Source organism: Euphorbia lathyris, chromosome 2 (assembly GCF_963576675.1).
Source record: "Euphorbia lathyris chromosome 2, ddEupLath1.1, whole genome shotgun sequence".
NCBI classification, from domain to species: Eukaryota; Viridiplantae; Streptophyta; class Magnoliopsida; order Malpighiales; family Euphorbiaceae; genus Euphorbia; species Euphorbia lathyris.
The window spans coordinates 7,230,666-7,302,754 of record NC_088911.1 but is presented as its reverse complement, the minus strand read 5'-3'; the positions used below and the strand labels follow the sequence as shown (position 1 = coordinate 7,302,754).

At 38.2% G+C, this 72,089-nt stretch overlaps 1 non-coding gene and 1 pseudogene across 1 annotated transcript; both read left to right on the top strand.

Annotated features, from left to right (window-relative positions):
• The first annotated feature begins 27,691 nt into the window (after positions 1-27,691).
• On the top strand, positions 27,692-27,798 carry LOC136221020 (small nucleolar RNA R71). The gene has a single exon (XR_010684813.1). It is a non-coding gene; the product is annotated as a small nucleolar RNA R71 (small nucleolar RNA).
• Positions 27,799-34,886: 7,088 nt separating this feature from the next.
• On the top strand, positions 34,887-50,275 carry LOC136220365 (very-long-chain aldehyde decarbonylase CER1-like; annotated as a pseudogene).
• The last annotated feature ends 21,814 nt before the right edge of the window (positions 50,276-72,089 follow it).

Here is a 72,089-nt window from a genome sequence, read left to right as displayed (position 1 = left end):
CTGGTGGAAGTGACAGTAGCCCCTGTGTTTGACTAATTCAGTGGTTTGACCTCCCATGGCTGGTAGAGGGTGAAGTATGTCATGCATTCGTAGACCCTCCAACACTTCAAACAAGGGTTGAGTGAAAGTGGAGAATTCCCTTCCCTCCCTTCTATACTGAGTGGGCGATGGAGGGCGAACAACCCTGGTAATCTCACGTCCCCGATGGTGTGGATCTTGTTGTGTTCGTGAAATATGGTGTGAGACTACCCTTGGTGGAGTGAATGTTTGTGGATTAACTTGTGACGCGAGCTGGAACATAGGTTTCTCCACAGCAGCTTTCGGGATTTCCGCAACTAGTGACTCGCTCAGGACCTCCCTGACCAACCTTTTCAGCTCTATCTTGAATTCATCTGAAGCAAGGATATCGGGAAGAACTCGCTCGATTTCTGCTCTGAGATTGAAATCTCCTATCATCTCTTGGGAATTTTCAACCCCCCCCATGCTTAGTATTCTCCGGATCATTAAGAGCACGTTTGAACTCATCAGAAAAGATGTATTTGGCTAAAGCCCTTTGCACACGGCTCTCAAGATTGTGGTTTGCATTGCTGGATTGGGCCATGAGTTGGGTTTCTAACAAGGAAAGAGAAAGGATCGGTGAGTGGGGCTTTTTAGGCATTATGAATTTTGATGATGCAATGCACGTGCGATGCGAATGCTAAAGCTATCTACTTGTGCCTCCTATAGATGGATGTATGATTTATGCATGATTCGTGGTCTGCGCTTTATTTCTTACAACATAAACACGATTTGACTGGAGCTAAACCCCTTCTTTTTTCTTTTTCTTTTTTTTTTACCCGAGTCGTCTGTAGCACTTCGGTCGTCTGTGCTAACTTACCTGTTTGGAAGTGCGAATGCCTGAAACCATTTCAACTGTTATGCACACATTAGTATGAACCCTACGAGGTTACCTCGTAATGCTTCACAAGCTGTATAATGTTAAATGACTCTTGACACGACTGAGACTTGTGAGATTGAGACGACCCTCCTGATGAGTAAAATTCCCTAGGACGCTAGGTAGATGAGAGTGTACCCCGATGATATCCGTGACGTGTAGATACATTCGAGGGGTAGCGACATGAGTGGGGGAATGACATACTTGGTACATCGACATGACTCACGATCCAAAATCAACAACATAAGTGACTATGCATGAGGTGTATGTGAGGGATTGCCATCCTTGGTAGTAATGACGTACTTCGAAGATACGCGGTGTTACATGGACTGATGTGATGCTCATGGTACGTCCGAGACTCAAACAGACCGTGACGGAGACATGCGGGGCACTTGCCCATCGTTTACTTGGTATCGATACTGATAGCAGGGAACCGTCTTTCTGGGAAACACAAGTTTCCTGAAACAGGCCGACATAGAGGGTGTGTCCTAAACTAGAAGCAAGCGGGACGAGACCACCACATATGGGGTGTGGGTCAATGGTTAGTTTAAACCCAAGACACGAATACGTAGACATACCAACGGAACCTTGGCGTGTTATGAAGAAAATGGTGACGCACGGGACACGCCCTAAACAGGTTAAGGCATAGGGGAGGCTCGAGTGACATACGTGATGTGCGCCAATTGTCAGCTTCTCCTGGAAAGCAACTATTACGATGATGGGTATTATTTGACGGGATAATGCACACGGAATACCTGACACTCGAGGTTCGAATAGGATGCATATGTCAACATACGAGGTATGTGCCAATTATTAACTCCTACTTAGCTCACTAGTGCCTGGGCAGAGTGGTTTGAAACATGGTGCATTTAGGAAATACGGTGACGTACGTGGTATGCCTTAGAGGTAGCCAAATGACAGGATGGGAGTCCCACTTGATGTGCCCCCATGATTGACTTATACGCAACTCACGAACGATGTGATGGCTTGATTTTGGGATTTCGACCATCGTGGGGGAAATCCAACATGCTAGGCTCAAGACCCGAATAGGGTACGTATACGACACACGTATTATCTGACCAACTTTGGGTATAGATGAAGAACAGAGATGACTCAAGAGGTACCTTCTAACAACATTGGAAGTGTCCGCTAGACACGATACCGACACGCAGGGTGCGGTTCAAGGATTAACTTAAGCTAGAGACCCCAAATACCTCGATGAATTTGCGGACATCAGTGCATCTGGTAGAATGAGAGGTGTCCTAATCCGATCGAGGTATCAACGAGACGGAAACGATGACTTACCTAGTACGTGTCGAAGGTCAATTTGTTTCATAGCGCAAACCTGACGACGATATGTTTTATGAGAATCTCTAAAGGTCTTATGTGGATATTTACGACGTATTGGGTCCATCACTGATATTTGAGATGACTGGAACCTATTACTATGAACAACTCGAGGAGCAACGAGGACGCAAACCAAGACCTTCGAGGTAAGTGCCAAATGTTGGACTTAGCCGCGGTATAAACAACTTGATACTACTGATACGAGCGAGACCCAAATAACGACACATAGGGCATATGTCTCAGACTCGTAAATAAGGCAATTCGGAGTTTGGGGCGCATAGACAATAATACCAATGGTGTAAGGGGAGCGTGTCGAGGATTTGACAATATACACAAGCCGCTGTTTGAGGCGTACTCAAGATATGAGTGACAATTTACAGGGCATACGTCAAGAGTTTGATAGGAGCCTCACGACATGAACAACTCAGTGTGTCAAGGTATGAGCGGGACGCTCGAGATGTCCCATAGGGTACGTGCCTAAGGGTATGACTTGGACTCGACGACATGAATCACTCTATATGACAGGTACGTGCCAAAAGTTCGACTCAAACTTGACGAAACAAATGACTCGACATTGGAGATGTAAGCAAGATGCACGTGATGACATATATGAACTTGCCCCAGATTCGACTTGAACTCAATGACATGAGTGACTCGACATTTGACATGCGAACAGGACGTACCGAACCGCGTATGTGGGTGTGTGTCGTAAGCTTAACCCTGACTAGATGGTATAAAGGACTCAGTCTTTGATATGTGAGTAAGGTGCGAGGGATGACACACGGAACGTGCGTCAAAGGTCGATCCAGAATTGGATAGCCTAATGATATATTCGTGGACTACAAATATTGCCGATGACAAGGCGATATGTGGGGCACATTTTGACAAGGCCCAACGTATGACTAAAGCGCAAGCGGTGACATACGTGATTTGCATCGAAAGCTGATACGTGTTCGAAGCACCATTGTCACATGTTTTGGAATACTGACGTGTTACAATATACGGTGACACACCTGGTACACCTCCTATAGATTTGGCTGTTTTGAAGATGCGACGGGGTGTCTCAAGAAGATCAAGGATGCGCGGGTTACCCTAGTACACTGACATGTCGACATACAAGGTACGACCGCGGGTACCAATGGGGTGTGACAATGACCTACTAGCCAAGAGGTTAGTACAATGGCGCATAGATTCATTAGATGTGACGAGGGGCCCTATAAGGCGTCAGTTAAAGAGCGGATGTGACGCCATGACTTCGTGTGAAGCGTGCATCAGAGGGTCAATGTGAACCTGGGGTCCGGACAGTGGGATGACGTAAATACGAAGGGACGCTATGACGACCCACATGGCGCACCTAAAGGTATAAATAGGAAGCGTGGACAACACACCAGTCAAGGGTTTGTTTCGAAGTTCAGGGTATTGCCCATAATTCTGAAATATGGAGGTGCTACGTATGGACTACCTCCCCCAGATGCGAATGACGACAGGTAAACGAGATTCGTGTGAAATAGTTCACTCGACCCTAAGGTTTCGATCTTACAACCACGTAACTTTGGAGTATAGGTGCACGGCGCGCCGACACACGTGGCATGTCTTAGCGTACGAAGGTCATGATGGCAACCTATGAGGTGAGGGGCATGGATAATACAACAACGTAATTTGGAATCACCTGGGCAATTGTGTATAGCGTGGCGACATCCGTGGGTATGTCTTGAGATACGAAAGGGAGGTGACGACGACCCGTGAGATTATGGTTCTATTTGAGATCAAGGTGCCAGTCATAATCTTGAGATGTGTTGGTTAAGGCGTAGTGACATACATGGTATGTCTTGAGGCATAAGTAGGACGTGTATGAGGCATATGATGAATGGTTAATTCGAGTCTCGAGGGAACCGACGTCGTGATATTATTTTTTTTTTGTTTTTTTTTTTTGAACAACCGACATACATGGCGACACACCTAGTATGTCTTGAGTTGATCGTGCGGACAGTATACAAGACCGGCCCCACGATGCGAATGTCAGGATAAGCGGGGTATGACCACCAAACAAGTCCTAACCCTGATAGAGGGATACGGGATACATTACGACATATGGGATATGTCTCCGGATGACGTAAACACTACGGTGAAGGCGCATGTGACATGTCACGATGCACTAGGTACACTCTCTAATGGTATAAACAAGACGATAAAGATGTGCACGGCGTATCCCACACAAAGTATAACACGACGAAGATGTAGGGAATACCTCAAGGTCTAAAGGTGCTCCACTTGACGGGTATGTGAGGCATGGTAAAGATGCGCGAGATTCATCACGACATACGGGGTATGTCTTCTGTTACACGGGATATGGCTCTAGACTAGTGTATCTGATATGGAAGATGCATATGCGACCTATCACGATGTACAACCTTGACAATACCCGAACGTACGTGATGCATGGTGGTGCATCGAGTACACGTCTTGACTGGTCCATAGCTGACGTGATGGGGACGCATGGGACACTTCACGATATGGAAGATGGGACGAGGTAAGGACGTATGGGATACGTCACGGCCCAAATGGTATGCCTTTCATCTCACGTATATAACATGGTGAACAAGCACCTGATATGCCCTGACATATGGGGCATGCAACTCATGCCCCTTGCTTGGCGCAAGGAATGAGGCTAAGATGTACATGATGCGTTATGACACACATGGTACCGCTTCTGACCGATGTGTAATGACGTGGTAGAGGCACAAGGAATGGATCATAATATACGAGGCACAACAGGGAAAATACATGTGGTATACGTCACAGCATAACAGGTACGCCCCTTGATCGGTGTCTGAATGATTAATGGAAAATGCATGGGGGTGCGTTACGTCCTCAGGGGTACGACAAAGTAAAGATGTAAGGAATACGTCACCACATGACAGGTGGGACTTCTGACGGGTGGACACGTGATGACACGACACTGCAAGCACATAGAGGATACGTCACGAGAGAACAGTACGCCTCTTGATAGGGTAAGGACATATTGGAGGTGCCGTGACATACGGGGTATGCCAAAACCAAAGCGTATGGGACATGCCATGACATAAGGGTTGTACCTTCCGACTAGTGCCTACGACACTGAAGAAACATACGAGGTACACTACCATGCATAAGGTATGCTAAGGCAAAGACGCATAGGATACGTCACGACATAATGGACATGCCTCCTAGCTAGCATACAAACGACACGGTGAAGACGCGCGAGACGTGCCAAGGACGCATAGGATGCATCCCAACACATAGGTACGACAAGGCAAAGACGTATGGGATACGTCACGACATAACTAGTATGCCTCCTGAATGGCACGCGACGCTGGGGTCGACTCTTTCTCACTTTCCTAATAAACACGTCCTAAATTTATGAAACCTAGAATGGCTGCACGCAATGCGGTTAGCATGCAACGCTATATATGGTATGATTGCAATGATTCGTTAAGCATAGAACGCATTATAACTTAAATCTGACTCGACTGATGTACAACAAGATATAAATCTATACACACAAACTAGTTAGCGAAAATCGAACATAATGCATAAGTAGATCGCAATAAGAGAAAGAAAACGTTAGATAACAATCACAATCACAATCATCACATCATCTCTCTTCCATCCTTATTCCTCCACACACTCGTCGGTCCAGGTCTCTTTCCTAGGATTTTGGTTTTTGGCTCACATTGCGGTCCAGGGGACGCGTGATGCCGTCGATTATTGCGGAAAAGTAAATCACCCATCAGACAATACAGTTCGTTTTTGACGCATCAGCGTTTAGTGACTAAGAAATCGACCAAGTTGGATTGTCCTTTCGGAATAACTCGTCTTTCGTCCTTTCGTGAGATGCATTAGTTCGGGTTTTGACTCCCTTTGAGCGCATCTCAGTATTTAGACGTGGTACGAGTTATTCTTCTAGTCCAATCGTTCGTTATTGTCAATGACTCGTTCCCTTTTGTTCGCGCGGGTTCATGTCTCGATTTTTGGATTACAACGGGATCTTTTGGACCTATCGAGAGACGTAACCACGTGTTTATTTAGTGATGGAATCACTTTTGGATTTTATTTTAGGGAACGGACTCATCGCGTAACGTGTTTATTCTTAGCATCGAGGATCCGTTTGCTTATTTTAGCTACGTGAAAAGACGGCGAGTCTTATTTGAGCGCACGGTAATCTTTCGGCTAACAACAATCTCTTATTCTTTCCGATCTACAGGATATATCACCTTAGTGTGGTTATAGAAAATCAACGTTTCGTTGAATCGCATATTTATTCGAGGCGAGGATATCACCGTTCTCTTTCCTTTAGGCGTGAATTAAGCAAACACGTATATCGGGCCATATTTCTTGCAGTTTTGGTAACGGTTGAAATGATCGAGTCGTTAGTCAAAACCCGCAGTCTCGTCCATATGGCGCAATTATATGGTTTGGCTTAATTCGGCTTCAAAGTTTTAAACGGGGTATATACTTGTTCGAGACACGTATTCAATGGCATTGGTTTATTTTCTTTAACTACTCTCGGGATCGAAATATATCGTAGACTCGGAATGATTTTGGTCGTTTAGTTTTTTTCTTTTCTTTTATTTTCTTAATCACCTTTGCGGACACATCCATTTCTCTTAAGAACGACACGAGGCATAACGTAAAAAAGCTCGTCTTTTATTCGGAAGGGACGGGCTACTTGTGCGAAACTTTTCACGTTACGACAGGGTCATTCAAGACAGAAATGTTCTACATTTTCGTTTCATCATGATCTCGTTTTATCCCAACTTATTTAAAGAATGTGAATAACGGCTACCATTAATATAGTCTTTTGTATCGAGATGTAACTATCCTTAACACCGAACCGATTCATACTAATACGTGCTTATGTCATAACACATTTCCTGAACATGTGCCTTCGTCGGGACACCGAAAGGGACAAGGCGGGTCGCACATGTTCATTCATATGAGATGACTAAGTCATCTTTAGTTCAAATTGTTTCGATGTTTTAGGGTAATTAGTATGTCGATTCACGAGTATATATTAACACATCGTCTCATTTTCTTTACCTACTTTAGGATTAGACACGTATCGTGGCGGTTTGAAAACACGAATTGATTCATTTATCACATCAAAAATAGTAACGGGTAATCCTATGGAAACTTCTAAGGCTACTATATGCTGACACGGTTGACCGCGGGACCTCACAGGACCGCACAAATTCGTCCCTAACGAATGGATGGGGACCCTTTGGCGCCTTACTGTAAGGGGGAACTTACACTAGCCTCTTTCGAGCGACGAATGGAATCTCGCTAGAGGTTTCGCGGAAATTACCCAAAGGGTTTGCAATAATGCACATGAATGCATACGAAAAGAAGTAAAACGATCCGTCCCCGTTAAGGGCTTAATACACGCCTTCCGGAATCAAATTTCTCGCTTCCCCAGCAGAGTCGCCACTTGTTAGACGAGGTGCCGCGGCCTAATCTCCCGGGCGGACCGGGGGGTGGACACCTCATGGCGACGTAAGCGGTGATTAGCGCCGAAAGCAACCAATCGTGGAATCAAGCTGCTCGGCAGGACCGGAGCTCGGAGATATGGAAGAGTCGCCACCCACGAATGGGAAATGAACACCGATCCGTTGCGGGAGACCGGTGTGGGTTCGGAAAACTTAGGTACAAGCCGAGAAGGCTAGCTCCTTTTCGGAGAAAGGCTACTAGGCACCCCGACATCGCCCGGTTATGAACCACCGGCCTCCTACTCAGCATGTTAGGCGATAACGGACTAATCGTATACTTCTTTAAGTTTAAAATTCATTTGAAACCTTTTCTTTCTTTTTTTCAGAAACCGTTTTGAGCATATATTAATGGAAAGCCATATTAGTAAAGAATCACCCATTTATATTATACATACACAGAGAAGAGGGAAGAAAGAAGTGATTTATTTACAACTTTATTTAAATATCATGCCGTGTGTTTATTCTACACTAACTTATTTCCCCAAAACGAGTTTATTTACATGGTTCGCACCTTAATCGCCATTGGAATGATTTAGGTGCGTTTTAAAACCCCGTTTGATGAAGTTCACTCGAATCGCCGTTGGAACGACTCGAGTGTTTGAAAACATTGAGATAAAAAAACCTTTAATAAGAAAACGTGGTTAAACATACAAGTCAATTTTATTTTGTACAAATCATTTAAGAAAACGATTCAAAATTTTATTATTTACAATGAAAACGATTTTAATTACAAGGCTCGCTTAATCCGTCGTTGGAACGGACTAAGGTTTTAAAGCGTGATGTTTTGAGAAACGATTTGAAATGTCAAGAAAACACTATTTATTTACATTAGGAACCTCTAAAAATTCATTAGTTTAAATGATTAAATTAAAAACTCTTTTTGTGATTTAATTTTCCCTTTTTTCTTTAGTGGAACCTTACTTGAATATAATTACAACAATAAACACATTAAATCAAAATTCACTCCCAAGTAAAGCCCATTTGAAATATGGACCCATAAATGGTCCAAAAGAATAAAGAAAATAATATAGATATATATATACATTTTAAATAAAAAGGGAACATGAAATAAAAGTTAATGAAAAGAGACTATATAATACATATATGAAACTACTAAATATAATACATTTATACTTTAAATATGTGAAAATAGTAAATAAAACTCATAAATAAGAAAATGACATTTATCACCCAAAATAATTTTATTTAATGATAACTAATATAGCCCAAATGTCCCCAAAAACTATATGTATACATATACATAATGTAGATTAACTATCAAAATAATACCCATTATCCACAAAATATCTACTAATTATCTCTAAAATGCTCAAGTAAATAACATTTAAAATAAAATCCAATATAACCCAAAAAGAATGAAAAAGAAAATATATACATACATATACTTATATTTAAAAATGGAATAAAAAATGATATACAAACATCCTAAATAATTATATATACTAAATGTCTAAAATAATTTGAAAATATATATTACATAACTATACATATACATACGAAGGATTAAAAGCTTAAAAGTTAAGAAAGAGGGACCAAAACAGCATTTTTTACATTCCAGCAGATTTACCGACGGAAAATCCGTCGGTAAGCAGCAATTAGTGACAGAAATGGTAAATTACAGCAGCACTCCAATTATTTCCAGATTTATTCAAAAGCTTTAAATTAAATCTAATTCAATCGTTTTGGATTTCCGAACTACCAAAAATGGATCATAGTCAATAACGGAAGTTCCTAAAACGACATTTTTATTTTAAAACGTTATTCGGAAATTCCTTTAAATTAAAACTTATAGTTACAACGCTTTCAATACCCGAACTACCTTTTTATCGGATCATGGTTCGTATTGGGATATCAAAACGAGGTTTTTTATTTTAAAGCAAAACCGAATTTATTCAACACGAGACGAAAATTAAATAAATATGCCACATTAAATAAAACGTGATAAAATAAAAGAATAACTAAATAAATAAAAACTATAACATAAAAATAAATAAAGGAAAAGAAATAAATTAAATAAAATAAAACGAGTCTAGTCCTCGGATAATACCTCAAGTTCGGTATCTGACAGTCGAAGCCGATTGATTCCACGAGTCGTGATTTTCCGGTTTTTTGTGTTTTTTAGTAAAAATTTAACTTTGGGAAAATTTGGATTTTTTGGGAAAAAAAATATTTTCTCCAAAAAATTGACTTTCTCTCTCTAAAAATGTTTAGAGTGAGAAAGCTCGAAAAATTCTTCTCCTCCCCTAAAATGCATGGGGATTTGTGCCTTTTATAGGCAAACGGATCCCCGGAAAAATGGGCGACGCCCGAGTAAAATCGGACGTCGCCCAAGGGGGTTGGGCGGCCGCCCATGGCATGTTGGGCGGCCGCCCAACCCTCCGTTGGGGTACCGCCCAACTTTGTTGGGCGGCCGCCCAACATTGTTAGGCGGCCGCCCAACATTTGTTGGGCGATCGCCCAACAATTGTTGGGCGGCCGCCCAACAGCGTTGGGCGAGCGCCCAATGCAAGGTTGGGCGTCCGCCCGACGTGGTTGGGCGCTTGCCCAACGGCCGCCGGGGCGCATCTCGCGCCGTCGGGCGCGCACGTCCCGCGGCCGTCGAGCTCGCGTTCTGTGCCGTCGGGCGTCCACACGTCGTGGCCGCCAAACGTGCGTTCCGCGCTGCCGGGCGCACACGCCTCGTGGCCGACGAGCGTGCGTTCCGCGCCGTCGGGCCCGTGCATCGCTCGGATGCCGAGCACGTGCCATTCGTGGTTGGATGCGTGCGTCCGACGGATGTCGAGCGCGCGCTTTGCGTCATCGAGCGGGCGTCCGACTGTCGTCGAACGTGCGCCGGCCGCCGCTAAGCACTCGCACCATGCCGCTAAGTATTCGCGAGCCATCCGATCAATAACAGCGACCCGCCGTAACTCTTTCTTCTTTATTATGTACTTATTATTCTTTATATATTTTTTGTTTTTCAAAACTTCCGGAATCAATTGTTTCAACCGTCTTGTTTTTAGGTTTTCGTCACAGGTCCTCCGACTCGGTGTCTACAACCGGCTTTTGCCAGAAAGAAGATTGAGCGACAATCAATAAAGTCCAAAAGAACAAGTGCATGAGTGCACCATTCAGAACAAGACGGGGGCAACTAACCTATCAACGATAAAGGACCCTGCTCCAGGATCAATGAAAAGGTTCAGATCTATGATGACAAAAAAAAAAGGCCAATGCTGAAAAGGCTCAGTGGCAAAGTCAAGCCAATCAGAAGTAAGAGAAAATTATCAAGTAGACGTAACTAGCCGAGGGGCGTCAAGGGGACAAGAGTGGTTGACATTGCCCAGCAAATGGGTGATCAAATGTATGAGAAAAGCTCACTTTAACGAAGAAAGATCAAATGCGTATGCAAATGAAGCTAAAGGCGGCGACAAAGTTTAGAACTTTAATCAATCTCGAGGGAACCGGGGAATCCTTCTCATAAAAAAAAGAAAGAAATTCCCGATAGGTTGAAAACCCGCAAAGGGCGGCCTATGCAACAATAAGGGACATTCCAGTGGGTGAAAACTCGAAAGGGCACTCATTTGAAAATTCCGGGATAGCAAAAGGAGAGGATTAAAATAACTGAGATATGAAAACCCGAAAGGGCATACTTTAGTGACAGTGGTTAATGAACTGAGCAATGAACAATTCAATTCATGCTTGCCAAGTGCTTTATTTAAGCTAGACGGTTGCATTTGCAATGAAAACACCCGCATCAATAGACACCCCATCTCAACTAAAGTTGCATTGACACCCATGAACCGATCCAAAATCCAAAAAAAAAAAAAAACTAAAAAAAAAAAGACTATTCCTCTCTCCCATGCTCCATGAAGTCTGGTTCCTCCGCTCCTATGTTGTCCTCTCAAGGGTCAAATTTCGACCAAAGCGTCTCTCTTCCATAGCTACTCCCAACGGCAGCATCCCTAGTCTGGCGTACATGAAATCTCGCCTCGAGTTGGCAGGGGCATACACCTGCATCAACTTCTAACCTACACCAAGACGGTAACTTTAATCGAGGGCACGGCTCTACAATCAGATCAACGTCCATCTCACTCCGAAAGCTTCTCCATTAACGAAGGCATCGGACATGAACTCATCGTCAAATGATTAGCATAGAAATGGCCCGTGGATATAAAACCCCCTGTCCTATCCGGTATCATTCACATTCACAATCAAAAAAAAAAAAAAAGAAGAAAAATTGAACAAAAAAGAGTTGGATTGAAAACCTCAAAAGAGGCGATCCAAGCAAAAGGAGAGATAGAGAAAATCAGTGAGATATAGAAAAGATGAATTGAAAACCCCTAGGGGCAGTTCATGCAAAAGGGGAGATAGAGAACATCGGAGAGATCCCGTTGAGTTGAAAACCTGAAAAGGGCAGCTCAGGTAAAAATTAGGGGAAAATGAATACGTCAAACTCTGGTTAAGGGCGAGAGCCCCTTTGACACAAGCTCATAAAGACCAAATCCTCATCCTTACAACCCTTGGTTTCAAACTTAACCTCACCCTCATCCTCACACTCCTTGGGGACAGCTCGAAACATCATTTCTCGATCTGAAGCTACGAAAATCCTCCAAGCCTATGAAAAGGGAATCCATCCGAGCATCTCATCCACATGTACATAGTTTGCATTCCCACATGTCCATGCATCCATATAAAGTAAAACACATAGGCCACACGTATGCACATTCAAACACACGCACGGTCACCTGCATACGCACATATAAGGGTTTACATGCATCTATAGATTAGGCTACATCCGACCATCTATATGCATCACTACATACCTCCCCTTGACACAAGATCATCAAAACCAAATCCTCATCCTTGCAACCCTTGGTTTCAAACTTATCCTCACCCTCATCCTTGCACACTTTAGGGATGGCTTGAAGCATCATTTCTCGATCTGAAGCTACCGAAATCCTCCAGCCTATGAAAAAGGAATCCATTCGACCATCTCATCCACACATACATAGTTTGCATACACACATGTCCATACATCCGCATAAAGCAAAACGCATAAGCCACACTTATGCACATTCAAACACACGCACAGTCACCTGCACACACACACATAGTTGCTTACACGCATCCATAGACTAGGCTACATTCACCCCATCTATATGCATCACTACACACCTGCGGTCGATTTAGAGACCAGGGTTGCTTTTGAGCCATTTTACCCGCGGTCATGGACCAGGGTTGCTTTTGAGCCATTTTACCCACGGTCGTGGACCAGGGTTGCTTTTGAGCCATTTTACCCGCGGTCATGGACCAGGGTTGCTTTTGAGCCATTTTACCCACGGTCGTGGACCAGGGTTGCTTTTGAGCCATTTTACCCACGGTCGTGGACCAGGGTTGCTTTTGAGCCATTTTACCCGCGGTCATGGACCAGGGTTACTTTTGAGCCACTTACCCGCGGTCGTGGACTAGGGTTGCTATTGAGCCTTTTTGCATGCGGTCGATTTAGAGATCAGGGTTGCTTTTGAGCCATTTTACCCGCGGTCGTGGACCAGGGTTGCTGTTAAGCCTTTTTGCCTGCGGTCGATTTAGAGACCAGGGTTGCTTTTGAGCCATTTTACCCGAGGTCATGGACCAGGGTTGCTTTTGAGCCACTTACCCGCGGTCGTGGACTAGGGTTGCTATTGAGCCATTTTGCCTGTGGTCGATTTAGAGACCAGGGTTGCTTTTGAGCCATTCTGCCTACGGTCGATTTAGAGACCAGGGTTGCTATTGAGCCATTTTACCAGCAGTCGATTTAGAGACTAGGTTCCCCAAAAAGAGCGTCTGTTCGCGACCGATTTAAAGGCAAAGACAGGACAAACCAGACAAAGATCGAAGACAAGGTCGGAGCATGCGGCATGGGGATCAGGTATTCTTCCTCCTACTCTTCACGTGTCTTTTACTTTCAAATGTTTTACATTGCATGTGTTATGTTAGCAAAAAATGTTTTCAAAACACACACATCACTGTCAAAATAGAAAAGTAGGGGCAACTGTAGACACCGAGTCGGAGGACCTGTGACGAAAACCTGAAAACAAGACGGTTGAAGCGATTGATTCCGAAAGTTTCAAAAATAATAAAATAAATAAGTTACAGTCGGTCGCTGTTGTCGATCGGATAGCTCGCGAATGCTTAACGGCACGGTGCGAGTGCTTAGCGGCGGCCGTCGCGCATTCGACGACAGTCGGACGCACGCTCGACGTCTGTCGGACGCACGCAGCCAACCATGAATAGTACGCGCTCGGTGTCTGAGCAAGGCACGAGCTTGGCGGCACGGGACGCGCGCTCGTCGGCCACGGGACGTGTCCAACCGGCAGCGCGGAACACGCGTTCGCGGTCACGACGCGTGAACGCCCGACGACGCGGAACGCGAGTTCAACGGCCGCGGGGGGCGCCCAATCGCGTTGGGCGGCCGTTGAGCGAGTGCCCAATCGCGTTGGGCGGAAGCCCAAAGGTAGGGGGGCGCGAGCGCCCAACCGCGCGTTGGGCGACCGCCCAACAATTGTTGTGCGATCGCCCAACAATCGTTGGGCGGCCGCCCAACAATCGTTGGGCGGCCGCCCAACGATTGTTGGGCGGTAGCCCAACGTGATGTTGGGCGGCCGCCCAACGACTTTGGGCGACGCCCAATTTTGCTCGGGCGTCGCCCAAAGTTTCCGGGACCCGTTTCCCTATATAAGGGGCACGGATCCCAATGTAAGGGGGGAGGGAAATTTTTGGAGCTTTCTCACTCTAAACATTTTTAGAGAGAAAGTCAATTTTTTGGAGAAAATATTTTTTTTTCCCAAAAAAATCCAAATTTTCCAAAGTTAAATTTTTACTAAAAAAAACACAAAAAAAACAGAAAATCACGACTCGTGGAATCAATCGGCTTCAACTGTCAGATACCGAATTTAAGGTATTATCCGAGGACTAGACTCTTCTATTTTATTTAATTTATTTTCTTCTTCTATTTATTTTTTATGTTATAGTTTTTATTTATTTAGTTATTCATTTATTTTATCACGTTTTAATTAATTAGCGTATTTATTTAATTCTCGTCTCGTGTTGAATAAAATTCGGTTTTGTTTTAAAATAAAAAACCTCGTTTTGATATCCCAATACGAACCGTGATCCGATAAAAAGGTAGTTCGGGTATTGAAAACGTTGTAATTATAAGTTTTAATTCAAAGAACTTCCAAATAACGTTTTAAAATAAAAACGTCGTTTTAGAAATTTCCGTTATTGACTATGATCCATTTTTGGTAGTTCGGAAATCCAAAACGATTGAATTAGATTTAATTTAAAGCTTTTGAATAAATCTGGAAATAATTGGAGTGCTGCTGTAATTTGCCGTTTCTGTCACTAATTGCTGTTTACCGATGGATTTTCCGTCGGTAAATCTGCCAGATGTAAAAAATGCCATTTTAGTCCATTTTTCTTAACTTTCAAGCTTTTAATCCTTTATACATATATGTATAGTTATGTAATATATGTTTTCAAATTATTTTAGGCATTTAGTATGTATAATTATTTAGGATATTTTTATATCACTTTTCACTCTATTTTTAATTATAAGTATATGTATATATATATATTCTCTTTTTCATTCATTTGAGTTATATTAGATTTTATTTTAAATGTTATTTACTTGGGCATTTTGGGGGATAATTAGTAGATATTGGGGTGAATATATATTATTTTTGACATTTAAAACTATATTAGTTATGTATATATATAGTTTTGGGATATTTTGGGCTATCTCAATTATTATTAAGAAAAACTATTTTGGGGATAAATGTTATTTTCTTATTTAAGAGTTTTAGTTACTATTTTCAAATGTTTAAAGTATAAATGTGTTATGTTTAGTATTTTCATATATGTATAATATAATCTTTTTCCATTAACTTTTATTTCATATTCTCTTTTTGATTGAAATGTATATATATATATGTTTATATTATTTCTTTTATTCTTTTGGACCATTTATGGGTCCCTATTTCAAATGGGCTTTATTTGGGAGTGACTTGTGATTCAATGGTTTATTGTTTTAATTATGACAAGTAAAGATTCATTAAAGAAAAGGGGAAAATAAGTCACCAAGGAGTTTTCAATTTAATTATTTAAACTAATGAATTTTTAGAGGTTCTTAATCTCAATAAATAGAGTTTTCTTGACATTTCAAAATCGTTTCTCAAAACACCACGTTTTAAAACCTTAGTCCGTTCCAACGGCGGATTAAGCGGACTGTTAAGCGATTTCCGCAAGTGCACGGTTTCGCTTGTAGTAATAAAAATATCGATCCCACAGAGATACGTTTTTTAACGAAAAACTTATTTTTGAATCTTTAATTTCGAACTTGTTAGATTTATAAAATGTAAATAAAAAGTGAAAATTGGATTAATTGAATTTAGGAAATTTTTTTGATTGAATTTGAAAACTTTGAGTATTTGAAAATGCTGGAATAAGATTATATATTTAGAATAAATCGATTGTTAGAAAGATCTTCTGATTTTAAGGATGAATTTTACAAAACAGGAACATTTAGAACTTATTAGAAAAAGGAATGAATTTGTTCATTTGCATTAAGCAAAGAAAACAACTTAAACTTTGTATTATTATGATGATGAAATAAATGACGGGACCTCTAATTAATTGGCTTTGAACGCGACAAAACCCTTTCGGGATAGTTGCCCTTACTCAAATTAACACTCTTTCGAGATGATAATTTGCCTAAGTGTTCAACAAAGTTTCCTTGTAATGATTTTGAATTCAAGTGCATATTAATGAAAACACCAGCCTCACTTATATTGGATTGATTACCATAAGTGCTGCATAACGATTTGTCGAATAGAACGGACTTTATTAGATGAAATGTAAATTGATACAAGTTTACAGAGAATAAGGAGCATCGAGTTCTTCGAGGGCGTGCAAGTGAAGGGCTTGATCGGTTCCGCTTCCTTGGGTTTCCTAGGAGGTTGTCAGGCTCGGGGGCGAACATTTTACTCAATCTTCTCGCTGTAACTTCGTAATAGGGATTCGGTCGGCCACTACCATGATGCAAACTAAAACTGGAACAATGTCTAAACGCTACTGAGTTGTAATTAAACTATAAACAATATGTGTACCTCATCTTGTTTTGTACAGAATCTAATTTCTAACTCTCGAAATGTTTTTACTTAGAACTTCGACATAAGTTCTACGCTCTGATTTCTATATCTATATTATAACATTTCATTACCCTTTTTCTCAACATCAACTCTTTATTTATAGATGTTGAAGGGTTGTGTTTGAAGTGATGTATCCGTTGGTTAAGAGTCGTGTCCGTTGTGAAAGGACGTCTTTATCCACTTGAACGAACGCGTTTCTTGGATTTTCAGCATGTGTTAAATGCTCTTGGTGAATTTCTGCACTTACCGAGGATAGTAATCCGCGGCCGTGAATGACGTAGCACTGAGCTGAGCGACGGACGAAGGGGAGAATTGGTTGTACCGCGCGTGTCGCGGCCGCGGGTCTAGAATCCACTGTCGCGGCCCGGCAGGTTTTCTTACTTCTTGCTTTCGTTCGTGTCCTCGACTTGGTGCTTTCGATTTACGTCGTCTTTGACTCCTTTTGTAGGGCTTTTCTTCTGTTTTAGATCCTTTTTCGTTCCTATTTGGATTTTACCAAATATTCAAGTACCTTGCAAGAAAGAAAGATATTCGAAAGTAAAAGTAATCTAAACATATATAAATAACACAAATTCGTAATAAAAATGATGTAAATGTTAATGATATTTTAGGTATATTTTGGGCTTAACAAATCTCCACACTTAATCTTTTGCTAGTCCCGAGCAAAATTCCACTGAACTTATTCCTTAACTAATCTCTTTTTGAAAATAAAACATATATCTTTGTGTTTACTTTTTAAATTAGTTAAGCCGAAAAGACTAACTTCACATGGCAAATTTATACGCAAAATATCAAACTAACTTAGTATAAATACGATATATCATTCGTCTTGTATTTCAATTTTTAAATTGAAGTATTCGGGACGATGTAAGCACGCACGTTATTGAGTTTTCCATCTCAAGGCATTTCAAAGCACCAAATTTCCTTTCCCAAACTTGAATTATTATATATGAGTATTTAGTTTAATTTATCTGCTTAGTTACGCCCGTGATAAGGGTGGTCTCGATCGTAACTTTATATGCATTTGTTTTGTGTTCGCTTAAGAGGTACCGACCATGCCATGGGTGGACGCAATCGTTACTTTAAACTTTAAACACGCTTAATTTTTCTAATTTAAACGTTCCTTTCATACCTTGATTGTGATAAGGGTGGTCGCAACCGTGGCCAAAAGTAAACGGTACTTAATTTTTCTTCCCTTTCATACCTCGATTGTGATAAGGTTGGTCTCAATCGTGGCCAAAAGTTAAGAATACGATTTATTGATTAATTAATATGAATTGGGAAAAAGAAAGTTAGCACATTCATCCTATATTGACTTAAAATTCAACATGTATTATGGCTATAGTTTCCTTAAAAACTTCAATTGGTGTTAATGTAAGACAAAATCAAAACCGAGCTAAAAATTGTTAGTTCAATTTAATGCCTATAAACCTAATTGAAAATTTAAAATAAGATTTATTGTATCATGAATTTCATGATATGAAATAGAGATTAAAAATAAAGAATTTTTACTTAAATACATTCACTCGAGACAATTTTTATTTAAAATCGTGTCGAAGATTTGTGAAAAATATATTTTGAAAAATATTACCCGTATAGAAATATATTATTTCTATCGATAATGATAACCTAAAAATAATCATAAAAAATTTTAACTTATGATTAATTTATAAATGTATAAAAATGTTAAGTTTATAAAAGTGTTGCAATATACGTTGCATTTGTATTTTGAAAAACAAGCGATGCATACATTCATTCATTCATTTGCATACATTCATTCGTTTGCATAAAATGATATATGTATATATCTCCGCCCACACTTAAATTGGACCATGTCCTCATTGGTGCAAAATGGAGATAAAACATTAAAGATAAAACAAACGGAAATAAACGAAAGATATAGCAAAAACATTCATCATAAAATTAAAGTGAAATTAGAAAGTGTACGAAACATAATAAATATAAAAATGTACGAAACTGAAATTGAAATAAGATAAGATAAAAATAAAAGATAAAACCTAAGCATGTGGCGGGGAATCCGGAGGTGTGGGTGAAGTTTCCACATTTCGGCGTCGGAAAAATGAAAGCATCCGATGCCGAGTTGAACGATGCGCACGCCTCAAAGTAGTGAGGTTGTCATTCATCACCATATTGTTCTCCACCAAATCATCAATTCTTAAATTCATTTGTCTATTATTTGCGTTGATTTGGTTCAAAATCCGCCTTAAATCCACCGGATCAGTGTCTTGTGTTGCTTGGGCTTGTGGGGCAGCGTCTCCACCTTCCTCCGCTCCTTCTTCATCGGTACCTACATTATGAGAACTAGAAGCACCTCCACCCATAGTGCCACGAAGATGTGCAATACGGGTAGCATACGAAATAAAAAACCGGGGGAGCCGCAGAAACCAACAAATGAGCCCGCTCAAGAGCCGCAATGTCCAAAACTGGAACATATCCATGGTAGGTGGACATATCAAAATCAGTCAAGTCATCCCGTGCTCCCAAAACAATAGCGGTGATCAAATTACCGAGAGGGACTTGAGTGGTATGAGCCCTCGAAGCACGATACAAATTATCAAAAAGCATGCCAATGCTATCCACCCGCAAACCCTTGAACAAACAATCCCAGACAAACAAATCCCGGACTTGAATCTTGGAACTCTCAACACGACCAAAAAGTGAAAAGCTCAAATACTTGTGAAAGAAGAACACACAATTATCCTTAATTAACTTGCTCGAAGTGTTCTTAGAATCAAAAGAAGTTTGGTCAGATAGAGTTTGCCAAAAAGAGTTATTATCAAAATCCCGAGGCTTATCATAAAAGTCACTAGTAGGGAAACCAAACATATTACCCATAGCCGCATAATCAACTGTATAGGTAATACCCTTATTCCGAAAAGAAATTTCTGTCCTCTTTTTATTCATCGTCAAAGTAACCAAAAACTCAACCACATACTCTTGAATTTGTGGAAAACGCATAGAAGCAAAAGTTTCCCATCCCAAAGTTTCAATAAAAGCAGTAATTTGTGTAGTGAAGTTCAACTTCCTTACCGAATCAAAGTCAAGAAACTGCATATCCACGAACTTGCGATTGGCGTGTGAAAAGTGCTTGAAACGTCCAACTTCTTCTTCAGAATGAATGTCGAAATAAGCCCCGCAACTAACCCTAAGGCGATTACCCTCAGTGACAGCCGGCTTGTGTCCAACACGCTTTGCTCTAGGCATGGTTATGGTGTTGATGTGTTATGAATGTTAGGGTTTTAGAAAAAAAAAAATGAAAAGAGAGAAAAGTTTAATGTTGAAGATGAAGTAGAATGGTTGTGAATTCTTGGAATTGAAAGGTGTAGGTGATTGAAAAGGGAAATGATGAAATTGGGAAAAGGAAAAGTAAGGTATTGGGAAGGGGTAAGAGTAGGGGATTGGTTAAATTTGGAGGTGATGTAAGGTTTGTGTAAGTAATAGGTATATATAGGGTTTGAGTAGGAAGTTAAATAGTTAGAGTAGGAATAGGAATTGGAATAGGTAGAGTTGACATAGGAAAAGTAATTAATATAGTTAGAGGTTGAATAGGAAAAGGTGTAAATAGAGGATGAATAGGAAGAAGAATAGGTATAGGTTAAATAGAAAAGGAAAAGGTATAGGAAGAATGGAAAAATAGGTCGAAAACCGGACCTGGAGTGCCTGAATTACGCGTGTCGCGGTCGTGGATATATATCCGCGGTCGCAGATCGCGTTTTTCAACCAACATATCCTCTGAAATTTGAGAAGAAAAATCTGAAGTTACCGAGAATCCAACATTCACGGTCGCGAATCGCGCTGGGCAGCGAATCTTGTGTCTGAAATTTTCTGGAATTTTTCTGATGTTACCGTGGAAGCGCATCCGCGGTCGCGGATCACCTCGTGGCTACCCAAATTCAGCTTATTTACTTCATTTCGTGCATTTTCTTGATAAATTATATCCTGAACTTCTTGAAAAATGAAATCTGTACTTAAAACATAAATGAAAATCATTAAATGATAAGGAAAACCAAAGGTTTATCCTTATTAATGAAAGAAAAAAAAATAAAATAAATGAAAATGCTTTAATTAATGAATGTTAAAATTAGAAATATGAAAGGGTTGGAACTAAAATTAATTGAAACATTTATGTGCATTCATTAAGTTAAGTTAAATGAATCTTATGTTAGGAACTTGAAATTTAATTATTAATCAATTAATTAGTTAATGAAATGATTAAGTTTGCATTGAATTGATTCATTGGTCTAAATTTATGAAATTAAAATGTAACCATATAATAAAAAACAAAGTATAATGCAAAAAAGAAATTTTTATTTATTAACATTTATTTACAAACAAACAAAACACAAGCTATGCTAAAAATTCGTCCCCTTCAATCGGGATTTTCTTAGCCCTATATCGTTCTATTTTCAACTGCACGAAGGCTTGTCGTTCTTGTGCAGAAAGAAAATTTGGTCCTGATCGAAAAACTCGCTTCACTAGACCTTCAAATTCTAAAAATTCATAATCTAGCATCGGGAAAGATTCAGCATCACTCCAAGGAACAAAAATACTTCCCTTGGTCCCTAGAATTATTCCACATATAATATTCCCGAACCCAACCTTCTTAGCCTTGGATCTAGATGCGGCAACAAGACCCTCCATCAGAATTTTTGAAGAATCAACCACGTTGCCTTGAAATATATCGCCAAGGACATAAAGATCAGATTCTTGGACGACACTACTGAACGTGCGACCGAACAGGCTGTGACTCAGAAACTTATGCAAATATAGCATAGAGTTGGAATAGAAAGACTTATTATAGGCAAGTTTTGGGTGGAAAGGCCAGATACCGGTGAACATTCGCCAAATATCAGTGGACGTCATATCTCTTCCATGATGGCGTTTGGTAGCATCCTTCAAAGGAAAACCAAACCAAGCATGCAATTCAGGATATCCAAAAGTGAAAGTTTTGCCATCCCGACGAAAACTGAGACGCACACGACACTTGTTAACAAAACGCATAGTGCAGAAAAACTCTAACACCCAGTCTCCAATTATAGGAAACTTCATATCGACAAATCTGGTCTATCCTAGTCGCTCCATGTAGCGACTCATATCTTCCTTAATTCCTAATTGATCATTAAGAAAGTCATCCATGTATAGCATTCCGACAAAGAAAGTGTATCGAAGTTTCAGGAAGCGCCTTCCCTCATCGTGATTGAAGATGGGAAAGTTACATCCATAACGCTCTGATATATCCACATGTTTATTGCGTGAAGCAATAACTTTCTTAGATGAAGTGTTTGAGGAAGCCATGATTTTTGGAAAGAGTAAGGAAGAAAAGTTCTGAACTTAGTGTTTGGATTTTATGAATGGTAAGAAAATCAGAGATAGTTCCGATAGAGATGAAAAAGAAAGTGACAGAAAACTGGACCTCTAGTACCTATATATAAGATCCTAGGACGAAAAGAGGTGTTGTTTCGAAGTGAAAAGGCATGAAACAAACCGTTTAGAAATGAGAAAAACTTAGTGTTTCATTCTGAATAGTTACAACTGCTGAGAAAAGGTTCAATCTGGGCAAAATTTCCCCCGTGTCGCGACCGAGGATGCTGACCCGCGGTCGCGACACGCTGATTTTCCTGCGAAAATCAGCTGTCAAAACTCTAAACTCCTGATCCTCTACCGAGAATCCTCATCCTCGGTAAGTTCAGAAATTTTTCCCTTCAATTTTCAATCAGAATTCTCAACTGAGAATCTGAAATCCTCTACAAGTCCAGAAATTTTCCTGACTTCTAGCCATGCCTAAATTCTCAACTGAGAATTTGAAATTCTCTATAAGTCCAGAAATATTTCTACCTCATTAAGAATTTCATATATGTGAATTCTCAACTGAGAATCACTGAATTTTCTAATTTTTATGAAATTCCTAAAAATTAATCATGACTCGAATATATATTTCTATATCTAAAATTTCTAAAATGATATAATCTAAAACAAAACAAAAATAAAAAGAAAAATAAAAATAAAAATAATAAAAGAAAAATGAAATGATTTAAATGTCAGGAAATCTTGTTACGAAACCAGGTCCTATTTCGGAAATATTTTCGTAATAGATTTTACATCGATTACCGTTAACTTTGAAACGCTTACCATTAGTTTCCTCAAGTTTCAAAGAACCATAGTCGAACGTTTTGACGACTAAATACGGTCCGTCCCATCTAGACTTAAGTTTTCCCGGAAATATACGAAGCCGTGAATTGAATAACAGCACCTTATCTCCAACATTAAAGTGTTTGACTTTAATCTTGGCATCGTGCCATTTTTTCACTTTTTCTTTATAAATCCTCGCATTTTCATACGTTAGATGACGTAACTCATCTAACTCATTTAAATCGAGCAAACGTTTCTTTCCTGCTTGTTGTAAATCAAAATTAAGTTTTCTAATAGCCCAATAGGCTTTATGTTCTAATTCAACTGGTAAATGACATGCTTTTCCATACACCAAACGGTACGGAGTCATTCCTATTGGTGATTTAAATGCAGTACGGTATGCCCATAGCGCATTATTGAGTTTTTGTGACCAATCTTTTCTTGATGACGAAACAGTTTTCTCTAGAATCCATTTGAGCTCTCTATTTGAGATCTCCGCCTGACCATTCGACTGAGGATGGTATGGCGTTGACACGCGGTGGCGTACTCCATATTTTTTCATAAGCATATCGAAATTCCGATTTATGAAATGGGTACCGCCATCACTAACAACGTACCTAGGACAACCGAATCTACAAAATATATCGTCAAGAAAAGTAATAACTACTTTAGAATCATTCGTAGGGGTTGCAATCGCTTCAACCCACTTTGAAACATAATCAACGGCTACTAATATGTAAGTTTTGCCATTGGAAGGCGGAAAAGGTCCCATGAAATCAATTCCCCACATGTCGAAGATTTCGACTTCCAACACGTTTGTGAGGGGCATCTCATCTTTCCTTCCTAAGTTACCCGTTCTTTGGCATTTATCACAACGAGTAATAAAGGAACCAACGTCTTTAAACATTGTCGGCCAATAGAAACCACATTCCAATATTTTAGCTACCGTTTTATTAACTCCATTATGTCCTCCATACGAGCTGGAATGACATTCTGTTATTATAGATTCATATTCATTTTCTCCAACACATCTCCTAATTATCCCATCACCACATGATTTGAATAGAAAGGGATCTTCCCAAAAATATTGTTTAATATCGAAGAAAAATTTCTTCCTCTGTTGGGGAGATAATCCTTCCGGAACGATATCGGTTGCAAGATAATTAGCAAAATCTGCATACCATGGTGACATGATACTTTCTACATGATAGAGATGTTCATCGGGGAAATCATCTCGTATACCGACAGTTTCACCTATAGGACCGTTTTCATCTTCTAGTCTCGATAGATGATCGGCGACAAGGTTTTCTACCCCCTTTTTGTCTTTAATTTCTATATCAAATTCTTGTAACAACAAAACCCATCTAATCAGACGCGGTTTTGCATCTTTCTTAGCAAACAGATAACGTAAAGCTGCGTGATCTGTATAAATAATAACTTTAGATCCTAACAAGTATGACCTAAACTTATCACATTTAAATACTACGGCTAACATTTCTTTTTCTGTTGTTGTGTAATTTAACTGTGCACCGGACAATGTATGACTTGCATAATAAATAACATGTAATTTTTTATCCTTTCTTTGACCTAAAACACATCCTACTGCTAGGTCACTTGCATCACACATGATTTCAAAAGGCAAATCCCAATCGGGTTTAGCAATTATGGGCGCACTGACTAAGGCTGTTTTCAATGTTTCAAAAGCTTTAATACAATCTTCATTAAAGTCGAAGGTTGAATCCTTCATAAGTAAATTAGTAAGTGGTTTGGAAATCACAGAAAAGTTTTTTATAAATCTTCTGTAAAAACCTGCATGTCCTAGAAAAGATCTTACTCCCTTGACAGTTGTTGGTGGGGGTAATTTTTCTATTACTGAAGTTTTTGCTCTATCCACTTCTAATCCCTTTTCAGATATTTTATGACCTAAAACAATTCCTTCGTCGACCATGAAATGACATTTTTCCCAATTTAATACCAAATTCGTTTCTTCGCATCTAGAAAGAACTCTATCTAAGTTTTTTAAACATGCATCAAAAGAATCTCCATAAACTGAAAAATCATCCATAAATACTTCCATGATATCTTCGATGAAATCATTAAAAATTGCAGTCATGCAACGTTGAAAAGTTGCTGGTGCATTACATAAACCAAAAGGCATTCTTCTATATGCAAATGTTCCATAAGGACATGTGAAGGTTGTTTTATCTTGGTCATCCGGGTAAATATATATTTGAAAGAATCCGGAATAACCATCGAGAAAACAATAAAATGCATGACCGGCTATCCTTTCGATCATTTGATCGATGAAAGGTAAAGGAAAATGATCTTTCCTAGTTGCCTTATTTAGGTTCCTATAATCTATACAAACCCTCCAACCGGTGGTGGTTCGCGTAGGTATTAATTCACCTTCATCATTCCTTACTACAGTTATACCTCCCTTTTTGGGTACACAATGGATTGGACTAACCCATTCACTATCCGAAATAGGATAAATGATTCCATTGTCTAAAAGTTTAGTAATCTCATTTTTGACTACTTCTTTCATGTTCGGATTTAAACGTCTTTGTCTATCCGCTTTAGGTGGCTTATCTTCTTCTAAGTGAATCCTATGCATTACAATACTAGGATTAATCCCTTTTAAATCTGAAATCTGCCATCCCATACTTCCTATTCTATTTCTAACAACTTCTTTCAATTTTTCTTCTTGATTTTCTGTTAATTTGTTAGAGATGATTAAAGGTAGAGTGTCACTTCCGCCTAGGAAAGTGTATCTCAGATGGTTTGGTAGTTCTTTAAGTTCTAATTTAGGTGGAACTATTACTGAAGGCGGAACTGGTCCATCTTCTCGAATCAAAGGCTCTGGGTCCTTATCTTCTAATTCTTCACCCATTATAGGTTCTATTATTTCTTCTCTTTGAACAATGTCATTAACACATTCTTCAATTAAATCAAGCTTCATACAAGCGAAATCCTCCATAGGATATTTCATCGCTTGATTCATATCGAACTCGATCTTATCGTCACCTATTCGTAAAACTACTTTTCCTTCCGACACATCAACTAGAGCACGTCCCGTGTTCATGAATGGTCTACCAAAGATTAGCGGACAATTAGCATCATAAGCAAAATCTAAGATAACAAAATCAGTAGGAAAAATAAATTTGTCAACTTTTACCAAAACGTCTTCAATTATACCATATGGTCTTTTAGTGGATTGATCCGCTAATTGCAAAACCATATTGGTACGCTTGATGTCTTCTTCTAAACCTAATTTTTCAAAAATAGACAATGGCATCAAGTTTATACTAGCTCCTAAATCACAAAGACAACTTGGGAATTCCATATTTCCCAATGTACACGGAATGGTAAAGCATCCGGGATCTTTGAGTTTAGTAGGTAATTTGCTTGATACTATCGAACTACATTCTTCAGAAAGTGAAATGGATGAAATTCCTTCCCAACTAATCTTTTTTGAAATTAAATCTTTCAAGAATTTTCCATAATTAGGAATTTGCGTAATTGCATCCATGAATGTTAAATTTATATGCAAATTTTTAAGTTTGTCCAAAAATGATAACAGTTGTTTATCATGGTCCTTATTTCGGACCCTGTGTGGAAAAGGTGGCTTTGGTACAAAGGGTTTTGGATTAGAGTCAATTGGTGTATCTTTTTGTTTTAATGTATCTTCTTTGGAATTTGGTAAATCATTTCCAGGTAAAGTTGAAATTCCGGGCATTTCCAGACCTAAATAGTTTTTCCCCGAACGAAGAGTGATAGCCTTAACATGCTCTTTCGGATTTTCTTCCGTTTGGCTGGGAAGACTTCCCTCTTTGCGGGATGGAATTGATTTAGCAAGTTGTCCAATTTGAACCTCCAAATTATGGATGCTAGATGATTGGTTTTTGATAAGCTGATCGAATTTATTTTCGATCCGTTTAAAACCATCGTCTTGATTACTTACCTTTCCATTCATAGCATCTATAAATTTGTCGATTTTTGAAGATAAAGTGCTAATCGTATCTTTTGTTTGATTTTGATAATTGTTTATACGATATTGATTAGCATTTGCATTATTATTATTATTACCATCTTTCCAGTTAAAGTTAGGATGATTTCTCCATCCAGGATTATAAGTATTAGAATAAGGATTAGTAGTTTGGTTTTGTCCTTGGACAAAATTTACCTGTTCTATCTCATTCATACCTTCGTAGTCAATGTCTCTCTGGATCGGATCATTAGGATCGCATGGTGCCATAAATTTATCAATTTTGTGCAATAAGGCAGAAAATTGGGCTTGTAACATTGCTACAGGATCAAGATTCATTATACCTTTAACCGATGATGTACATGAGGATGATGGTTTCGCCGTTGGTATATGTCCACGCTCTGCGGGCCACATACTGCTGTTGATTGCCATTTCCTCCAAAAGTTCTCTTGCTTGGGCGGACGTCTTCTTCATAAATAACCCTCCAGACATAGCATCTAATGAACCTCTAGTCGTAGGATTTAATCCATTATAGAATGTCTGCATTAAAAGTGCATCTGGCAATTGGTGGTGTGGGCATAAACGTTGAAGTTCTTTAAAACGTTCCCAAGCTTCATAAAGAGTTTCATTATCATTTTGTGTAAAAGATGTCAACTCTTTGATGACTCTTGCAGTTTTTGCTAAAGGAAAATATTTTTGTAAAAATGCTTGGGCTAATTGGTCCCAAGTTTCAAATGTTGCAGCAGGCATAGAAGTTAACCAAATTTTTGCCTTATCCTTCAAAGTGAAAGGAAAGAGGCGAAGTTTGATTGTTTCGGCTGTTACATCAGTAATTTTAAAAGTGTCACAAATTTTTAAGAAATTTGTCAAATGTGCATTAGGGTTTTCGTTAGGCAATCCGTAAAACGTTACGTTGTTTTGCAACATATTAAGCAAAGCAGGCTTAATTTCAAATTGATTTGCATTTATACGGGGTCTAACTACATTATTAGTTACACCGGCCATTCCTGGCCTAGCGTAATCCATAAGTGTCGGTGGATCGGCCATAATTTCTGGCTGGTCTACTTTTGTTTTTAAGGGTGTTTTGTCTTTTTTTGTTGTTTTTCTTGTTTTTCTTAAGTGTTCTTTCAATTTCTGGATCAAAAGGATCTAGTGGCGTGCCCGAATTTCGTGAACTGCGCATCAACTTGAAATTGTAACACGAGCCAAACTACCTTCAAAACAAAATTGAAAGCAAATATGTTATAAAACTGAAAATAAATAAAATATAAAAGTTGTATAAAAATAATGTATAAACCTAGATTCGAAAATAAAATGCGAAAAATAAAAATTTTGTCAAAAATTTTGGCGTATCCCCGGCAACGGCGCCAAAAACTTGTTAAGCGATTTCCGCAAGTGCACGGTTTCGCTTGTAGTAATAAAAATATCGATCCCACAGAGATACGTTTTTTAACGAAAAACTTATTTTTGAATCTTTAATTTCGAACTTGTTAGATTTATAAAATGTAAATAAAAAGTGAAAATTGGATTAATTGAATTTAGGAAATTTATTTGATTGAATTTGAAAACTTTGAGTATTTGAAAATGCTGGAATAAGATTATATATTTAGAATAAATCGATTGTTAGAAAGATCTTCTGATTTTAAGGATGAATTTTACAAAACAGGAACATTTAGAACTTATTAGAAAAAGGAATGAATTTGTTCATTTGCATTAAGCAAAGAAAACAACTTAAACTTTGTATTATTATGATGATGAAATAAATGACGGAACCTCTAATTAATTGGCTTTGAACGCGACAAAACCCTTTCGGGATAGTTGCCCTTACTCAAATTAACACTCTTTCGAGATGATAATTTGCCTAAGTGTTCAACAAAGTTTCCTTGTAATGATTTTGAATTCAAGTGCATATTAATGAAAACACCAGCCTCACTTATATTGGATTGATTACCATAAGTGCTGCATAACGATTTGTCGAATAGAACGGACTTTATTAGATGAAATGTAAATTGATACAAGTTTACAGAGAATAAGGAGCATCGAGTTCTTCGAGGGCGTGCAAGTGAAGGGCTTGATCGGTTCCGCTTCCTTGGGTTTCCTAGGAGGTTGTCAGGCTCGGGGGCGAACATTTTACTCAATCTTCTCGCTGTAACTTCGTAATAGGGATTCGGTCGGCCACTACCATGATGCAAACTAAAACTGGAACAATGTCTAAACGCTACTGAGTTGTAATTAAACTATAAACAATATGTGTACCTCATCTTGTTTTGTACAGAATCTAATTTCTAACTCTCGAAATGTTTTTACTTAGAACTTCGACATAAGTTCTACGCTCTGATTTCTATATCTATATTATAACATTTCATTACCCTTTTTCTCAACATCAACTCTTTATTTATAGATGTTGAAGGGTTGTGTTTGAAGTGATGTATCCGTTGGTTAAGAGTCGTGTCCGTTGTGAAAGGACGTCTTTATCCACTTGAACGAACGCGTTTCTTGGATTTTCAGCATGTGTTAAATGCTCTTGGTGAATTTCTGCACTTACCGAGGATAGTAATCCGCGGTCGTGAATGACGTAGCACTGAGCTGAGCGACGGACGAAGGGGATAATTGGTTGTACCGCGCGTGTCGCGGCCGCGGGTCTGGAATCCACTGTCGCGGCCCGGCAGGTTTTCTTACTTCTTGCTTTCGTTCGTGTCCTCGACTTGGCGCTTTCGATTTACGTCGTCTTTGACTCCTTTTGTAGGGCTTTTCTTCTGTTTTAGATCCTTTTTCGTTCCTATTTGGATTTTACCAAATATTCAAGTACCTTGCAAGAAATAAAGATACTCGAAAGTAAAAGTAATCTAAACAGATATAAATAACACAAATTCGTAATAAAAATGATGTAAATGTTAATGATATTTTAGGTATATTTTGGGCTTAACACGGACATTGTAATTAAAGTTGTTTCTTTTGTGAATAATAGAGTTTTGAATCGTTTTCTTAAATGATTTGTACAAAATAAATTGACTTGTATGTTTAACCACGTTTTCTTATTAAAGGTTTTTATCTCCACGTTTTCAAATGCTCGAGTCGTTCCAACGGCGATTCGGGTAAACTTCATCAAACGGGGTTTTGACACGCACCTAAATCGTTCCAACGGCGATTAAGGTGCGAACCATGTAAATAAATTCGTTCTGGGAAATAAGTTAGTATAAACACGCAACACGACATGTAAACCAGGTTGTAAATAAATCACTTCTTTCTTCCCCCCTTCTCTGTGTATGTATAATGTAAATGGGTGATTCTTTACCAATGTGGCTTTTCAATAATATATGCTCAAAACGGTTTCTAAAAAGAGAAAGAAAAGGTTTCAAATGAATTTTAAACTTAAAGAAGTATACGATTAGTCCGTTATCGCCTAACATGCTGAGTAGGAGGCCGGTGGTTCATAACCGGGCGATGTCGGGGTGCCTAGTAGCCTTTCTCCGGAAAGGAGCTAGCCTTCTCGGCTCGTACCTAAGTTTCCCGAACCCACACCGGTCTCTCGCAAGGGATCGGTGTTCATTTTCCCATTCGTGGGTGGCGACTCTTCCATATCTCCGAGCTCCGGTCCTGCCGAGTAGCTTGATTCCACGATTGGTTGCTTTCGGCGCCAATCACCGCTTACGTCGCCATTAGGTTGTCCACCCCCCGGTCCGCCCGGCAGATTAGGCCGCGGCACCTCGTCTAACAACTACCCTCTCTAGTCGGGAGAAAGAAGAGAGCCATCTTTGCCACCTTCAAGGACCGGCTATGGCGCAAGCTACAACAATGGCGGGGCAAAACGCTATCATCTGCTGGCAGGGCTGTATTAATCAGAGCTGCAGGACAAGCCATGCCTATCTACTTTATGAGCGTTTTTCTCCTTCCCAGTTCCACGGCTGAGGAACTACAGAAAATGCTTAATTCATTTTGGTGGGGTTCGAAGCAAGTAGCTAATAAAGGAATAAACTAGATGTCTTGGGAAAAGCTATGTGTAAGTAAACTCCATGGAGGGCTCAATTTCAGAAATTTCACTGCCTTCAATCTTGCAATGTTGGGAAAACAAGGTTGGCGATTAATCACTAATCCCAATTCTCTTGCCAGTAGGATCTTCAAAGCTAAATATTACCGAACCGGGGACTTCATGAATGCAAATCTGGGGCATTCACCTAGTTACATTTGGCGGAGTATTTGAAGTTCTCAACTATTGCTGAAAGAAGGTTTCAGATGGAAAGTTGGAGATGGCCGTTCAGTAAGTGTATGGTCAGATAAGTGGCTCCGTGACAACCAGAATAGAAAGGTGTTAACCCCACAAATATCGGGTTTAGAGAACCTTAAGGTGTGTGATCTTTTCATTCCCAACTCCACGGAATGGGACACTGAGATGCTGGAAGAGTTATTCCTCCCCAGAGACATCCAAGAGATAACCAAAATCCCCAGAGTTAACTCTGGTGAACCAGACACAATTATATGGCATGCCTCTCCAAACGGCAAATATTCAGTCAAAAGCGCGTACAAGCTTGTTGTTGAGGTCCTAGAACCGACAACACATCTACATGTGGATGCTGACTGGAATCGGATTTGGAGAGCAGCAATACCGTGGAAAGCTCGTATCTTTAACTGGCGGCTGGCTAGAAATTGTCTGCCTACGAGGGAGCGCTTGATACGTAGAGGAATGGCGATACCGAGTGAATGTGTCTTATGCGATAGTGGATACGAGGATACATGGCACCTTGGTACTGAATGTTCTATTGCTAAGTAGGTATGGCAGGAGGCGGGATTACTGGAACTGATGGAAAGCAAAGCTCTACAGGCTGACAGTCTGCAGCAGTGGCTGTTCGCGGTAATGGATTGCGTGTCCGTGGAGACACAGCAGAAAATCTTTATGCTGCTCTGGGGACTTTGGAAAGCACGCAATGAGAAACTCTGGAACAGTAAACCCCCACAGCCTCAGCAGATTACCCGTAGTGTGAGAGAAATTCTTCAGGACTGGTCTGCGGCACAGGAAATGCGTCGGACAGCAACAGAGCCCCCAGCGCCTTGCTGCACACTTTGGCACAGACCATCGCCAGGCTCCCTAAAATGCAACGTTGATGCAGGGGTATTTGCCAGCACAAATTCAACAGGAGCTGGAGCTGTGCTCAGGGATTCAGACGGGATCTTCCTGGCGGGTAGATCAACACCAATAGGGGGATTATACACAGTACAGGAATGTGAAGGATTGGCCCTGCTCGAAGGCCTTTCATGGATCAAAAGCCAGAATATTAACAATGTCCTATTTGAGACGGACTCAAAGACGGTAGCAGACGCTATCAACTCAAATGATGATGATTTCACTGAATTCGGGGATATCATTACAAAATGTCGAGCAGTCCTCTCCACCAACATATCTTACTCAGTATGTTTTGTTAGAAGACAAGCTAACGAGTTGGCCCATGCCATGGCTCAGTCATCTCGTTTCTCAACTTGTCCTGTTGTCTTTGATATTATTCCGAGTTTCTTTTCTTCTAGAATGTTAAACGCTTGCCCTTTGTTGGCCCATTAATGGAAGTTACTTTTCAAAAAAAAAAAAATACCTTATGTAAAGTAAAAAATTGGTAAAGTTGAAATGATATATTAAGAAAAAGAATGGAGATATTAGTAATTTGTTGGACTTTTATTGTTTTTTTTTTATGATTTTCAGGTAAAAGCCCTGAATAAAGGGAAATTTATATAGAAATTATCTATATTATTTTAATTAATAATTTAAATTATTATTTTTAATATATCAAATTTAAACAATATTATTTCATGTAATAATATTTTTTTTATTAAGATGAATAAATGACATTATTTTCTAAAAAAAAATTACAATTGTCATGCTAATTAAAAGGTTTAATAAGACTATACTTATTAAAAATCAATTTTCATATACTTTATAAAAAATATCATGTTTATTTGAACAGCTTACTTAAAAGTAATTAATTGACTTCTTAAATTTTTACAAATGATCTACATATGACTAATAAATTTTTCTTACAGTAATTTTATTCACTCCTTGCTTAAAGTGAAACGCATTTTAATTTGTTTAAAATCTCTTACTATTCAGAGGGTGTTTGTTTTAGTTTTTCGGAGAAGCGTTTAACGTTTCACACCAAACTGCAGGAAATATAACGTTTGGTTAGATTTATATAACCGCCATGTTTAGCATTTTCTCTGGAAACTACAATATTTTGGAGCTTTTCATGAACACCTGTTTGTAGTTATTTTTTATTGACAAAATTATCATTCTTATTTCCACAAAAATATGTTTCTTCTTTAATATTATTTCTATTTCTATAACATAATTACCGAAAAACAAGGTTTTGTTGCGTTCAATAAATTTTTTATTTTTTTATTTTTATATTTTTATTAATTCGTGTAATATACTTTCTATTTCTATAACATAATACCCTCACAGCCCCCTCAAGTTGGCTCAATACTGCAACTGACCCCTCGTACTTATACTTTTAACAAATAACCTCCCCAACTTGCTTATTTCAAACAAATAACCCCTCAAATATGTTATTTCAGGAGTTTTTTTTTTGCTCTTTACTAATGTATCACTAGATTAGTTAGATGTAGTAACCGATAATTTGAAATCTTTTATTTCTGATGTAATATTAGGTTGAATGTTTTTTTGGGTTTAGGGGTTATTTGTTCTAAATAAGCTAACTTGAGGAGTTATTTGTTCCAATTGAGCAATTGGAAGGGTTATTTGTTCGAAATAAGCAAGTTGGGAGGGTTACTTGTTAAAAGTGTAAGTGCGGGGTCAGTTGCAGTATTGGACCAACTTGAGGGGGCTCGGAAGGTATTAAACCATTAATTTAAAACATGTCCATACTAGACATTTTAAATACCAACAACAACAACAGTTCAATATAATTTTACCAAACACTAATAATTAAACAACTAATAACAAACAGGTAAGAGCAACAACAAACAGTTTACTGCAAACCGTAAACAGCTAACAGCAACAACAACATCTATTAGCTACCAGCTGAACCAAACATGTCCTCAATCACATCACATGAACTTAGGAGAGAAAGATAGAGAGTCGATAGCAGTAATGAATACAAGATTAGTCCGCTCGAGGACCAATTTTACATCTGCGTATGTTTATTTTATTTTACTTTTTGCTAAATCGAAACCGCTCAATTTTGTTTTCATATATATACATGTTGTCATCTAAGTGGTTTAAAACTTATTTTCAATACCATTGTAAAACTTCTAAAAAATTAAGCTAGATTTGGACTATAAAAATAAGCTAGAGTCATTTTGAACAAACTTAGGAAATTTATCTCCTATTATATATATTAATCAAGTTGAATTTTGTAATTAAATACAAACTCAATGAGTTGAATAACAACATCAGAAACATGGGACCGAAACAATTGGGTGGTTCCGACAACCGAGAGGTTAAAACTATTCATAATAAGGGTGGTTCCGACAGCCGGAATGTATGAGCCCCTCTAAACCACTGACCAATAGATCACTTTAAAAAAATTTACTGACACAAATAAAACATTTTTAAAATATAGAGAGAATTAACCTTTTTACACAAATAAAAGTAACCAAAGGGTACATCCAAAATAAAATCACATCCAAAATTATTATTTCCAGGTGTACTTAAATATTTATGGAAGATAGGTCCAAATTTATATAGATATATATATCCCCCAAAAATGAACACCTTCACATTCACTCACAAATTACTAATAAGCAGTTTCAATATGGCTAATACTCCTGGAATTCTCACAGATTGGCCATGGAAACCTCTTGGAAGTTTTAAGGTATGTTTAATTGGCGACGGATTCAGAATTCATTGACAAAGGTGTTCGGAGTACTCTCTCGTGATCTATAACTGTTCTGCTCAATTGATAATTAAAGTTCCATATACAATTGTCATGAAGTTTTTAGACGTTTTCTGAGTATTAGAGAGTGCTCAAACCCCTCTAAATAGGGATGGATCTAAGGGGATTGAGCATTCACTGGTCACCGGAAAACGTAAAAAATGTTATGGAAACTTTATATGGGACCTTAATTTTTTTAATGTAAAAACAATAAAAAAAAATCAATTTAACACTAATAAATCACGAGAGACCCCACAATCAGCATCTATGAGTGAATTCTGGTTCTCGTGATTATGGTTGTTTCGTTCAATTGATAATTAAAGTCCCATAACAATTGTCATGAAGTTTTTCTGACATTTTCCAACTACTAGAGAGTGCTCAAACCCTTTTAACCACAAACAGATCTAGGGGGCGTTAGAGGGCTTGACATCCATTGGTCGACGAAAACGTCGAATTTTTTTATGGAAACTGTTTATGGGATTTTAATTTATTATTATTTTTATGTAAAAACACTAAACAAATATCAATTTAGCACCCATAAATCATGAGAGCCCACCACAAGCATCAGTGACTGATTCGGAATTCACTGACAATAGGTGCTTGTGGTGGTCTCTCGTGATTTATGAGTGCTAAATTGATATTTTTTGGGTATTTTTACATAAAAACATTAAAACCTCGTATAATGTTTTCATGAAATTTTTTATGCTTTCCGACGACTAGTGGGTGCTCAAGCCCCCCTAGCTCCTCCTGATCCATCTCTGACAAGCATTCTCTGTCAGTGAATTCTGAATCCGTTTGGTGTTGAGATTTTTTTTTGAGAAAAAGTATAAAAGAAATTAATAATAAAACATGGTGCTAAGAATTTTATTGAATCTATCAATTTCTGCACACCTTAAAAGTACAGATTAATGACTTTTTTATAAGCCTATAATGCAACAAGAAAATATTAGCGGAAAACAATAAAATCTTATTTGTTATCCACTAATATTCTACTAACAAAATCAAATACTTATTTTTAGGAATCATTGAACTAGAATTGGTCAAAAATAACTTTGAATCAAAAATCAAAATCTCAACATTTGGATCCGTCACTCAGAGTTCTTATATTAAACATCGGGTCTTCCATGTCACTCGGAGGACCCCAATTCACATTTGACACATTTAGTGTGACCCCACGTAATAATTAAAATAGTGGGGCCTTTTATAATATGTGTGGATCTATGTTACACGTATCAAAATATGTATGGAAGGTCCTCCATTTGACATGGAGAACCGAGTGCTTCTAATAATTTACCTGTCACTTGAGCTTAATTGCTACTTAATTATCTCTTGCTATTATCTATCTTGATTTAATTATATGTTATTATTGTCTTAAATATGAATTAATTATAATTATGAATTGATTTATGCAGTACATAGTGTTAGCTCCATGGGTGATTAAGCATGGCTACTCTTACTTGGTTAAAGGAGAAAATGATCTTTCAAGTTTTCTAATATTTCCACTGTTGTTATGGAGAATGTTTCATAACCAGCTATGGGTTAGCCTTTCTCGCTATAGAACTGCTAAAGGGAATAACCGGATTCTTGACAAGCCGATTGAGTTTGATCAAATTGACCGAGAAAAGAATTGGTTAGTCTATATATACACTTTAATACATTTCTAGTCCTTTGTATTCGTTCAAAAACGTCAACCGCTCTTTTATACTTTGGAAAGGTCATTTACCCGCTGAATTTGTTGAAGGTGAACTATTGATCACACGAAGTTCATGTAGCGGAACAAGTGAAAATTTTGGACAAGTTAAAGTGTATATCACTTAAACAGGTTCAGAGAGATATATCACTGTAAGCAAGTTCAAATGACAATATAAAAAAGTTACGGGACTCAATATATCATTTAAAATAAGTTCAAGGATTAATAGGATGTTTACAAAATATTAAAGACATTTGATTATTTTTTTTGGATAATGGAGGGGTAAAGGATGAATAAAATAATTTATTGGTCCCTATATTTTTACCTAACACACTGTTCTTTTCTCGTATTTTAATAATACAAAGTTTGGTCTTTAACTTATGTTATATTAAAAAATTTAGTCTCTTATAGAAGAACTAAACTTTTAATAATTTAAATATTTGAGAGGCTAAACTGTTAAATAGAATAAAAGTTAAAGACTAAATAATATATTATTAAAATAAAAATATAAAGATTAAAGACTAATAAATTATTAGTCCATTTTAAACAATTTTAGAGATTAATAGGATATTTATAAAGTATAAGAGACATTTGACTTTTTTGGACAATCGAACAGGTTAAAGGATGTATTAAGTCAAATTTTGTCTTATTCATGCAACATGTTCGCTCTATACTTGGCTAAATAATTCGACCGGTCTGCTAAATTTTAGAGTTATCTCATTAGCTCTTCCGAATTTACTTAAAGTAAAATGATATATTGATCCTTCAACTAGCTCAAACTGACATATTGGTTTTCTAAACTAGTTCGAAGTGATATATTGATTTCCCGAACTTGCTTAACTAAAACAATAGGCGCTATGACTTGTTCAAATCTTTACTTTTCTTTGATAGGACTTACAAAATTAATTATACCACTTTAAATAAAGTCAGAAAATTAACGATGTATTTCCAAAACTCAGGGGTCAAATAAAAGACATTTGATGTATTAAGTCGGGAATTTATGCAAAGATAATCATAATGGTAATTATAATTTACAGGGATGATCAGATAATATTGAATGGTTTAATATTTTACGTCGGAGTGACATTCCTACCAAAGCACCTAGCCACTCATTTACCTGTTTGGAGGACAGATGGCATAATCATGGCCTTTCTATTACATGCGGGTCCAGTGGAGTTTCTGTACTACTGGTTTCATCGTCTTTTGCACCACCATTTTCTCTACTCTCGCTATCATTCCCATCATCATTCCTCCATCGTCACCGAACCTATTACTGGTAATTTCATCAAGTTCTTTCACCAGATTTTAAGGATTGAGTATCTGATCATTTATTTTTCAAATCAACAAATTTCTAAACTTTCACAATACAGTTAAACCTTCGATTTGGGCCAATGGACTAAAGTAATAACCTCGCTAAATGCATTAAGTACTAAAAATATTTAAATCCTTAACGGCCCAATGAAAATATAAATTAATAAGTATTGAATTATATATATATATATATAGACCAAAACCTTTCAATCAATCAACTAGAAGTCATTTCTTCTGCAAAAATGCATCTATAATTGATTGTTTTTTCTTTCCACCTAAACCAAAATGAACACCATCCTTAATTTTTTATAGTGCAAATACAATTTCTGGTATATTTTGCTCATGTTGTAGCAAGTAGTTGTTTAAAGTGACTATTGCTTGAAATGCCTCTTTTGACGATACATTTGTGACAACGCAACTATCATCTGGCTCTGGATCATTTCTATCATTATTGTTCATTATTGACTGGATAATTTCTTCGTCTATATGCATTTTACAATGAAAAATTATCTATAATATTGATTTATCGATAAATGAATAATTTATTCATTTACTGATAAATAAATAATCTCGCTTAATGAATATTTTTTCCGGTCCCAAGAATATGCATTTATCGAGGTTTTATTATATTAAAGATTAAGCTTCAATTTTCATTTTATTAACGATTCTATTAACTAAGACGTTAGTGAATGTCTCAATCATAAAAATTTAAAATTATGAGTTTAATATGTAAATTATTAAAAGTTTAAAAACTTAATCAATATTTTTCTATATTTATTTACATAATCATCTTATTTTTAAAAAATAATAAATAATTAAGATTTTTATTTTTCTCTTTCTAAATTTCGAATATATATATATTTGACTTTAATTAAACAATACCATTTCCTTTTAGAAAAACTACCATTTCAATTAATTAAATTTAAAATTAAATTTCAAAATAATAAACATAATCATTGAAATTGGTTTTTATTAAGAGGCCTCATATACAAACATTTTATATTAATTCATGAAAAATAAATAATTAGAAGTTCACTTCTTGAAACACTACGACCCGTTTATTTCACCATTTAACTGTTTGCTGTTACTGATAATAACAAGTATTAACTAAAAACAGTTGTTTCGAATTTTTACTGCAGCTGCAATTCATCCATTTGCAGAACATCTAGGTTACAAACTTTCTCCTTGCCATACCTTTTTCGACAACGTTATTAACAGGGACGACATCTATCTTTAGTTTCTTTATTTATATTACTTACGTAGAATTCGTGAACAGTATGGGTCACTGCAACTTCGAGGTTATGCCTAAGTGGATTTTCACTGTATTTCCTCCTCTCAAATACATCATTTACACCTCTTCGTAAGTACCTTTTTTAGGACGAATTTATGATTCACTAACAAAGGATGTTTGGAGTAATTTCGTTTGATTTGTAGAGTTTTTCAATGACCAGTGGATACTCAAACTCTTTGACTCTTGAATTTGTCGCTACTGCTCATGGACAGATGAGAGCCGGAGGGCTTAAGCACTCACTGGTTTTCAGAAAACGTTGAAACCTCTATGAATATTTTAAATTTTTGGATAAATAGTGTAGATACCCATTTTGTCCGGGGTTAACTTGCCCCTTTCCCAAACATTTCGCATTGAAGAATACCTATTGGTTGCTTTGGGAATTTCTTCCTAAAACGTTTTACTTATTTTACTTTATTTCGCTCATGATATCTGATCGATTCTTTTTAGGTCTTTAATTTTAATTGTTTCCTCACCTTTAACGTACTTTTTCTTTCTTTCCTCTTCTAAGCTAAACATTACCGGTTTTGCTTAAATTTTACACGGGTAGGGATATTGACTAACTTCTTGTTCACTTTTTTTGTTTTAATATCGATATGTTTTAAATGTATACAAACGTCTCGCAAAGTGATTTCATTTAAAAATATGAAAGGTTAGCGAGCTAATTTGGGATTTTGTTACTAAATCATTCACATCGATTAAGATTAGGTAGCCGTCACATATTAGTACCCTTTTGTTTAAAAAACAAATGACGTCTATTTCCTTTTGTCTTTGACTCGAACAGCAATCGCCACTCTCTTGTTTATCTCTTATTTTTGTCGACCCTTCTACTTATTCGCGTTTTTGTCCTTTTATTAATTAAGACGACATGTCGGAATCGCCACGTATCCACCCCTTTTCATATTCAATATATCAAATTTCTCAAATAAAACTCATAGTTATTAGGGGAAAAGAATATACACTAGAAAAAGGGAACAGATATTAAATTAGTTCGAATTCGTTAAATCTAGAAGATAAAGGAGCAATAGCAGAAAATGGTGAATGTTGAATTAATCAATTTTAAGACTAATAACTCGTCGACAAAAGAACTCGATTCACAAAGCTAAAAATTACCAATATTATTATTTCAAAGTTAATTGGTATAAACTCATTTGTCATAAACCGAAAATAACTTTCAAGATTAAACCAATAATTTTTCATAAACCAATAACTTTGTCGTAGCTAACAATTTCCCCATTTCATATAATTAAATCAAGAAATACAGTGCATTACAATTAGAGTCCCACCCAAAACACAAAATTACAAAAAAGGCTCTCAATTAATCATACAGAGAAGGGCTTTTAATTAAGCCAAAATAGAGTACACATAGAGAGTGAAAAGGGGTGACGTACCTTCTCTAATTACAGCCAGTAAAAAATAGTGACAAAGCCCCCTTTCTACCCAGATCAATTACATCCGCAAGAAAAATCCTTAAATAGGAAGATCCTAATCAGTGAGAGGGGGACGGACAAAAAAGGAAAAAAGAGGGATAAAGAAAGCATCAAGACTACCTGCAGGCAAAAGATCACTTTCTCAGGTGAAATTTCTTCACCAACCTGCCTGTATTGTCATTAAGAATAAGAAACACAGTTCAGAGAATTGTTAGGGAGTTCCTATGCTATAGTGGACAAACTAACTTTTCTATGTGCTACATTCTGTCCATATCATTTAAAGATACCCAACTGTGCATTCAAAGCACCTATAATAAATGAAACTTGTAGCCTCTTGAGGAAAAGAACATATACCCGTAATAAACTAGAGACTAGTCAGATGGAAGATAAGATAGGACTCACAACGCCCTGATAACAACGTAGTGTTAGACTCTTGAGACACAAATATCAAATCCAATCCTAAGGCTGGAGTCTAGCTTTATCTTTGGTCCAATCTTTTGTCTCCTTCAACCAGTCTCCTTCTAGCCTGTAGAAACGAAAAACCTAAACGAATAAGAAGCTTAAACCAATGAAAAGCAAAAATGCAAAATCACACTTATAGGAACCCATACCTCTAGGAACCACGGTTGATTTCTTAGGAGCCTGCATGTTCAGATCGCAGGGGTGCCAAGCACCGATTTAAACGAAGAGAGAGAGAGAGAGTGGACTGAGGGTGTCCAGGAAGAGGAGGGGCGTTAGAATCACCACTGCCGTCGGGGATAGCCGTATTTACGGTTGTCGCCGGAGTTAACGGGCGACGCGGCAGGGGCTTGAGGTAGAATGAAATCTGCCATTTTAGAGAGATTGACAGGCGGAAGAATTGGGAAGGGAGAGTTGGACGAATGCATCTGTAATTTGGGGGAAAATAGAGACCTAGGGTTTATTAAATAATATAAAGGAAAGAGATTGAAGTTAATGGGTCTTGGATTGCTGATGGTTCGGTCAAGCCCAACAACCTCCTTATACCCATCCTAATGTTAATTAGACATTTATTACTTAGTTTAGTTGCCCCATGGTTCAACTGTTATATTTAGGCATGATATATGATTGTTTGCATTTAATTTCCAACAGCATATATGTATTTGTCTTGTAAAAGTTGTTTTCAAATAAGTTCAATAAATAATTGGGTAAATTTAAAAAAAAACCCTTGTGGTTTCACTTTTTTGCCAAAAAAGGATTGTGGTTTTTTTCGTTTTAAATACAGGACTGTGGTTTATTCCGTTATACTATTTACGGATTTGGTGAAGATGCCGTTAATTTGCTGACGTGGCTGAAGGGCAATTATGGGTTTTTAAAAAAATTGGGATAAATTTTTTTAAAAACAACCCTGTGGTTTCACTTTTTTGCAGAAAAAGGATTGTGGTTTTTTTTTCTTTTCAAATACAGGACTGTGATTTATTCCATTACACTATTTACGGATTTGGTGAAGATGTCGTTTATTTGCAGACGTGGCTGAAGGGCAAATATGAGTTTTTTAAAAAAATTGACTATAAAAGGCTTTGAACAACCATGTGAGATTGCGCTCATGTGAGATTTTATAGTCAATATTGTAGCCACAAAATAGTTATAAAAAATTCATCGGTAAATATTGTAGACCCAAAATAGTTATAAAAAATTTATTGATCAATTTTTTTAAAAATCCATATTTACTCTTCAGCCACGTTAGCAAATAAACGACATCTTCACCAAATCCGTAAATAGTGTAAAGAATAAATCACAGTCCTGTATTTGAAAAGAAAAAAAACCATAGTCCTTTTTCTGCAAAAAAGTGAAACCACAGGGTTTTTTTTTAAATTTACCCTAATTTTTTTAAAAACCCATAATTGCCCTTCAGCCACGTCAACAAATTAACGGCATCTTCACCAAATCCGTAAATAGTGTAACGGAATAAACCACAGTCCTGTATTTGAAACGAAAAAAACCACAGTCCTTTTTTGGCAAAAAAGTGAAACCACAGGGGTTTTTTTTGAAATTTACCCTAAATAATTATATGCATATCAAAATAACGATGAAGACAAATGAATTAATTTAAAGCTTTGAGATTGTATTAAAATAGTTATGTTATAGGAAAATACATATTAGAGGCCCTTAAATTCACAAAATTAACGACCTACTTTATACGTCTATGCCATAGGGGGTACAAAGTCGGTCAAAATAATTAAGTAATTTAGAACGGCTCAATTCATATGTCTATGCTATAGGGGTATGAAAGTAGCCAAAATAAAATTAATTAAAATAACCCAAACGGTCCAATTTATACGTCTATGCTATAGGGGTATGAAAGCGGCCAAAATAAAATTAATTAAAACGGTCCAATTTATACGTCTATGCTATAGAGGTATGAAAGCGGCCAAAATAAAATTAATTAAAACGGCCCAATTTATACGTCTATGCTATAGGGGTATGAAAGCGGTCAGAATAAAAATTAACTAAGTAATTTAGAACGACTCAATTCATACGTCTATGCTATAGGGGTATGAAAGCGGTCAAAAATAAAATTAATTAAAATAACCAAACGGTCCAATTTATACGTCTATGCTATAGGGGTATAAAAAACGGTATAACGTAATTAAATATCCTCCCAATCAGTAAAGACTTAAAAGGTGCAATTCACAATCCTTCATTACAAATTTACATCTACAATATTAATTTTGTCCTAAAATTATAAGTTTATTATAAAAAGTATATAAAACAAAGATGAATTAATCAGATAAATCAAGCAAATCTAATGCAAAAACCACATCTTTTAGTACCAATTTTGGACGGGTAGGGTGATTTCTCAATGTTTTCTTCCCTAACGTAACCGACAAACGAACTTAAAATCTCTATTTCGCAGACCCCCTTATCAATTAAAATATACCCAATTTCGGCGTCCAATCACGCCTTAATTTTGATTGGTGGCGACTCTTAAAAAATAGTCTAAAAACATAAAACTATTAATTAACTCGATTTTTAACGCCCGACGTCCGCGCCCGGAAAAATTCCGGTTGCGACAAATAGTTTTCGAACTTCATAATTCCTGATTTTTGATAAAATTAACTACCTTTTCTATTTATCCATAATTTTTTTATAAAATGACAAGTTTACCATTTTATGGTTAATTAATTATCATATATGTTTAACTAAATTTTATATAATATTATTTTAATTAAAAATTATATTAATAATAAAATTATATCATTATTTAGTATATTTAAATAATAGTATAAATTTCATTACTTATTTTTAATTAAAAATATATTAAATAATAATATAATTTTAATTTTAATATTAATTTTCATAGCATTAATATAATATTTTTTTAGAAAAATATAAAAATAACATTTGTGTTTTGACCGATGTGTAAAAGCAGTTCTCGTGGTTTTTTTTTTGGTAGAAAAGGAAAGGAAAGCAAAGCAAAACAAGCAACTACACCGGGATTAGCCTAGAAAAGCTAACCCCAATCATATCCTCTAAAAGAAGAGGAGAAAGAGCGATAGGGGAAACGGTAAGGGTAGAAACACCTAACACCCCCTCATGGCCTGCCGCCGTCAAGTGATCTGCAACACGGTTCTGCACAGTTCTCGTGGTTTAAATGTTTGCAAACATAATTATGTGATTTCTGAAATTTATAGTTAAAAAATGTGAGTCAAATTTTCGGTCAAACAATACTTGTGTTTTAATTAATTTGCAAAGTCAGACAGTGTATTTTGGGTATTTGCAAAATCTGTCTTTTTAATTGCTCAAGATCACACTCTTTTGGGTAAATAGTCATGACAATAAATTTTAGTGAAATCACACAGTTTGTAAACTACACAAAGCACAAAATAACACGTATAAAATAACACCAATGTAGGCTTAACGTTTGAAAAAGAGTCTCAATTTAGGCCTCAATAAACGAAATGTAACACGTACAACTGACAAAACTTAACGGAATAAGATGAATAACGTGTCATGTTCCGTTATCAAGGCCTAACTTGATACTCTTTTTTAAACGTTAAGCCTATATTGCTACTATTTTGTACGTGTAACCTAAATTGATACTTCCCTAAAAACTGTAGGCCTATTTTGGTACCTTATCTCTAAATTAATTAATGATATAAAGATAAAATTGTCATTTATATAAAATTTATTTATTTTAAATAAGTAGTTAGTTTTATCAAAATTCTAACTAAAATAATATCTATAAACTCATAGACAAATAAATTACTTACTTTATAAATTTTTTTTTTACAAAAAAACACTAAAAAAAATCAATTGACCACCTTTAAATTGTCAGAAAGCATCGTAAATACTTATGTCAGTGAATTCTAAATTCGCCACTATTACAACTTATAACCTTTATTCTTCAGTAATTTGCCGGTTCCATTCTCTGTACCACACACAATTCCGCACCAACTACTCTCTATTCATGCCTTTTTACGATTACTTATATGGCACAACGGATAAATCTACCGACACACTTTACGAAACTTCATTAAAACGACAAGAGGATGTAGCAGATGTCGTTTACCTTACGCATTTAACGACACCTGAATCGATTTACCATCTGCGTTTTGGATTTGCTCACTTTGCTTCTAATCCTATATCTTCAAAATGGTACCTCTGGTTATTATGGCCTGTCACTCTCTTGACTATGGCTTTCACATGGGTGTATGGACAAACTTTTGTGGTTGAAAGGAACCGTTTTGATAAACTCAGATTGCAAACTTGGGCTATACCTAAGTACAAAGTTCAAGTATGATTCTTCAATTCTTTTATAATTCAAGTGAAAAAAAAAAAAAACTTGTGTGGTTTCACGGATTTACAAGTAAAGAAACATAGTAATTTTTGATAGCGAAAAGAAAAATAGATGAATGATGTTATTTTTTATAACACGGTAGTTTTCATCTGGTCAGTAATTGACCAAATGAATTTAGCCAGTTTGGTGAGTTATTTATCGTTGATAACATGATAAATTGACTTTGAATAGGTTGGGAGACAAATGTTATCAAATAGCGTTTTAAACCAAAAAAAAAAAAAAATTTATATGGTTTTTGGGAAGTATCAATTTAGCATTTTCCTCATACCCATACTAAAACACACACAATTTAGCGTTTCAAATAGTGTTTTCCTCATACCCATACTAAAACCATACCATTTTACCATGAGTTTGTGTAAAAAAATGGATAAAGTACCATAATAGGTTTATGGTTTTTGGGAAAGTATATAGACTTAACGCTTAAAAATGGTACCAATTTAGGCCTCGATAACGAAACGTAACATATCATTCACATTAATCCGTTTAGTTCTGATTTCTCTCTCCACATACAATTGATAGAACTTAACACAGTAATATGAATGACATGTCACGTTCCGTTATCGATGCCTAAATTGGTAATCTTTTTTAAACGTTAAGCCTATATTTGTGCTATTTTGTACGTGGAGCCTAAATTCATACTTACCCAGAAACCAAACTTATTTTGGTACCTTATCCCTAAAAAAAGATGTACAATTCCTCAACTTTTGCGGGTATAATAAGAACCCCGCAAATGAAAAAGAAGGGGTGCGTAAGGACAAAACCACTTCTTCATAACCCATATAAGAGGTTGATCCTAACGGTTGGGGTGTATCAGCACCCCGTGTGCCTCTACCCCCGCCGGTGGGTCCTAGTAAGAACCTCATTTTATGAGTTCTGTTATTTGGGCCCAAAATTACTCCATATATTCTTATCTGAGTCTAAAGTTATTCCAAGTTTGAAACGTTAAGGATAAAAATTTATATTTTTTTTTGTTAAAGCTATATCTAATTAATATGATGACATTAAAATTTTAACTTTTTGTTAAATGTTGCATTGTATTGCAGTACGACATGAGATTGCAAAATGAAGCAGTCAATAACATGATAGAAAAAGCCATACTTGAAGCAGACCAAAAGGGTGTGAAAGTATTGAATCTCGGACTCTTAAATCAGGCAGAGGAAGTGAATAGACATGGAGACATATATGTGAAGAGGCATCTGAGGCTGAAAACGAAGCTTGTAGATGGAAGTAGTTTAGCAGTAGCAGTTGTTCTTAATAGTATTCCTAAAGGAACTATTCAACTTCTTCTCACGGGAAAACTTAGTAAGGTTGCTTCTGTCGTTGCCTTGAGCCTGTGCCGAAAAGGAATTCAGGTGCATACTTTGTTGATGAATATTTCTAGTGTGGGTGAGAACCAGTATAGATCCCACCTACCCAGATGATGACACGTCAGTCCAATTGCTATCGTGTCAGCATCTGGATGGCCGGACCAGTATTAATTTCCTAATTAAAAATTGACTGATTCAGGTAGCAATTCCCTTTAAAGAAGATTATGAGAAGCTCAAGACATTATTTGGAGCTGATAATTCTAGCAATAATCTGCTTCTTTCATCTAATTATTCTCTCAAGGTACGTGCATAATTTATTTTGTGATCTTATTAGTAAAATTAGGAGCCCATATTTACTATGTAACGACACCGTATTTGATCAAATAATTTGATTGAGATTTCTAAACTTAGCAGATAAATCGTTAGCTTAATTGACATGATTAACACGATTTCTACGTGCCAGAGCAAAGTGGAGATTTAGACAAGTTGAAATGCATTTTACATTAAGCAAAATCAAGAACTAATAGGTCACTTTGAGTAAGTTTAAAGGGTTAATAAGTTACTATAAGCAAGTTCAATGGGATAATAAGTCACGATAAGCCAGTGGCGGATCTACGATTCATTGTTACAGAGCACTTATGGTGCTCTATGGTGATTATTTTTAGGTGTTTTCTCCACATAAATTAAAATGATGTATACAGTTTCTATAAAGTTTTCTGACATTTTCCATTTACTAGTGGATGTTCAACCCCCCTTACCTCTCTTGCATATATCCCTGCTTTAAGTAAGTCCAGAGGGGTGGGCGAAGACATGGGTGCCAGGGGGCCGGTCTTCGGAATCACCCTTTCGAGAGGTGGTTCCGATCCGTTATCCCTAGTAAATTTAGGGTGCAAGATGCCTCCAAAATTATCTATTGAAATTGTTTTGGCTCAGAAAGATGTAAAATGAGATTCAAAAAACAATTTGCCCCAAAAAAGTGTAATTAGATTTATATCGTACAAAAGTAAATAACTAAATGAGTATATATATATATATATATATATATATATATATATATATATATATATATATATGAGATCAGGTGTGATACATTTCTTATGGTGTGACAAGCCTTATTGTGTGACAAGGACCAATTTTGTAATTAACGAAAAGGAGGTGACAAATTTGTAAATAAAAAGAAAGAGAAAATTGTTTTATTTTTTTCTTTAAAATACATTTTTCCAACTTTTCCAACCTTGTTTTTCAAAAAAATTTATACCTTTGGACTCGTCTTAATTAGACGGTCATTTTAAGATCCCAGAAGCTCGGGTAAAAAACATTTTCGGTGAATGGAATCCGGCGATCTGTTTTTCTTTGAGAAACAAATATCTAGAAAATTCTTAAAAAATTTCAGAAAATGTAAAACATTATTCTGAGAAACTTTAATTCTTAACTCAAAATGAGATTCCTTACGGTTTAGTCCCAAATCACGGAATCCGGCAGTTAAATGAGCGTTTTCCGATAAAAAAACCCGAAAGTGCCCAGAAAATTCTCAAACAATTCCAGAAAATGTAAAAACTTATTTGGAGAAACTTTAATTCTTCAGTCAAAGTATAATATCTTACGATTTAGTCCCAATAAAACTTTTTTCTTAATATTATCCATTTTACATCCTTCAACAATTTATTGGGTCAAAACCGTAAGAAATCCCGCTTCGGCCCAAGAATTAAAGTTTTTGAGAATAATATTTTACATTTTCTGGAATTTTTAAGAATTTTCTGGGCATTTTTTTCTCGCCAGAAAACGCCCACCCGGATTCCGTTCACCGGAATTTTTTTTACTTGACCTTCAGGGATTTTAAAATGACCGTCTAATTTAGACGAGTCTAATAGTATAAAATTTTTCGAAAAACGAGATTAGAAATATCGGGAAAATATATTTTAAAGAAAAGAAATAAAACATTTTTCTGTTGGAACAATATAAGTATTATGTTGGAACAAATAGTAAACTGATTTGGAACAATATAAGTAGGATAAAAAACGTGTCCAGAAAATTATTAAAAAATTCCAAGACATGTAAAACATCATTTTAAGAAACTTTAATTCTTGGCTCAAAGCGAGATTCCTTATAGTTTTGACCCAATAAATTGTTGAAGCATGTAAAATTGATAAAATTAAGGTACAAGTTTTATTGGGATTAAACCGTAAGAAATCTCGCTTCGATCCAAGAATTAAAATTTCTTAGAATAATGTTTTACATTTTCTGGAATTTTTTGAAAATTTTATGGGCACTTGTTTTCTCGCCAGAAAACGCCCACCCGGATTCCGTTCACCGGAATTTTTTTACTTGAACTTCAAGGATCTTAAAATGACCGTCTAATTTAGACGAGTCTAATAGTATAAAATTTTTTTAAAAAATGAGGTTAGAAATATCGGAAAAATGTATTTTAAAGAAAAGAAATAAAATAATTTTCTGTTGGAACAATATAAGTATTATGTTGGAATAAATGGTACACTGATTTGGAACAATGTAAGTAGGACAAAAAATGTGCCTAGAAAATTATCAAAAAAAATCCAAAACATTTAAAACATTATTTTCAAAAACTTTAATTCTTGACTCAAAGCGAGATTCCTTACAGTTTTGACCCAACAAATTGTTGAAGCACGTAAAATGGATAAAATTAAGAAAAAAAATTTATTGGGACTAAACCGTAAGAAATCCCTTTTCGACCCAAGAATTAAAGTTTCTTAGAATAATGTTTTACATTTTCTGAATTTGTTTGAGAATTTTTTGGGCGCTTTTTTTCTCACCGGAAAACGTCCATCCGGATTCCGTACACCGGAATTTTTTTTACTTGAGCTTCAGGGATCTTAAAATGACCGTCTAATTTAGACGAGTCTAATAGTATAAAAATTTTCGAAAAACGATGTTAGAGATGTCGAAAAAATGTATTTTAAAGAAAAGAAATAAAACAATTTTCTCTATCATCTCTTTCATTTTATTTACAAATTTGCTACCTTCTCAACAGTGAGAGCCAGGCGATGGAATGTTGAAGCCAACAACATGGTGGCAAGAGCTAAACGACGGCCCGAAGCCAGAGCCTTAGCAATGATCAATATTTCTGCAGTAGGCCTGAGGCCTAACGGCTCAAAGATATAATTGCTAAGCATCATCCATAGAAAATGCACATGATCCTCATCATCCAATTCTCTTTTGAATATTTTCTGGGCATTTGTTTCTCATAGAAAAACAAATCGCCAGATTCTATTCACCGGAATTTTTTTTACCTGACCTTCTGGGATCTTAAAATGACCGTCTAATTAAGACGAGTTAACAGTATAAATTTTTTTGAAAACGAGATTGGAAAAAAGAAATAAAACACTTTTCTCTTTCCTTTTATTTACAAATTTGACACCTTCCCCTGGTTAATTACAAAATTGGTCACTGTCACACAATAAGGTTTGTCACACCATAAGAAATGTATCACACCTGATTTCTCCTATATATATATATATATTCGCCACTACGCTTATATGATCGATTGGATTATTTGATTAAGTAGCTAGAGAGACCATAAATGTATTAAGTTTTAATTAAATCATAAATAATCTATCTTGCTAAAATTGGTATGTATTGTTTATTGATGGAGTTCTTAGGTCTGAAAAATCTATTGGGACCTAAAACTTTAGGGATATCTGAATTTTCTTAAAGTGACAGATTAATTCTTAAATGCTATGTAACAAAATAAGAGGATAATTTGAACAAGTTGAAACGTATATCAATTGGTGTAAGTAAGTTCAAAAAATCAAAATCACTTTAAATAAAATTAAAGGCCGGATAAGTCACTTTACACGTTTAGGTGACCCCGGTATATTAAATCATTGTTGATCCTTTAATTAATTATGCATATGTATATATACATGTTACCTGAAGTAAATATTTAGCAGACATGGCTAGCTAGCGGTGAATTAAGTGAGAAGAAGCAAAAGCATGCAAAAGCAGGAACAATATTTATTCTCATGTCTCAGTTTCCTCTTCAAAAATTCCTCAAGGATTGCTTTTACTACACTACACCAGCAATGGAAGCTCCCCCATCGCTTGAAAATCTGGATTCTTGTGAGATACTTCCTCCATTCCATAATATTTTTTCGTTTTTTTTAGTAAAACTCAAATTTCATTTGTCTATCATTTTTACAAAATTTACGTTTCCATTTTCAAGTTAGTCTGACTTTCAGATTTACAAGTGTTTTGGAATTTAGAAAATATACTAGCATTTAAACCCGTGCAATGCACGGATACATAATAATTTTACAGTTTCTAAATATTGGGAATTCTCCATATATTTTAAATTAATAATAAAATGAGACTTAATAAGGTATTCGACTTATTAAAATCTTATTTGAATAAGATATTCTAAATACTATATATTTTGTTTTTGCTGTTGTAAATAAAAGTTTTGTTCAAAATTATAAACAATATCACATAATAAAAGTGCTGTTCAACTATAGAAAAGAAATAATGCAGCACTAAATACATTATTATTTTTTACAGTTATAATTTTATTTAATATTTTTATATAATTAGAAAATAGAAAACTTTAAATTCGAAACAAAAATCTAAATCTAAATATATATATCTCTCTCTATATTACTGGGATAAGGTGCAAATGGCTCTAACGTTTTTGGAGAAGTGTAAATTTATCCCTAACGTTTAAAATGATGCAATTTTATATCTAATGTTCCCAAGCGAATTCGATTTTACCCCAACCTAACAAATTTTTTGAATTAACTGTTATAATGTGTTAGCCCAAAATAAATAAATTTTATTATATATATATATAATGCTTGTTTGTCAATTTTAGGATATAGTTTTCATTGTATCTAGAAAATAATAATGATAAAAATAATAAATGCATTCGTAAATTCATCCCAAATACGCGAGGCGTACATCTTCATACGCGGGGCGTACTCCACACATCCAAAGGCGTTTCAGGATCAGGAGCACGTTTACGCGGAGCGTGCATTTCCATACGCAGGGCCTATACCGCGCATCCGAAGACGTTCCACTTCAGAGACTCGTTTACGCGGGACGTACCCTTCCATACGCCACGCGTAAACGTCATCGACAGAACGCGCAAGCTTTAGAAGCCCTGATACGCAGGGCGTAACCGACATTATGCGGGGCGTATCCTCTCTTCCGGCAGCAGTTGGAAGCAGTCAACAGCAGTTAGTGGGAGTTGAAGAAGTTAAGTTAGTTGGTGATGTGACAAGTTAGTGGGAGAGAATTTCAAGGGGTAGTTGGTGAATAATTATCAAATTGCCACTGAATAATTACCAAAATGCCACTTCAAAATACTATAAATAGACCCCCTCCCCTTCATAAAAAAATCACACTCAACACACACAAAAACCCCTTCCTAAGGTCCCTTCCAATGCTCTCTAGTTCTTAGTTTTAAGTTCTTAGTTCTTAAGTTCTTTCGCTCTTAGTTCTTCAAGTTCTTCCTTTTGTTCTTCATTTTTTCTTAGCTTCAATTCCTTCTTTAGCTCTCCTTTAGCCTTAATTCAAGTTCCAATAGCCTCTTTCCAAGTTTTTCAATTCAATTTAGCATTCCCAAGCTCTTAATTTGCTCAATTCTTAGCTAGAACTCTGTTTCCAAATTAATTTTCCAGATTCGTCCAAATATTTTCAAAGCCCGATTTCGTCCATTTAAATTCATTCTTTGCTTTCAATCCCTTCAACAAAGTTGTTCCTAACGTCCTGAAGTTCGATCTAGTATATTTATTTTCCCAATTCCGTGCTCAGAAACTCTATTTACAAGCCAATCTTTACAGCTTAAATTCTTTTAGCTATTCTGTTTTCAGATTTTTCCAGATTCGTCCAGTTATTTTCAACTCTCAATTTCGTCTACTTAGAATCCGTTTTAGCCTTTGATCCCTTATAGAAGTTTGTTCCTGACCTCCTGAAGTTAAATTTAGCCTATTTACTCGTCCAATTCCGTGTTTTTAAGCACCCAAACGAGCCCATCAAAGTTAAAGATTAAATCTGTCCCATTTGCCTACCCCACGTTTCGACATTGCCAAAGATCACATACCGCACGGGCCCGACCGGCTGCAGCTCTCCGAGGACCTCGCACCAACACCAAAATTCAACATCAATCCGAGATAGCTATTGTGGCTCCGAGTTTGTTGTTGAATTTCAATTTATTTTATCGCATTTCAATTCTTTGTATTGATTTGTTTATTCTAATTCAATTGATTACCTATATGTTTAATATAGAGATTTCTCAATTGTAATTCATTTCATTCTAATGCTTACTTTGAACACATGTATTCAAATACTTATTCATATCAATAAATATCATTTTTCCCAAAATCTCGCGTCAATTTCGCACTTTAATTTCCTTTATTTTTCCGTCTTCAATTCATACGCTTAGCTTAAATAAAAATAATCAATCTAGCAAAGTTTCTATAACGGCGCTAGAGACCCAAGAGGGACTTTTTCAATCCTTGCGTCCCTCGTCAATCGCTTCGTTTAAGATTTCAAGTTTTGGCGCGCAATTCCATAAACTTAACCGTCTTTAATAATTGAGAAATAATTTCCCTGGCACGCCCGCACCCTAACCACATGTGACAAGGTTGAAATTAGCATATTTCGAAAATATCGCTAACAATTTTTGGCACGCCCAGTGGGACCTTTGTTTTAGGCTTTTGCCAAAAATTCCAATACATTTTTTTCTAACACGTCCAAATTTTTCACAACACTCTGTTTTTCACTTGTTTTTTCGCCCCACTTCACTTACCGAAATTTATTAGTTATCGCTAACAATTTTTGGCACGCCCAGTGGGACCTTTATTTAAGCTTTGCCAAAAAATTTAGAACTCGTTTTTGTGTCTATTTTCTTCCGTAACTTTTTCATATCACATTTATTTTTTCGCCCCACTTCCACTTTACCAAAATTTATTAGCTATCGCTAACAATTTTTGGCACGCCCAGTGGGACGTTTTGTTTTTAGCTTAGCCGAAAATTTTAAAAGCCCGTCTCTCTTCAAACCACGTATATATTTTTCATTTAGTCTTTAAACCACTTGTTTTTCATGCTTTGCTTTAATTCCATTAATAAGTGTTTATTTATTTCTTTGTTCTTTATTTTTTCGACACTAGATTTACTAACTTAATTTCATCATTTTCACTTATAAATACTCACGGAGGATGCCTCCTAGGAAGAACACCGGGAAAGATCCAATTCCATCGGACTCCGAAGAGAGTCAAAATCAAAACCAAGACCGTAACAATGAGCCCGGAATGCCCGAAGGCTTTGTGGCCGAGACTGTGAGCCATAGTCGCGATACAAACCAACAACCACCTCAAGGCCCGCCCATATTCGACTTGGCACCATTTATAGCAAATATGGAGAAGCAAATCAACCAATTTCTATATGGGTTTTCACAAACCATGAGAGAGAATAATGAAGCTATATACAGCGCAATGCAAGCTAGCAACGAGGCCATATTCAAAGCTAACAGCGAGGCAATAAACAATTCCAACAAGGTTCCGGCCCTCGAGGAGAGGATTGTCGATTTAACCGGAGAAATCGGCAAAATCCCAGAGAAATGCGCCGAGCTTTTCTCACAAAAGTCAAGATCCCAAGGACCGGCAAGCAATGGAAAAGGAACGCCGATCTCAGGTGCCAGTGAAAGATATACCCCTCCACCAATCCGGGAAGAAAACCTCAGGTTCAATGAGCGCGGCGATAGGATCAGCCCAGAACACGTCCAAGTCCCACTACCTCAACAACAGTTTAGGTCTCATACCGGGCCTAGTAACCATGCCGAACATTACGAGGAGGGCTATACTCGTAACTCGGGGGGCAATGGGAGAGGAAGCAGCTTTCATCCACAACGGACGACGCATACACGCGTGGAACCCACCAACAACGTAGGGGAGGCCCAACGCATAAAGAACATCGTCTAAGAGATTTATGGGCCAGCCGTGAGGGAGGTGTACCGGCCCGAATTCCAAAAACCGTACCCACGGCAGTATGACCAACTCTATCCCTTACCTCACAATTTTAGAGTCCCTGATTTCACTTTATTTTCAGGAGAGGAAGGGCAATCCACCGTAGAACATGTGGCACGCTTCACCTTTCAGTGCAGTGGTTTGAGCATGGATACGAACTTCGACATGTTGCGCTTGCGACTATTCCCAGGATCACTAATGGGACCAGCGTTCTCTTGGTATGCCACTCTGCCATCAGTTTCCATTCATGGATGGGAACAAATGGAAAGACTTTTCCATAACCAGTTTTATCGAACGGAGGCCAAGGTTTGTGTTGCGGAGCTGTCCCGAATGATGCAACGACATGGGGAACCGGTTGAAAATTTTATCAATCGATTCAAAAAGATGCGACATCGATGTCGAATCAATATCCCCGAGGTCGAATTCGTAAAGATTGCCCAACGCGGACTAGAACTCGAGAACCAGAAGAAATTTCAGGGGATTGATTTTCATGATTACTATGAGATGGTGGCCAAAGTTTCGGAGTATGAGGAACTAATGAGAGAAGATCATCGACGCAAGAAGAACTCGATGGGAAGCTATCAAGGGGATGTACAAACACATGAGGTAGCCATCGCCGATTTAACAAACACCGGATCTCGAACATGTCCCGTGTTGTTAAAAAATCCCAAAACCCCAGAGGTAGTCAAAAGGGTTCCAACCACCCAATATACTTTCGACGTCTCAAAGACGGAAGAGATCTTCGATTACTTGCTAAAAGAGCAGTTCATCACATTGCCTCTTAGACATGTGATCCCATCCAAAGATGAAATACGCGGACGAGATTACTGTAAGTATCACGACAACTGGAGCCATAACACTCAAGCTTGTTTTGGTTTTAGAAACGCCGTGCCGGATAGGATTAACCGCGGGATACTCCAATTCTCGGAAAAGAAGGAAAGCATGTTGATCGATGAGGACCCATTCCCGATAGCCAACATGATCAATGCCACTTCACTAGTGTGGGGGGGGCAAAGGAAAGCAACATCGCGACCTGAGGACTCGGTAGATATGGGTACCAAAAGCGACACCACCTAAGTTGGAGGAAAGCTCAAGGCAAAATACAAAGAAAAGAGACGTACAACAACGACGACCACGTTTCGTGACACCCTCGAGCATGTCGCCCATCGATCAATGGCAATTGAATAGCCACAAGAAATTCCCAAAGCCTCTCTCCAAAACTGCGAAAAGAAAATTAAGGAAGAGAGAGGCAGAAAAGAGGAATGATCAAAAGGAATCATCCAGCGTTAACTCTAATGATGCGAAAGGAGGAGGAAAAAACCAAAAGAAAGACGTCCAGATCCGGGTCGGAGATTTCATCATACGGATAGAGTGCGCAGCCACCTCTTTAATCTTACCTTCGGATTTTAGAGGTGAAGATACCAAAAAGGAAGTCCCCAAACCCGAGCACAGAGAGCAATAAGACACGGTACCCAACGCATCAGGTGAAGAGGGCATGAAGAGGGTCTACTTTGACAAGCCCACTCCAAGGATGACCGACCATATTAAACCTTTATACGTCAAGGCTCACGTAGATGGAAAACCGATCTCTAGAGTGCTCATCGACAATGGATCAGCCGTTAACATCATGCCGATGAAGATGGTCCTAGCCTTAGGAAAATCGGAGGAAGATATAATTTCGTCAGAGGTGTCGGTTTCAGCCTTCACGGGAGAAATCGCGAAGACTTACGGTGTCCTACCTTTGGAGCTCACTATTGGCTCTCACACCGCCATGGCTGCTTTCTTCGTGGTGAATTCGACTGCGAGCTATCAGGCGCTTTTGGGGGAGAGATTGGATTCATTCCAACTCATGCATCCCCTCGTCATTACACCAACTCCTTCTATTTTGGAAGGGAGATGATGTGGAAGTTGTTCGGGCAAATGAGAAACCGTTCGAAACTTACTCCGATGTGGTCGAAGCCAGACTCTATGAGGAATCTGTTGGCCCAATCCGAGTTGGGTCCAATCACAAAGAGCAATCATGTTGCGAAGAGATTAAGAACTTCCTAAAGCCAACGGCAATCGTGTCTCGCCGAAGGCCAGTCCGTAATGAACCGATTATTGAAGAAATTCCATAATTAACACAAAATCGGGAAAAGAAGCGGTAGCTTCAGCCGCTATATCAAAACTGAATGCACAACAACTAACGGAGAAACTATACCAAGAAAACGACGTGAGGGTCTCAGAAGTCGAAACCCCCAAAGGAATAACAGAACTGAATCCTCAAGGAGAAGAAATCCAACTACAAGATCTGAAGAGGGCAAACCCAAAGTTAGAAGATGAAGGTTCCATGGCAGTCGATCCTTTAGACGAAGTAAATCTAGGAATGGAAGAGGAACCTCGGGTTACATTTGTCAGTAGCTTACTACGCCCAGCCTTAAAAGAGGCCATCATCAATTTGCTTCACGAGTTCAAGGACTGTTTCGCTTGGAATTATGATGAAATGCCCGGGTTGAGCAAAGACGTAGTGGAACATAGATTGCCAATCAAACCGGAGTTCAAACCCTTCAAGCAACCAACAAGGAGAATGAGCAAAGAAGTGGAAGGCAAGGTGAAGGAGGAGATAGAAAAACTTTTCAAAGCTAAATTCATCAGACCAGCAAAGTACGCTGTATGGCTATCTAACGTCGTGCCTGTAGTGAAAAAGAACGGTAAACTACGCGTATGCGTAGATTTCCGTGATCTAAATTTGGCCACGCCAAAAGATATCTATGTAATGCCTATAGCCGACATGTTAGTAGATGCTGTGTCTAAAAATGAATTAATATCTCTGTGTGATTGCTATGTGGGATATAACCAAATCCCCATTGCCGAAGAAGACATTGCAAAAACGGCATTTCGATGCCCAGGGTCAATCGGCACGTTCGAATGGGTCGTCATGCCATTTGGTTTAAAGAATGCCGGCGCCACATACCAAAGAGCAATGAATGCCATTTTTCACGATTTACTCGGCACCTCTATGGAAGTATACGTAGACGACATCGTTATCAAGTCCAAACGAGAAATGGAACATGTCGGCCATTTGAGGAAAAGCTTCGAACGAATGCGGAAGTATAACTTGAAGCTCAATCCTCTAAAGTGCGCCTTCGGAGTCAAAGCGGGAAACTTCCTCGGATTCTTGGTCCATCAAAGAGGGATCGAGATCGACAACCATAAGGCAAAAGCAATCAAAGAAGCACAACCTCCGAAGAATAAAAAAGAGTTACAACGATTCTTGGGCCAAGTAAACTATTTGAGACGATTCATATCCAACTTGGCTGGGAAGTCCAGAGCATTCTCAAATCTGTTGAGACTCAAAGACGAAGAAAGCTTTAAGTGGGACGACAAGCATCAAGCGACATTTGAGGAGATCAAAACTTACTTGAGTAATTCACCTGTTTTGATGCCACCAAGAGAGGGCACTCCACTCAAGCTCTATATATCAGCAACCGACGAGTCAATTGGGTGTCTACTCGCCCAAGATAATGCAAACCGCCATGAACAAGCCATCTACTACCTAAGCCGAACATTACTATCAGCAGAGACAAGATATAGTCCAGTTGAGAAAACGTGTTTAGCTCTCTACTTCGCTTGCACAAAGTTGAGACATTACTTGCTCAAAGCAAGAGTTTACGTGATCGCCAGCACAGACTTGATCAAATACATGCTAAACCAGCCTATCCTCTCAGGAAGAATAGGGAAATGGTCACTAGCACTGGCCGAGTTCACCTTGACATATCTCCCACAATCCTCAGTAAAGGGGAAAGCAACCGCAGATTTTGTAGCAGATCACCCAACCAGTTTTCAATATCCCGAAGAGGCAGAACTTCCAATCTACCTGACACATAAAGAGCCTTGGTAGTTAAAGTTCGATGGGTCGAGCACAGACAGCTCCAACAGAGCAGGAGTAATCATCACAGCCCCATCCGGGACTAAGACGATATTAGCTGTAAACTTGGATTTCGAATGTACAAACAATCAAGCTGAGTATGAAGCTCTGATCATTGGTTTGGAAATCTTAATCGACCTAAGAGCAAAAGAGGTCAAGATTTTCGGAGATTCACAATTGGTCATTCGGCACCTAACAGGAGAATACAAATGCTCAAGTTTATCTCTGTTACCTTACTTCGCATTCGCAATCCAACTTCTGGAGATGTTTGACGAGGTCAGTTTGGAGCATATTCCAAGAAATGATAATTGGGAAGCTGACGAGTTAGCCCAAATCGCTTCTGGAATGAAGATCTATAAAGAGACAGCATACAAAGTCGTCATCATCAGAAGACAGGGTCATCCTTTCGTGGCAGATAGAGGTGTCCAGTTCGAATCATTCGACATCGATATCAACTTAGCTCAGGATTGGAGGAAACCGTTCGTCGAATACCTCAATGACCCAACCAAAAAAGTAAAATATTCACTAAGCATTCAATCTCGAAATTACATGTTGATGGCAGGTGATTTGTACCGTAAGAGCTACGACGGAATGCTACTTAAATGCCTAGGCTTCCCAAAAGCAATGGAGGTCATGAAGCAAGTCCATGAAGGCATATGCGGAGCTCACCAGTCAGGAAGGAGAATGCGGTGGCTTATTAATCGTCATGGGTACTTCTGGCCCACGATCCTACGAGATTGCATCACATATGCGAAGGGTTGCAAGAAGTGCCAATTGTATGGCCAAGTCCAACGGGTGCCCTCAGAAGAATTACACTCAGTTGTGAAACCATGGCCTTTTAGAGGATGGGCTATCGATCTAATTGGGAAAATATTTCCAGCCTCATCAAAAGGCCATTGTTTCATCATAGTTGCCACCGATTACTTTTCCAAGTGGGTAGAAGCAGCACCAATGAAGCAAGTCGGCTAGGCACAAGTAATCCAGTTCATCAAAGAGAACTTAATTCATAGATTCGGAATTCCAGAATCCATTACCACGGATCAAGGAACCATGTTCACAGGCGAAGATATGAATGAGTTCGTGGAAGAATACGGGATTAAGTTGAATCATTCCACTCCATTTTATGCACAAGCGAATGGTCAAGCTGAGGCGTCCAACAAGATCCTGATCCAAATCTTGGAGAAGATGCTAGAAGACAATCCTAGGGAGTGGCATAAAGTTCTCTCAGAAACACTTTGGGCTATGCGAACGTCTAAGACACGAGCGACTGGAGTGAGTCCGTTTTTTCTAACGTTTGGTCATGATGCAGTAATACCATTAGAAGTCATCGTGCCTTCATTACGAGTAATGCGTCAGAATGACTTGGAGCCGGATAATTATGTGCAAGCCATGACCATGGAACTAGAAGATTTGGACTACGAAAGGCAGAAAGCGCTCGATTGCATGATGGTCCAAAAGAAAAAGGTGGAGGACGTGTACAACAAGAGAGTAAAGAAGAAAAGCTTCAAGGAGGGTGAGCTAGTATGGAAACTAATCCTACCAATCGGGACGAAAGACCGTGAGCTTGGGAAATGGTCACCCAACTGGGAAGGACCATTTCAAATCCACAAGGTGCTTCCTGGGAACGCATATTGGTTGAAGAGCTTGGGCGGAGAACCACATAGGAGATACATCAATGGCAAATATTTGAAGAAATATTTTCAAAGTATGTGGGACGTAATTAGTATAGGAACCAACGAAAGCGTCTTGCACCGCACGGAGCAACCAGCCCGCGAGATGTAGAAGAAGCGCAAATACGCGCGGCGTAACACCAGAAACGCCCCGCGTAGTCATCATCAATAAGACGCTTCAGGGTCAGAGGCTCCAATACGCGGGGCGTAGCTGGACCTACGCGGGGCGTAAACCAGACGTGCATAGAAGTCATACTCCAGAGGCTCAACTACGCACGACGTAACACCAGAAACGCCCCGCGTAGTCATCATCAATAAGACGCTTCAGGATCAGAGGCTCCAATACGCGGAGCGTAGCTGGACCTACGCGGGGCGTACTATTCTTCTCGACACAAACAGGAAAATAGATAAACTAGCAAATATTCAAACGACAATCAGCTCGTAAAATAATATCCATTTGTGCTACATACATAAACGAATGAAAGAATGAGCGTACATAGTCGCAAACACAAAACAAAAGGGAAAACACAAGCAACCCATGAACGTACCTCACGGAAACAAACAAAAATCAGGCTTTGGGTATTTCGCCCAAGATTCACAAAGTTTGGTAGCAGCCTCTTTGTGTTGCTCGCTCTGTCGGTGCCATTCTAACATCTCGTCATAATGATTGGCTAATCGATCTTTCTCACGGCCCAGCTCTTCCTCCATCCGCGGGAAACAAGCTCTAAACCCGGAACTGGCTCTAACCATTTCCGCTCTAGACGCTCGAGCTTCAGCCACCTCCTTCTCTAAGACCAAAAGACGCTCCTCTACAGCTGCAATTTTGGCTAACCGTTGCCTATCCGCTTCTTCAGCATCAACCAAAGCATTAAATTTCTTGCTATAGGACTCAAGCTCCGCCATGTTTGATCTAACCCGAGCTGCAAGACCCGCTGCCACGTTTTTCTCAGTAACGTATGACTGATAGCAAAACAACACATGGTTCTTGGAGAATTTCAACGGCTCAGTCTTGAAGGGATGAGTACACGCACCCATCATGAGATCAAAATCAGTCATTGCCCTTTCAATACGGGTGGGAGTCCAGGAGTCAAGAGAAGAAGCGACGAGCTTACTAAGATTAGCACGAGCGTCACTCAACGAGTCATCACTAGGCAAGGATGAATCAGCTGCGGCAGTAAACGGTCCTTTCAAAAATGAAAAATCCAAGCCGGCAAAAGGATTATCAGCTTTAAGACCGACGGGGGCCAACAAAGGACGCACAAGAGCTGATTCCTGCCATATCTCAGCAATTCAATCAATCAATCTAGACAATTCATCTCAAGCATAGCTCATAGATAACAGATTAGCAAGATCACACAAACCTGAGACAATGGTGCAAGAACCAATCGGTTCAGGGAAGACGCAGAAGGAAGATGGGTTCGTGCCGGAAGTTGCAATGGAGTCATAGCCACCTCAGTCGAGTCCTCATCAATAGACAAGGTGCCAAGCGAAGACGTCAAGTTCCAACGTGCCCCCAGTTGATCCAGTGTCTCATCCTCAAAACCGAAGTATAGGCCTTCGTCGGAGTCCTCTTCTTCTTCCTTTTGTCTCACAGAAGGCCCTGCTGCAGCAGCCGCCCTCTCTCCCTCATCCATCATGACTGCTTTTCCTTTTTCCCTTGTCGTTAATGTCAAGCACATTCGAGGCTAGGAGAGTCGGATTGTTGTCTTTCCCTGAGCTACCGCTTGAATCTAAAAAAAAAAAAATATAAAAAACAAAGATATATAAATAAATAAAAATATATATATATATATATATATATATATATATATATATATCTAAATAAAACAAAAGAACTTACCAACAGGTGGGATACAATGTTGGAAAATGGTTTCCCACCAAGCATCAAACGAAGGTTGTTCCGATCCAAGCAGAAGTGGTCCCTGATCATATCCCGCATCCAGAACCGCAGCCGCTATATCTTCGTCACTAGCCCCACACCGCTGAGAAGGGGTAGGAAATGGGAGTTGCCCTGGGATAGATTGGAAAAAGCCTAACTGACGTGCCCAAAGACATGGTGCATACAAGGTCAAACCAGGGTTTGATGAGCGAGAGATTCTGTTTCGGTTCACCCCATGGTGTAACCGACGTGTCGCACATACCGTCATCCACCATTCAGCACCTTTATGGGGGGCAGCAGACAAATAAGAGCGAGCCCAAGATGGTAGACATGAGTTATTCTTTTCCCAAAAAAGAAACAGCGTGTTATGAGTAGATGGCACCAAAGTACGAAGAAATCTCACAACTACACTGACAGCCAAACTCGAAGAGCTGTAGCAAAGGTCCACGCCAAGATGCCCCGAAGTCTCCATCGACGATGCGGTGGCCAAATGAGGAAAATAGATAAAAAGCCACAGCTGCAACAGCCACAAACCACCTCTAGGTTTTATGAATGGCCTATCCTCAACAGTGAGAGCCAGGCGATGGAATGTTGAGGCCAACAACATGGTGGCAAGAGCTAAACGACGGCCCGAAGCCAGAGCCTTAACAATGATCAATATTTCTGCAGTAGGCCTGAGGCCTAACGGCTCAAAGATATAGTTGCTAAGCATCATCCACAGAAAATGCACATGATCCTCATCATCCAGTTCCCTTTTGAATATTTTCTGGGCATTTGTTTCTCATAGAAAAACAAATCGCCAGATTCTATTCACCGGAATTTTTTTTACCTGACCTTCTAGGATCTTAAAATGACCGTCTAATTAAGACGAGTTAACAGTATAAAATTTTTTGAAAACGAGATTGGAAAAGGAAAATGCATTTTAAAGAAAAGAAATAAAACACTTTTCTCTTTCCTTTTATTTACAAATTTGACACCTTCCCCTGGTTAATTACAAAATTCGTCATTGTCACACAATAAGGCTTGTCACACCATAAGAAATGTATCACACCTGATTTCTCTTATATATATATATATATTCGCCACTACGCTTATATGATCGATTGGATTATTTGATTAAGTAGCTAGAGAGACCATAAATGTATTAAGTTTTAATTAAATCATAAATAATCTATCTTGCTAAAATTAGTATGTATTGTTTATTGATGGAGTTCTTAGGTCTGAAAAATCTATTGGGACCTAAAACTTTTTAGGGATATCTGAATTTTCTTAAAGTGACAGATTAATTCTTAAATGCTATGTAACAAAATAAGAGGATAATTTGAACAAGTTGAAACGTATATCAATTGGTGTAAGTAAGTTCAAAAAATCAAAATCACTTTAAATAAAATTAAAGGCCGGATAAGTCACTTTACACGTTTAGGTGACCCCGGTATATTAAATCATTGTTGATCCTTTAATTAATTATGCATATGTATATATACATGTTACCTGAAGTAAATATTTAGCAGACATGGCTAGCTAGCGGTGAATTAAGTGAGAAGAAGCAAAAGCATGCAAAAGCAGGAACAATATTTATTCTCATGTCTCAGTTTCCTCTTCAAAAATTCCTCAAGGATTGCTTTTACTACACTACACCAGCAATGGAAGCTCCCCCATCGCTTGAAAATCTGGATTCTTGTGAGGTACTTCCTCCATTCCATAATATTTTTTCGTTTTTTTTTAGTAAAACTCAAATTTCATTTGTCTATCATTTTTACAAATTTTACGTTTCCATTTTCAAGTTAGTCTGACTTTTAGATTTACAAGTGTTTTGGAATTTAGAAAATGTACTAGCATTTAAACCCGTGCAATGCACGGATACATAATAATTTTACAGTTTCTAAATATTGGGAATTCTCCATATATTTTAAATTAATAATAAAATGAGACTTAATAAGGTATTCGACTTATTAAAATCTTATTTGAATAAGATATTCTAAATACTATATATTTTGTTTTTGCTGTTGTAAATAAAAGTTTTGTTCAAAATTATAAACAATATCACATAATAAAAGTGCTGTTCAACTATAGAAAAGAAATAATGCAGCACTAAATACATTATTATTTTTTACAGTTATAATTTTATTTAATATTTTTATATAATTAGAAAATAGAAAACTTTAAATTCGAAACAAAAATCTAAATCTAAATATATATATCTCTCTATATTACTGGGATAAGGTGCAAATGGCTCTAACGTTTTTGGAGAAGTGTAAATTTATCCCTAACGTTTAAAATGATGCAATTTTATATCTAATGTTCCCAAGCGAATTCGATTTTACCCCAACCTAACAAATTTTTTGAATTAACTGTTATAATGTGTTAGCCCAAAATAAATAAATTTTATTATATATATATATAATGCTTGTTTGTCAATTTTAGGATATAGTTTTCATTGTATCTAGAAAATAATAATGATAAAAATAATAAATGCATTCGTAAATTCATCCCAAATACGCGAGGCGTACATCTTCATACGCGGGGCGTACTCCACACATCCAAAGGCGTTTCAGGATCAGGAGCACGTTTACGCGGGGCGTGCATTTCCATACGCAGGGCCTATACCGCGCATCCGAAGACGTTCCACTTCAGAGACTCGTTTACGCGGGACGTACCCTTCCATACGCCACGCGTAAACGTCATCGACAGAACGCGCAAGCTTTAGAAGCCCTGATACGCAGGGCGTAACCGACATTATGCGGGGCGTATCCTCTCTTCCGGCAGCAGTTGGAAGCAGTCAACAGCAGTTAGTGGGAGTTGAAGAAGTTAAGTTAGTTGGTGATGTGACAAGTTAGTGGGAGAGAATTTCAAGGGGTAGTTGGTGAATAATTATCAAATTGCCACTGAATAATTACCAAAATGCCACTTCAAAATACTATAAATAGACCCCCTCCCCTTCATAAAAAAATCACACTCAACACACACAAAAACCCCTTCCTAAGGTCCCTTCCAATGCTCTCTAGTTCTTAGTTTTAAGTTCTTAGTTCTTAAGTTCTTTCGCTCTTAGTTCTTCAAGTTCTTCCTTTTGTTCTTCATTTTTTCTTAGCTTCAATTCCTTCTTTAGCTCTCCTTTAGCCTTAATTCAAGTTCCAATAGCCTCTTTCCAAGTTTTTCAATTCAATTTAGCATTCCCAAGCTCTTAATTTGCTCAATTCTTAGCTAGAACTCTGTTTCCAAATTAATTTTCCAGATTCGTCCAAATATTTTCAAAGCCCGATTTCGTCCATTTAAATTCATTCTTTGCTTTCAATCCCTTCAACAAAGTTGTTCCTAACGTCCTGAAGTTCGATCTAGTATATTTATTTTGCCAATTCCGTGCTCAGAAACTCTATTTACAAGCCAATCTTTACAGCTTAAATTCTTTTAGCTATTCTGTTTCCAGATTTTTCCAGATTCGTCCAGTTATTTTCAACTCTCAATTTCGTCTACTTAGAATCCGTTTTAGCCTTTGATCCCTTATAGAAGTTTGTTCCTGACCTCCTGAAGTTAAATTTAGCCTATTTACTCGTCCAATTCCGTGTTTTTAAGCACCCAAACGAGCCCATCAAAGTTAAAGATTAAATCTGTCCCATTTGCCTACCCCACGTTTCGACATTGCCAAAGATCACATACCGCACGGGCCCGACCGGCTGCAGCTCTCCGAGGACCTCGCACCAACACCAAAATTCAACATCAATCCGAGATAGCTATTGTGGCTCCGAGTTTGTTGTTGAATTTCAATTTATTTTATCGCATTTCAATTCTTTGTATTGATTTGTTTATTCTAATTCAATTGATTACCTATATGTTTAATATAGAGATTTCTCAATTGTAATTCATTTCATTCTAATGCTTACTTTGAACACATGTATTCAAATACTTATTCATATCAATAAATATCATTTTTCCCAAAATCTCGCGTCAATTTCGCACTTTAATTTCCTTTATTTTTCCGTCTTCAATTCATACGCTTAGCTTAAATAAAAATAATCAATCTAGCAAAGTTTCTATAACGGCGCTAGAGACCCAAGAGGGACTTTTTCAATCCTTGCGTCCCTCGCCAATCGCTTCGTTTAAGATTTCAAGTTTTGGCGCGTAATTCCATAAACTTAACCGTCTTTAATAATTGAGAAATAATTTCTCTGGCACGCCCGCACCCTAACCACACGTGACAAGGTTGAAATTAGCATATTTCAAAAATATCGCTAACAATTTTTGGCACGCCCAGTGGGACCTTTGTTTTAGGCTTTCGCCAAAAATTCCAATACATTTTTTTCTAACACGTCCAAATTTTTCACAACACTCTGTTTTTCACTTGTTTTTTCGCCCCACTTCACTTACCAAAATTTATTAGCTATCGCTAACAATTTTTGGCACGCCCAGTGGGACCTTTATTTAAGCTTTGCCAAAAATTTTAGAACTCGTTTTTGTGTCTATTTTCTTCCGTAACTTTTTCATATCACATTTATTTTTTCGCCCCACTTCCACTTTACCAAAATTTATTAGCTATCGCTAACAATTTTTGGCACGCCCAGTGGGACGTTTTGTTTTTAGCTTAGCCGAAAATTTTAAAAGCCCGTTTCTCTTCAAACCACGTATATATTTTTCATTTAGTCTTTAAACCACTTGTTTTTCATGCTTTGCTTTAATTCCATTAATAAGTGTTTATTTATTTCTTTGTTCTTTCTTTTTTCGACACTAGATTTACTAACTTAATTTCATCATTTTCACTTATAAATACTCACGGAGGATGCCTCCTAGGAAGAACACCGGGAAAGATCCAATTCCATCGGACTCCGAAGAGAGTCAAAATCAAAACCAAGACCGTAACAATGAGCCCGGAATGCCCGAAGGCTTTGTGGCCGAGACTGTGAGCCATAGTCGCGATACAAACCAACAACCACCTCAAGGCCCGCCCATATTCGACTTGGCACCATTTATAGCAAATATGGAGAAGCAAATCAACCAATTTCTACATGGGTTTTCACAAACCATGAGAGAGAATAATGAAGCTATATACAGCGCAATGCAAGCTAGCAACGAGGCCATATTCAAAGCTAACAGCGAGGCGATAAACAATTCCAACAAGGTTCCGGCCCTCGAGGAGAGGATTGTCGATTTAACCGGAGAAATCGGCAAAATCCCAGAGAAATGCGCCGAGCTTTTCTCACAAAAGTCAAGATCCCAAGGACCGGCAAGCAATGGAAAAGGAACGCCGATCTCAGGTGCCAGTGAAAGATATACCCCTCCACAAATCCGGGAAGAAAACCTCAGGTTCAATGAGCGCGGCGATAGGATCAGCCCAGAACACGTCCAAGTCCCACCACCTCAACAACAGTTTAGGTCTCATACCGGGCCAAGTAACCATACCGAACATTACGAGGAGGGCTATACTCGTAACTCGGGGGGCACTGGGAGAGGAAGCAGCTTTCATCCACAACGGACGACGCATACACGCATGGAACCCACCAACAACGTAGGGGAGGCCCAACGCATAAAGAACATCGTCTAAGAGATTTATGGGCCAGCCGTGAGGGAGGTGTACCGGCCCGAATTCCAAAAACCGTACCCACGGCAGTATGACCAACTCTATCCCTTACCTCACAATTTTAGAGTCCTTGATTTCACTTTATTTTCAGGAGAGGAAGGGCAATCCACCGTAGAACATGTGGCACGCTTCACCTTTCAGTGCAGTGGTTTGAGCATGGATACGAACTTCGACATGTTGCGCTTGCGACTATTCCCAGGATCACTAACGGGACCAGCGTTCTCTTGGTATGCCACTTTGCCATCAGTTTCCATTCATGGATGGGAACAAATGGAAAGACTTTTCCATAACCAGTTTTATCGAACGGAGCCCAAGGTTTGTGTTGCGGAGCTGTCCCGAATGACGCAACGACATAGGGAACCGGTTGAAAATTTTATCAATCGATTCAAAAAGATGCGACATCGATGTCGAATCAATATCCCCGAGGTCGAATTCATAAAGATTGCCCAACGCGGACTAGAATTCGAGAACCGGAAGAAATTTCAGGGGATTTATTTTCACGATTACTATGAGATGGTGGCCAAAGTTTCGGAGTATGAGGAACTAATGAGAGAAGATCATCGACGCAAGAAGAACTCGATGGGAAGCTATCAAGGGGATGTACAAACACATGAGGTAGCCATCGCCGATTTAACAAACACCGGATCTCGAACATGTCCCGTGTTGTTAAAAAATCCCAAAACCCCAGAGGTAGTCAAAAGGGTTCCAACCACCCAATATACTTTCGACGTCTCAAAGACGGAAGAGATCTTCGATTACTTGCTAAAAGAGCAGTTCATCACATTGCCTCTTAGACATGTGATCCCATCCAAAGATGAAATACACGGACGAGATTACTGTAAGTATCACGACAACTGGAGCCATAACACTCAAGCTTGTTTTGGTTTTAGAAACGCCGTGCCGGATAGGATTAACCGCGGGATACTCCAATTCCCGGAAAAGAAGGAAAGCATGTTGATCGATGAGGACCCATTCCCGATAGCCAACATGATCAATGCCACTTCACTAGTGTGGGGGGGCAAAGGAAAGCAACATCGCGACCTGAGGACTCGGCAGATATGGGTACCAAAAGCGACACCACCTAAGTTGGAGGAAAGCTCAAGGCAAAATACAAAGAAAAGAGACATACAACAACGACGACCACGTTTCGTGACACCCTCGAGCATGTCGCCCATCGATGAATGGCAATTGAATAGCCACGAGAAATTCCCAAAGCCTCTCTCCAAAAATGCGAAAAGAAAATTAAGGAAGAGAGAGGCAGAAAAGAGGAATGATCAAAAGGAATCATCCAGTGTTAACTCTAATGATGCGAAAGGAGGAGGAAAAAACCAAAAGAAAGACGTCCAGATCCGGGTCGGAGATTTCATCATACGGATAGAGTGCGCAGCCACCTCTTTAATCTTACCTTCGGATTTTAGAGGTGAAGATACCAAGAAGGAAGTCCCCAAACCCGAGCACAGAGAGTAAGAAGACATGGTACCCAACGCATCAGGTGAAGAGGGCATGAAGAGGGTCTACTTTGACAAGCCCACTCCAAGGATGACCCGCCATATTAAACCTTTATACGTCAAGGCTCACGTAGATGGCAAACCGATCTCCAGAGTGCTCATCGACAATGGATCAGCCGTTAACATCATGCCGATGAAGATGGTCCTAGCCTTAGGAAAATCGGAGGAAGATATAATCTCGTCAGAGGTGTCGGTTTCAGCCTTCACAGGAGAAATCGTGAAGACTTACGGTGTCCTACCTTTGGAGCTCACTATTGGCTCTCACACCGCCATGGCTGCTTTCTTCGTGGCGAATTCGACTGCGAGCTATCAGGCGCTTTTGGGGAGAGATTGGATTCATTCCAACTCATGCATCCCCTCGTCATTACACCAACTCCTTCTATTTTGGAAGGGAGACGATGTGGAAGTTGTTCGGGCAAATGAGAAACCGTTCGAAACTTACTCCGATATGGTCGAAGCCAGACTCTACGAGGAATCTGTTGGCCCAATCCGAGTTGGGTCCAATCACAAAGAGCAATCATGTGACGAAGAGATTAAGAACATCCTAAAGCCAACGGCAATCGTGTCTCGTCGAAGGCCAGTCCGTAATGAACCGATTATTGAAGAAATTCCATGATTAACACAAAATCGAGAAAAAAAGCGGTAGCTTCAGCCGCTATATCAAAACTGAATGTAGAACAACTAGCGGAGAAACTATACCAAGAAAACGACGTGAGGGTCTCAGAAGTCGAAACCCCCAAAGGAATAACAGAACTAAATCCTCAAGGAGAAGAAATCCAACTTCAAGATCTGAAGAGGGCAAACCCAAAGTTAGAAGATGAAGGTTCCATGGCAGTCGATCCTTTAGACGAAGTAAATCTAAGAACGGAAGAGGAACCTCGGGTTACATTTGTCAGTAGCTTACTACGCCCAGCCTTAAAAGAGGCCATCATCAATTTGCTTCACGAGTTCAAGGACTGTTTCGCTTGGAATTATGATGAAATGCCTGGGTTGAGCAAAGACGTAGTGGAACATAGATTGCCAATCAAACCGGAGTTCAAACCCTTCAACCAACCAACAAGGAGAATGAGCAAAGAAGTGGAAGGCAAGATGAAGGAGGAGATAGAAAAACTTTTCAAAGCTAAATTCATCAGACCAGCAAAGTACGCTGTATGGCTATCTAACGTCGTGCCTGTAGTGAAAAAGAACGGTAAACTACGCGTATGCATAGATTTCCACGATCTAAATTTGGCCACGCCAAAATACATCTATGTAATGCCTATAGCCGACATGTTAGTAGATGCTGTGTCTAAAAATGAATTAATATCTCTGTGTGATTGCTATGCGGGATATAACCAAATCCCCATTGCCGAAGAAGACATTGCAAAAACGGCATTTCGATGCCCAGGGTCAATCGGCACATTCGAATGGGTCGTCATGCCATTTGTTTAAAGAATGCCGGCGCCACATACCAAAGAGCAATGAATGCCATTTTTCACGATTTACTCGGCACCTCTATGGAAGTATACGTAGACGACATCGTTATCAAGTCCAAGCGAGAAATGGAACATGTCGGCCATTTGAGGAAAAGCTTCGAACGAATGCGGAAGTATAACTTGAAGCTCAATCCTCTAAAGTGCGCCTTCGGAGTCAAAGCGGGAAACTTCCTCGGATTCTTGGTCCATCAAAGAGGGATCGAGATCGACAACCATAAGGCGAAAGCAATCAAAGAAGCACAACCTCCGAAGAATAAAAAAGAGTTACAACGATTCTTGGGCCAAGTAAACTATTTGAGACGATTCATATCCAACTTGGCTGGGAAGTCCACAGCATTCTCAAATCTGTTGAGACTCAAAGACGAAGAAAGCTTTAAGTGGGACGACAAGCATCAAGCGGCATTTGAGGAGATCAAAACTTACTTGAGTAATCCACTTGTTTTGATGCCACCAAGAGAGGGCACTCCACTCAAGCTCTATATATCAGCAACCGACGAGTCAATTGGGTGTCTACTCGCCCAAGATAATGCAAACCGCCATGAACAAGCCATCTACTACCTAAGCCGAACATTACTATCAGCAGAGACAAGATATAGTCCAGTTGAGAAAACGTGTTTAGCTCTCTACTTCGCTTGCACAAAGTTGAGACATTACTTGCTCAAAGCAAGAGTTTACGTGATCGCCAGCACAGACTTGATCAAATACATGCTAAACCAGCTTATCCTCTCAGGAAGAATAGGGAAATGGTCACTAGCACTGGCCGAGTTCACCTTGACATATCTCCTACAATCCTCAGTAAAGGGGAAAGCAACCGCGGATTTTGTAGCAGATCACCCAACCAGTTTCCAATATCCCGAAGAGGCAGAACTTCCAATCTACCTGACACATAAAGAGCCTTGGCAGTTAAAGTTCGATGGGTCGAGCACAGACAGCTCCAACGGAGCAGGAGTAATCATCACAGCCCCTTCCGGGACTAAGACGATATTAGCTGTAAACTTGGATTTCGAATGTACAAACAATCAAGCTGAGTATGAAGCTCTGATCATTGGTTTGGAAATCTTAATCAACCTAAGAGCAAAAGAGGTCAAGATTTTCGGAGATTCACAATTGGTCATCCGGCACCTAACAGGAGAATACAAATGCTCAAGTTTATCTCTGTTACCTTACTTCGCGTTCGCAATCCAACTTCTGGAGATGTTTGACGAGGTCAGTTTGGAGCATATTCCAAGAAATGAC